Here is a 72,089-nt window from a genome sequence, read left to right on the forward strand (position 1 = left end):
GTAATGGAACTACAGATTAGGTGGTAGACTTGAAATATATCTTACAACAAAACAGAACTAATCCTGATTGGAAAAAATGGTTAATCTGGCCCACAGACACAAATAACTGTCAAGAAAGATTCCTGAACAAGACACAAGGGTTTACAGTAACTAGGCCAGATCCAAGATATGTCTGGAGACAACATCCAGGGATAACAACTTACAGTGTAGGAAAACTGTGACTTGAGTGGCTACAAAAATCCGCATTCCCAGATAAAAAACAACACTTAACTTTACTTAAAGATGGCATTGATTTGAGAGAATTCTTACTAGGACCTCTCAAACAACGTCATAAACGTTTCATATACGCCGGTATTTATGCTGCTTATAATGAAGCACGAAAAGTCACGCGAATGGAAACAGCAGAACGAATACGAGAAATTGATCATATTAATTTAGAGAAAGCTCTCTCTGTAGTTGACAATGGGTTAACAACTCTGTCATCCAGAATTTATTCTTTGGACAGCCTTGTATCCTCTGTGATAGACATAATGGAACAGGACTTGCTCATGTTACAACATGGACAGTCTCAATTGCGTTCTATAATGCTGCTAAGCTGGACGTTACAAAACCTTTATTCAAGCTATGTGCCTTGGCGTCTAATCAACACCACGTCATTGTGTACTGGATTTAACCTTACAGATAAACAAATCTCTTTGGCACAAAGGGGATCAGACTATACGGTGCTGAGCATAGAAAAACTGGAAAGATTACCATGAACCGTTTCTGAGAAACCAGCCGTGGAATGGATAATACATGGCACCATCACGATACCAGTGACGATTTTCCAGTTTCAGTATTGCTTAAAACACATACCAGCAGGCCTGTATGAAAGGTTGGGTAAAGAATACATAAAGTCGACCTGGGATTTACCATACACATACAAATGTTGGAGTGGGGAAAAGTAGGTATTTCTTAGTGATAAAAATTGCAAAACCACATTGAGGGGTACACTTCTATGTCAGGGCATTAATTTACATGAAGCCTGTGATGGTTCTTCAACCAACTTATCATGCCACCTGCAGGGTTCCCCGGCAGCAATGATAGATCCAGTTTTTAGGCAGCTTTCCAATGGGAGCTACATAATGTTGAATGATCACAGCTTTAGTGGAATGATGCCAGGAATAGCCTATCTAGTTAGTGTGTCAGCCAGGGTCACTTGCTGTATGCAAGTATTGTTTCCAAAAATTAAGACAGACGGGGAGTTGCCGCTATGGCCTTCACTGAACATCTCTTTTATACAAATTGATACTTTAAGCAGAATAAAAGCCATTCTTTTACAAAAAACTGTGCCACTGACCTCTTCCAGAGAGACGTATGATATGCAAGTTGCAAGTTCCTCTGCAGAGATACATGCCTTATTATCAACAAACTGCCCCATACATTTCGCAGAAATGTTAGGTCATATCTTAAACATGTCTGATACCAGTGGTATTGTACATGTATTTAAGACGATTTGTTCGGGACTGTTAGCACCATTTGAAGCAGTCCTAGGCATTTTTCCAAACTTTGTGCACTCTGTGTTCGGCAGCCTGCCTCTCATCTTGGGACTCATAGCAGGGATACTGTTTATGTTCCTTCTGCTCCGATATGGCAAGTCCAGTCACCAGCGATACCAAGATTACCATGGAGAACACTCTTCTGGCAATGTAGTATCGTAAGCGCATAACACAGATTCTTGGCTTGGCTCGTTTGAGAGATCTGAATACCACGTGGTTCCTATTGTTCAGACTAATCTGGCAAGATTACATCTTACTTGTTCTACGATGTCTGCTTTGTGGAGAGGAATGAGTGTTGGATATTTGTCTGACACTTCCATCAGCTCTGCCAACGGATGTTGACGCTTTGCTTGGTTCGGTAACGGCTCATGCATGGTGTTGTCCCCAACGGCTACCAATCCTGATGACGTCATTCATTGAGGTCTCACCGGCAGTTCCAGCTGAGGGTGAGATATGCGAACCAACAGACACACAGGTACCATCTACTGCGAACATTTCTAATGCGACTGGCGGCGATGCTTCTTATCTGTGTACGATTGATCTACTTAATGAAGTGGTTCAACTCTCAACTACTGTGGTAGACGATTTATTTGCCAGCTTAGAAGATTTATTGTTTTCTCCTGACACCGAGAATAACTTTCAAAATTAGCACACAGCGTTCTATTAACTTTGAATTAGACCTTTGTTTTTCAAAACAAAAAACTTCTAAATTTAGAACTCTATTTTTCTACGAATTGATTTGATTTTTTTCCAAAATTGAACTTTGGTACAAGGTAATCTGCTTAAAGTAGAACTATTCTTAGAGAACAAGAATTCTTTGAATACTTCCTAGAAATAATATTGAACTTATTAACAAACCAAAACAGTATATATATTCTGCTATGGTATAGTCTCGACCTTTTTTCTGTATTTAGAGCCATTTCATAACTGTAAATTTCATGATTCATTCAGTGAGCATTGCCAATATCATACTTAATGCTTGAATTGAAATCATTGCTTTTAAATGCGCACAGTAAAAAATGCTCATTTTATGTGTACAACCATTTTCAAAAGCATTTTATGTATTTTTGGGTTGGATTGTAAACACATGCTTTAGATATGTTTTAGTGCTTAATTTTAGTAATGTCGAACATAATAAAGTGTAGTTGGTGTTGTATAGCATTTTAGGACCCTAGTTTAATTTTCCCGATTCATGCCCTTATATAGGTATAAGAGAACCTTGTCCTTATATGGGCATAGAAATCATAACCATATTTAGACATAGCCTATGCAGTCTAAATACGGCATGGCTACTTCCACTAGTTCAGAAAATCCACAACGATTTCTTGGAAAACTGGGATTCAGCAGTTGGGAACGTCCCCTTTCTTGAATATTGATTTGTCCAAAAACTGAGACTCTTTGATGACGTTATTATGTCCACCTTTACATCAAACTCGGCACCTTCAAGGTATAAAAATGCCCACAATTGCCCAAGCAAACACACTGTGGTTTGGAGAAGTTCGACTATCTACTTGCCCGACGCATCTCGCTACAGCAAGTGCAGAAGGAAGCCGACCCTTTAGGAGACGCACTGAGAGAAGAGAGACGCTGTCTTTTCTCTTGCCGAGAAAATCCAGCTCCAGTGTTTCCAAGCTCCCCTTGAGGGGTGTTGGGAAATCGAGTCCTGACACAAGAGAGATACCAGACCTCCTTCATTCTAAACCAAGGTAAAATGTTCTGCCAGGGTGGCATTTTCCTTACCAGTTCTAATTGCAGATTTGCTGGTCTCCCCCACGTATCCTAGACCGCAGGGGCAAACCAAAAGGTAGACCACATTTTTGCTGCAGCAATTGTTTAAGGTGGTTGTGGTCAAAGTTTTGCCCGCAAAATTCATAACTTTGCATTCTAGGCATTGCGGACGCACTGAACACGTGCCGCATTTGTGATTGCCTTTGGCCACAGTGCCCGTCAGTGTACTCTGAATTACTGCTGGTGTTCTATATGTTTGCACCACTGCATTTCTGATAGTCTTGTTTCTTCTAAACAAGAAGAGGGTGTCATGTGGTTTGGTTTCACCTTTGCACTGTGTTATGTTAACATGAGCGTGTTAGAAGTGTAAACGTAATTTTACTTTTCTGCAGCCTCTGCACACGACACATTTTGTTATTAAAGCTTTTCGCCTAGTTGGAAATGTTGCTTCACACGAGAATAACATGTTTGCTTATAATATCAGCCTTGCTTGGTCAGCTATGTCTGTACAGTGAGTGTCGAGGCCTTCTAGGTTATGTCAACACAGCGCTTGCTGTTTGGATTGAACAGCGCACTGAAGCCGGGCTGAAGATGGCTGGAATACCAGAAACCGGTCTTCGGAAGCTGTTTCCGGTCCAGGGAAGACAAGGCTTGGCAGTTCGGGCTGGACTGTTCCCATGAGGCACAGGGTCAGACTGATTTGCATATAGCCATGTCTGAACTGGGGTGGCAGAGTGGGCTAAAGAACGGTGAAGTATTAAACCCAGATCTTTTGACTGGGTGTGAGTGTTTGATTCAGATGCTTCGTCCATCACCACCCCGTTTTTTACCACTTTTGGCCGCCATAAGTGTGGCAGGGTATGCTCAGACGTGAGTCCCTTGCTCACTTTGCCACTGGATTCAAGCAAGACGGGCTGAAGACGGCTGGAATGCCAGAAACCGGTCCTCGGACGCTTGTTTCTGGTCCAGGGAAGACATGGCTTGGAAGTTCAGGCTGGACTGTTCCCATGAGGCACAGGGTCAGACTGATTTGTATATACCAATGTCTGAACTGGGGTGGCAGAGTGGGCTAAAGAACGGTGATGGATTAAACCCAGATCTTTTGACTGGGTGTGAGTGTTTGATTGATTCAGATGCTCCGTCCATCACCACCCCCTTTTATACCGCTTTTGGCCCCCATAAGTGTGGCAGGGTATGCTCAGACGTGAGTCCCTTGCTCACTTTGCCACTGGATTCAATCAAGCCGGGCTGAAGATGGCTGGAATGCCAGAAACAGGTCCTTGAAGCTTGTTTCCGGTCCAGGGAAGACATGGCTTGGCAGTTCGGGCTGGACTGTTCCCATGAGGCACAGGGTCAGACTGATTTGCATATAGCCATGTCTGAACTGGGGTGGCAGAGTGGGATAAAGAACGGTGATGGATTAAACCCAGATCTTTTGACTGGGTGTGAGTGTTTGATTGATTCAGATGCTCCGTCCATCACCACCCCCTTTTGTACCTCTTTTGGTCGCCATACGTGTGGCAGGGTATGCTCAGACGTGAGTCCCTTGCTCACTTTGCCACTGGATTCAAGCAAGCCGGGCTGAAGACGGCTGGACTGCCAGAAACCGGTCCTCGGAAGCTTGTTTCCGGTCCAGGGAAGACATGGCTTGGCAGTTCGGGCTGGACTGTTCCCATGAGGCAGAGGGTCAGACTGATTTGCATATAGCCATGTCTGAACTGGGGTGGCAGAGTGGGCTAAAGAACGGTGATGAATTAAACGCAGATCTTTTGACTGGGTGGGAGTGTTTGATTGATTCAGATGCTCCGTCCATCACCACCCCCTTTTGTACCGCTTTTGGCCGCCATAAGTGTGGCAGGGTATGCTCAGACGTGAGTCCCTTGCTCACGTTGACACTGGATTCAAGCAAGCCGGGCTAAAGACGGCTGGAATGCCAGAAACCGGTCCTCGGAAGCTTGTTTCCGGTCCAGGGAAGACATGGCTTGGCAGTTCGGGCTGGACTGTTCCCATGAGGCACAGGGTCAGACTGATTTGCATATAGCCATGTCTTGTCTGAACTGGGGTGGCAGAGTGGGCTAAAGAACGGTGATGGATTAAACCCAGATCTTTTGACTGGGTGTGAGTGTTTGATTGATTCAGATGCTCCGTCCATCACCACCCCCTATTGTACCGCTTTTGGCATTCATACGTGTGGCAGGGTATGCTCAGACGTGAGTCCCTTGCTCACTTTGCCACTGGATTCAAGCAAGCCGGGCTGAAGACGGCTGGACTGCCAGAAACCGGTCCTCGGAAGCTTGTTTCCGGTCCAGGTAAGACCTGGCTTGGGAGTTCGGGCTGGACTGTTTCCATGAGGCACAGTGTCAGACTGATTTGCATATAGCCATGTCTGAACTGGGGTGGCAGAGTGGGCTAAAGAACGGTGATGGAATAAAGCCAGATCTTTTGACTGGGTGGGAGTGTTTGATTGATTCAGATGCTCCGTCCATCACCACCCCCTTTTGTACCGGTTTTGGCCGCCATAAGTGTGGCAGGGTATGCTCAGACGTGAGTCTCTTGCTCACTTTGCCACTGGATTTAAGCAAGCCGGGCTGAAGATGGCTGGAATGCCAGAAAGCGGTCCTCGGAAGCTTGTTTCCGGTCCAGGGAAGACATGGCTTGGCAGTTCGGGCTGGACTGTTCCCATGAGGCACAGGGTCAGACTGATTTGCATATATCCATGTCAAAACTGAGGTGGCAGAGTGGGCTAAAGAACGGTGATGGATTAAACCCAGATCTTTTGACTGGGTGCGAGTGTTTGATTGATTCAGATGTCCGTCCATCACCACCCCCTTTTGTACAGCTTTTGGCCGCCATACGTGTGGCAGGGTATGCTCAGACGTGAGTCCCTTGCTCACTTTGCCACTGGATTCAAGCAAGCCGGGCTGAAGACGGCTGGACTGCCAGAAACCGGTCCTCGGAAGCTTGTTTCCGGTCCAGGGAAGACATGGCTTGGCAGTTCGGGCTGGACTGTTCCCATGAGGCACAGGGTCAGACTGATTTGCATATATCCATGTCAAAACTGAGGTGGCAGAGTGGGCTAAAGAACGGTGATGGATTAAACCCAGATCTTTTGACTGGGTGCGAGTGTTTGATTGATTCAGATGTCCGTCCATCACCACCCCCTTTTGTACAGCTTTTGGCCGCCATACGTGTGGCAGGGTATGCTCAGACGTGAGTCCCTTGCTCACTTTGCCACTGGATTCAAGCAAGCCGGGCTGAAGACGGCTGGACTGCCAGAAACCGGTCCTCGGAAGCTTGTTTCCGGTCCAGGGAAGACATGGCTTGGCAGTTCGGGCTGGACTGTTCCCACGAGGCACAGGGTCAGACTGATTTGCATATAGCCATGTCTGAACTGGGGTGGCAGAGTGGGCTAAAGAACGGTGATGGATTAAACCCAGATCTTTTGACTAAGTGGGAGTGTTTGATTGATTCAGATGCTCGTCCATCACCACTCCCTTTTGTACCACTTTTGGCCGCCATAAGTGTGGCAGGGTATGCTCAGTAGTGAGTCCCTTGCTCACTTTGCCACTGGATTCAAGCAAGCCGGGCTGAAGACGGCTGGAATGCCAGAAACCGGTCCTCGGAAGCTTGTTTCCGGTCCAAGGAAGACATGGCTTGGCTGTTCGGGCTGGACTGTTCCCATGAGGCACAGGGTCAGACTGATTTGCATATAGCCATGTCTGAACTGGGGTGGCAGAGTGGGCTAAAGAACGGTGATGGATTAAACCCAGATCTTTTGACTGGGTGTGAGTGTTTGATTGATTCAGATGCTCCGGCCTTCACCACCCCCTTTTGTACCTCTTTTGGCTGCCATAAGTGTGGCAGGGTATGCTCAGACGTGAGTCCCTTGCTCACTTTGCCACTGGATTCAAGCAAGCCGGGCTGAAGACGGCTGGAATGCCAGAAACCGGTCCTCGGAAGCTTGTTTCCAGTCCAGGGAAGACATGGCTTGGCAGTTCGGGCTGGACTGTTCCCATGAGGCACAGGGTCAGACTGATTTGCATATAGCCATGTCTGAACTGGGGTGGCAGAGTGTACTAAAGAACGGTGATGGATTAAATCCTGATCCTTTGACTGGGTGTGAGTGTTTGATTGATTCAGATGCTCCGGCCATCACCACCCCCTTTTGTACCGCTTTTGGCCGCCATTCGTGTGGCAGGGTATGCTCAGACGTGAGTCCATTGCTCACTTTGCCACTGGATTCAAGCAAGCCGGGCTGAAGACGGCTGGACTGCCAGAAACCGGTCCTTGTAAGCTTGTTTCCGGTCCAGGGAAGAGATGGCTTGGCAGTTCAGGCTGGACTGTTCCCATGAGGCACAGGGTCAGACTGATTTGCATATATCCATGTCAGAACTGGGGTGGCAGAGTGGGCTAAAGAACGGTGATGGATTAAACCCAGATCTTTTGACTGGGTGTAAGCGTTTGATTGATTCAGATGTCCGTCCATCACCACCCCCTTTTGTACCGCTTTTGGCCGCCATACGTGTGGCAGAGTATGCTCAGACGTGAGTCCCTTGCTCACTTTGCCACTGGATTCAAGCAAGCCGGGCTGAAGACGGCTGGAATGCCAGAAACCGGTCCTCGGAAGCTTGTTTCCGGTCCAGGGAAGACATGGCTTGGCAGTTCGGGCTGGACTGTTCCCATGAGGCACAGGGTCAGACTGATTTGCATATAGCCATGTCTGAACTAGGGTGGCAGAGTGGGCTAAAGAACGGTGATGAATTAAACCCAGATCTTTTGATTGGGTGGGAGTGTTTGATTGATTCAGATGCTCTGTCCATCACCACCCCCTTTTGTACCGCTTTTGGCTGCCATAAGTGTGGCAGGGTATGCTCAGACGTGAGTCCCTTGCTCACTTTGCCACTGGATTCAAGCAAGCTGGGCTGAAGACGGCTGGAATGCCAGAAACCGGTCCTCGGAAGCTTGTTTCCGGTCCAGGGAAGACATGGCTTGGCAGTTCGGGCTGGACTGTTCCCATAAGGCACAGGGTCAGACTGATTTGCATATAGCCATGTCTGAACTGGGGTGGCAGAGTGGGCTAAAGAACGGTGATGGATTAAATCCTGATATTTTGACTGGGTGTGAGTGTTTGATTGATTCAGATGCTCCGGCCATCACCACCGCCTTTTGTACCGCTTTTGGCCCCCATATGTGTGGCAGAGTATGCTCAGACGTTAGTCCCTTGCTCACTTTGCCACTGGATTCAAGCAAGCCGGGCTGAAGACGGCTGGAATGCCTGAAAACGGTCCTCGGAAGCTTGTTTCCGGTCCAAGGAAGACATGGCTTGGCAGTTCGGGCTGGACTGTTCCCATGAGGCACAGGGTCATGCTGATTTGCATATAGCCATGTCTGAACTGGGGTGGCAGAGTGGGCTAAAGAACGGTGATGGATTAAACCCAGATCTTTTGACTGGGTGTGAGTGTTTAATTCATTCAGATGCTCCATCCATCACCACCCTCTTTTGTACCGCTTTTGGCCACCATAAGTGTGGCTGGGTATGCTCAGACGTGAGTCCCTTGCTCACTTTGCCACTGGATTCAAGCAAGCCGGGCTGAAGACGGCTGGAATGTCAGAAACCGGTCTTCGGAAGCTTGTTTCCGGTCCAGGGAAGACATGGCTTGGCAGTTCGGGCTGGACTGTTCCCATGAGGCACAGGGTCAGACTGATTTGCATATAGCCATGTCTGAACTGGGGTGGCAGAGTGTGCTAAAGAACGGTGATGGATTAAACCCAGATCTTTTGACTGAGTGTGAGTGTTTGATTGATTCAGATGCTCCGTCCATCACCACCTCCTTTTGTATCGCTTTTGGCAGCCATAAGTGTGGCAGCGTATGCTCAGACGTGAGTCCCTTGCTCACTTTGCCACTGGATTCAAGCAAGCCGGGCTGAAGACAGCTGGAATGCCAGAAACCGGTACTCGGAAGCTTGTTTCCGGTCCAGGGAAGACATGGCTTGGCAGTTCGGGCTGGACTGTTCCCATGAAGCACAGGATCAGACTGATTTGCATATAGCCATGTCTGAACCGGGGTGGCAGAGTGGGCTAAAGAACGGTGATGGATTAAACCCAGATCTTTTGACTGGGTGTGAGTGTTTGATGAATTCAGATGCTCCGTCCATCACCACCCCCTTTTGTACCGCTTTTGGCCGCCATAAGTGTGGCAGGGTATGCTCAGACGTGAGTCCCTTGCTCACTTTGCCACTGGATTCAAGCAAGCCAGGCTGAAGACGACTGGAAGGCCAGAAACCGGTCCTCGGAAGCTTGTGTCCGGTCCAGGGAAGACATGGCTTGGCAGTTCGGGCTGGACTGTTCCCATGAGGCACCGGGTCAGACTTATTTGCATATAGCAATGTCTGAACTGGGGTGGCAGAGTGGGCTAAAGAACGGTGATGGATTAAACCCAGATCTTTTGACTGGGTGTGAGTGTTTGATTGATTCAGATGCTCCGTCCATCACCACCCCCTTTTGTACAACTTTGGGTTTAGGCGCGATTAAGAATGTACTGCACAGAGCATGAGTTATACACTTGATGAATATTCGTATGCAGAGAGTTGGTGCAGGAGATGATGTGATCCATTTCTGCTGAACCCAAAGGTATGGGCCCGCCCTTATAAAACCCAAAGATACCTTCTGTAGATATAATATAAAATACTAGCTAGGGAGGGTAAACAGAGGTTCTATGTTGGCCTTTTCCCTTTAGCATTTTAACATGCTTTCGCCTTTTGTAGTCTATGGAATCGTAACCATGCGGTTAACCTTGTTCCTTATAATATGTTTGCTTGTATTAGCTAAGATACTGCGTTTGAGAACAGTGCATTAGAAATCAACATTTCAAACTCGCACGTGTCCTCATTTACTCCTGGTTCTGGATTGATATGTTAGTATAACAAAAGAGTGTTCATGTGTTCCACGTTACCTGAGGTGTTCTAAGTCCATGTTCTGGGTTGTCTAAATCATTGGGGGTTGTAAGAACCAATGAGACACTGATTGCTAGTCTGGTAGGGGATTTTGGAGACTAAGGTGAGTTTTGGCACCCCCTAATTCACTGAGGTTCTAAGTCTCTATGCACAGTTCTGTGTAGGAGCAGAATCCCTGCTACAAGGGGTTTCTGTAGTTGCACATTAGCACCGTAATTTAAAATTCTCCAATTTCGATTTATTATGTTTTTTATTTGATTGCTGATATGGGAAAACTGTGTCACGAAGACTATTCTGCCCTCTGCTGCATTCTTTTACTCTTTTTGGAGTTTTTAATCAATTTGTTGGGATATCCTCTGGTCTTAAGTTTTAGCTTCAAAATCTCTGCATGGCAATAAAAGTCTGATACTGTCGTGCAATTCCTACGGAGTCTTAAAAATTCCCCGAAGGGGATATTATCTTTCTGTGATTGAGGATGGTTACTTGCATACTGTAAGAGTATATTCTTACCAGTGGGTTTAGTATAGAGCTCCACTTGTAGCTCGTTCTCCACATTTTTAATTCTAATATCTAAGAATTCCACACTGGAATTACTATAACTGGCTGTAAACTTTAAATTCGGGTCCCCTAGATTGATCCATTCTAAGAATTCTGTTAAAACCGTGCTGGCACCGCTCCATATGAAAATTATATTGTCTATGTAACGGTGCCAGCAGGTGATGTTCTCAAAATAGGGCGCCACCTCATTAAAGATGTGTCTCTGCTCAAAGTTGCCCCCATGCTGGTCCCCTTAGTCTGCAAATAGAGTTCACCCTTGAACAAGAACATATTATTTTTTACAACCATTCTAATTTAGGACATAATAAAATTTTATGGGAGAAAATACACAGCAATCCCTGAAATTATTAAGACAACGGGAAATGTTATGTCTTGACAAAGATGGAACATTTTTTATGATAACCATCGAAAAGCGTCGACTCTTTCTTTTATGCACAATTGAAGAACTGATACGTAAATAGTGAAATACTGATGCAGACAATGTATTGACTGACGTATCTAAAAGCCAAAGTAGATGTCCACTTGTATTTGAAAATAATAACGTCTTAAATGTTGTTTTGTCTTTATTATGCTGGTCATAATCAAATTATTTTGTGTATCAAAGTAGAAAATTAGATGAACTGTATGAATTTCTTGCGTGGGATTTTATCTTGGTTATAGCATTGTTTTAATTGTAATAATTTTTTAACTGCTGTATAATGTACTATGAGCTCTGAAAAATATGTTTTTGTGACAATAAAGTGTACTGTTTTTACCGGAATATAACACAGTTTAGTAGGTGTATTATTATAGGCCAGTATTATGATATAGTGGGTCAAGGGAAAAACTTGCTTCTGTCAGTCACTTGTTCTACCAGTGCTCTTTGTTCCTCAATGGACAAAGATTTGCTTAGATCAAGGTCTTCAATAGCCTCTGATGTGCCTCCTCCACCATCCAAGTTGCCTTCTGTATTGCTATGAAGATAGTTGTTAGCATAGGAGGACCCATAATCACACGTGTGTACCATTGTCAATGTGGTAAGGGAGGGCAGCAGAAAAATGCCTGCAGGTTGTGTACTGAAATTAGGTCTACCGACCTACTGACTATTCTGGAGCTAGTCCATCTTGTTGGATTCGCAGTAGGGAATTGAGCTACAGCATGACATCTGTGTTCTAAGTCCAGTGAGGTGCCGTCCAACACCAGTTCAGTGACCAAATTGTCCTTCCTCAACTGAGGAAACACAAGGTGTTGATGGATGGAGTGTGAAACTTTTCAAACACTCACCCCCTGTCACAGATCTGGGTTGAATCCGTCATCATTCTTTAGCTCACTTTGCCACCCCAGTTCAGACACAGATAAATGCAAATCAGTCTTGACCCTGAGCCTCATGGGAATAGTCCAGCCTGAATTGCCAAGCCATATCTTCCCTGAACCAGAAACAAGCATCATTGAGGCTATGCCCAGACATGTGTCCCTTGCTCACCTTGCCACTAGATTCAAGCTGGCCTGGCTGAAGAGGGCTGTCAGCCCATAATTGGTCCCAGGATGCTTGTTTCTGGTCCAGGGAAGACATGGCTTGGCAGTTCGGGCTGGACTGTTCCCATGAGGCACAGCGTCAATACTGATTTGCATACAGCTGTTTCTGAACTGGGGTGATAAAGTGAGCTAAAGAATGATGATGGATTTAATCCAGATCTGTGACTGGGGGTGAGTGTTTGAAAAGTTTCAGCACTCTGTCCATCATCTCCTTGTGTTTGCTTCCTCAACTGGTGACAAGAGGAAATGTGTCTGTGGTGTGGGCTCATTGAAGGTAGGAGAGAACGCTTTGTGGGCACATGCACGTTTAATTTGCAAACAGGTTCTAGTTCTCGATCAAACACTTGATGTTCTTTCCTCTTGGAAAAAACACTTTTGGCTTTAGAGTGCTTTGATTCTTTATTCTTTTTTGTGTAGACTCGGATCCAAAGAGTGTGTTCATTTCCAAATGAAGGGTGGCTAAGTCGCTTTTATATTGATTATAATTTATTTTATAGTTATATAAACTTCCAGTGCTCTGCTAAATTAAGTCCTCAGCAATTTGTTGTTTGGCTTTCAGACTGAGTCGCCATTTACATGGGTAGCCCTCTTGAAGGTGCAGGTACCTAACTGGCAGTGCAATAATGTGTCTTTAATGCCCTCTGTGTTGCCAATGTGCTTATGCAGCGTTGGTCTATGGGAGAGCTTCCACCCAAGTGAGAATGGGTTGGACAGTGTGCTTACTCCCTATGTCCTATCACGACTCGAGCACTTTACATGACTACCAGTTACGTTACACAAGGACGCATTCATTTTTTTGTAGGCATGAGGAGATTTATTGATTTGCCCAGATTCACAGGATGTGGAGTTGACCCAAGGCTCGAACCTTGGTTTCCCAGCTCCAAGGTTAGCAGTCTAGCATGAGACCACATCCTCTCCCCCTTGCACACAAAGCGTATCCAGTTGCCTGATTACCTGGTTAACTGGAAAGTACCTGAGCTGCCATATTTAGTGAATGGGCTTAAAAGGTCCTTGGAGCTTTTGGATTTTGATATCCTTTCAGGATTATAAGGGGCTATAAGGGTTAGTCACTGCTGTGGCTTCTTGTTCCACACCTCATGTGCCAAACCTTGACGGAGAAATTCCTGTAAGGCTCACATGTCTCCATGTCTGCTGTGGCCCACATTAAGCTTCATGCTTAGCGCTTCAAACTTGTAAGCTGTGTATCCTGAAAAGGTTGAATAGATTTCCCTGTGGCTGCTCGCAGTCTTTCATATGTTCAGCATGAAGTGTAGCAAGATTAAAAAGGGAAAGGACTACTGTCATTATCAATTCGGGCAGTATGCCCAGTGCAGCTACTGCATTAGAAGTCTTGGTGGTTGCAGACAGCAGGTTGCTGCTGCTGTGGCTGGACGTAGTCCCGTTATGTTACTTTCAGGTGGTGCCTGTGTGAGAGCGAGTTGACATCCAGACACCACAAGCGACACCTAGAACTCTCTGCGGGTCCCCCTCTCTCTGATGGAATCTATTGATGCAACTCTTGCAGCTCTCAAAGATCACTCCGGTCTTTCTCAAGTATTGCTGAAGAAAGTGGTTGGTGAGTTGCTTCAGACAGTGTAGCTGTTTCACTTCCACTTGTCACTGTTATGCTGGCCCTGAAGGAGTAAAAAGTAAGCCTGGTCATTGTGTGGCTGGTGGAGCAGATGGGCAGGTGCAGAAGTGGGTAAGTCCTTGTTGGAACGTTGACTTTCTTCTGTTTATTGGTCATTGTTAGGCCGTTATGAGGCTCCTAGTAGCCAACCGCTAATGGAGCTGCTGACCAACAGCCAACCACGAGAAGAGAAGAGCAACTGTGTCCCTTCCTGGCCCCCTACACCATACCTCGTAGAGATGAGCCTGCTGCGAAGCCTCAGAAGCCCACGACAAGTGTGAGGTTGAATTGGGATATCCTCTGTTGGTGCCTCTTGCCTCACACCGGCAGTGGCTGCAGTGTTGTGGGGGCTATTGAATGTTGGTGTTGGCCCCCTTGCTGTGCACAGATCTCCGACACTTGTTCTTGGCGGTTAGACATCTGACATCAGCAAGCAGTGTATCCAATTTCCTCACAAGCACTGTTTTTGTCAGACTATCACACATTTGTCCATCAAAAGACACCTCTGAACTCGGAAATAGACAAAAACACTTGAAGAATTACTGAGATTTGTTCAGACTGATATGTAGAGAGTGTAAGATGTATAATGCACAAAGTGCAAGATAAAATTCACCATGGAAAAATTGCATCCAGTTAAAAGTATGGGGACCTATGGTTTTTATCAATAAAAATGTATTGAAATCTTAATATGGATTATTTTTCATAAGAGTGGAACAAAAGAATATTATAAAAAAGAACTTAGCTGAATTAATATACGAACTGTAATATATGTCTACATGTAGTAGGGTGCCCGCACAATCTGTTATATGCAAAGACATGTAGTGGATTTTATTCACAAATTATAAAACTTAAAAAAGAAAAATCACTAGTGAACCATAGTAGTAATAAAACTGCGGATAGAATGTTAAGCAAAGGTTATAAGTGAAGTTGAGATACAAATGACATAATCTGTGATTTGTCATTGGGTTAACCCTGCATTTGGAATTTAAAGTGATCACACATGTTTTTTTTAGCATGATTATACTTGGAAGCAGCAATATCAATGTATTTGAGGAAAAAAAAAATTTTTATTTTGCAAGAATATGTGTGAAACACTTGCAAAGTATTAATAACTTCACCATAAACTTCCAACGTTAATTATTGTGTAGGTATGATTGTTAATTTGAAGAGGGAGATTTTTAGCACTCAATGCCCATAAATGTAAGCATTCTTTATTTATTTATTTACTTATTTATTTAGTGTTTTATATAGCAAAAACATGACTAGTAAGGGTATCAGAGGGCTTTACAGCAAGTTATTTACAAGATTCGGGACAGGCAATCATGAGAACACTATGCCGAGATAATGAGCTATTTACAAAGAGCAGTAACAGGCAATCATGAGTACACTTGGGGGAGATGAAACAACCATTAGCAGGAGCAGAGGAAGACTGCACAACACCAGCCTCTGCCCATTAAAGTGATTATGAGATGAGAATGAAGTAGAATGGTAAGCAACAAACCTGAGATAAGAATCGTGTGGATTACATCTATGAAATCGAGATCAGCTAACACTGGTAGAGTTCAAGTACAGAGCAATAGCAAATCACTGGACTGCTGAAAACAAAGATGCATAATGAGAATTTAAGGTAGGAATTTGCCCATTAGGAAAGACTCAGCTTTCTTTTTGAATCTTGACAGAGATGGTATTCTTCTGATTTTGGGTACAGCGAGTTTTGGGTGCAGCACCAGCAAAAGCTCTGTTGTATGTGTCCTTCTTACAGAAAAGGGGTGGTTTCAGCACAAAATCCTGGCACACTGGAAGTGCCTGCCTCCTCCGGAAACCACGATTTTCTGATTAACATAAGCAGTGTAACACTTTGTGAGTGATACAGGTCAATGTGAGTTGGATTCTGGCTTTATATTGAAGCCAGTTTAGCGCCTTCAGGTGCGGTGAGATGTGGTTGAATATTTTGGAGCCTATTAGGAGTCTTGTGGCTGAGTTTACAGAGGCTTTTAGGGGAGCCATTGAGATCTTGGGTAGGCCAGAGAAGGTTGACCATCCGTATTCGACCCTAGAGATAAGTAATACCTGTACTGCCATTGTAAGGTCTGATGTATCTAGGAATGATTTTAGCTTTCAGCAGTTCAGCGTGGTGATCGATTAGGTCCATTCAAGTATGTCAGGGGAGCTTTCAGGAGGGGACATTAGTAAGACTTCAGTTTTTCGCACATTAAGTTTGAGCTGCTTGCTAGCAAGCCATTGAACAGTCAGCTTTAGAGCCTCGTTCATTGTTTTGATCTCCTCTAGGGATGAAATTTTGATGCAGATCTGAGTTTCGTCTGCGTACATATGGAAAGAGATGTTGGCGATACGTAGAATTTCAGCTAACGGTTCCAGATAGAGGTTGAAAAGAGTTGGGAAGAGATTCGAACCTTGGGGACACTAATTGTAATCAGGGAAGGGGAGGATAGATTACGAATTAACTAAGAATCTTTGGGAGCTGTTTTGTAGGAAGGATTCCCACCATTTGAGAATGACTCCCCTTAGTCCCATCCTATTTTCCAGACGTTCTAGTAGCTTCTCGTGGTTAACTGTGTCAAACGCCGATGATGGATCCAAAAGAATTAAGAGACATGTTTTGACATGGTCTAAAGCTCATCTATTATATGGAGAACAGTATTTTCAGCACTGTGATCTGGACTGAAACCAGATTGGCATTTGTCTGGCGGGTTGTATGTGGTGATGTGTTTGGCTAAGTTGTTGTTGCCCACATTTCTCAAGTACTTTTGCTAGTCAAGGAATATTAGATATTGGTCTGAAATTGTCAGGTTCGGCAGACGTCAGTGTGGGGTTTTTTAAAATAGCGATGACTTGACCAGCTTTTAGTCAGATATTGACCCTTGCATTAGGGAAGCTTTAATTATAGTGGTCCAGATGGGTATGATAAACTGGTTGGTTGCGGATAAGCATTATGATGTATGGCTCTCTTTATGATTTGGCCAGAATGTAGTGTGGAGGTAATGGGAAGCCGACATTGCTGATCCCAGCCATATAAAATATTCTGCACCAAATTCTATTTATTCCAAATATTGTCCAGGATTGTCCCGCGAATAATGGGCCCAGAGACATATGAACTTACATCTTCTTTCTGCTCAGAGTAAACAGAACCTATCACACAGGAGAGTGGTGGGAGCTGGGTGAGTAGGGTGGGGCATTTTGGCAGCACAGAGACAGTAAGTATATTATAGTCTGTGTGGGTGGGGTAGAATTATGGGGCCATACATCTCTGGGCCCTGCCGGATGCCCAGGGCTGTCAATGATTGGATGTGGGAATGGGGCATGCAGTACTTGGCACTGCCATTGGCGCATAGCTGTCTATGCCGTGCGAGGGAAAGGGAGATTAAAAGTAGATTTGGACTGGTGGCCGGAAAAGGCGATGAGAGGGAGAGTATTCATGCCCCCGAGTAGGAGGAGCACTGTATGTTACCTTGTGGACTGCAGGGGTTGGGCAGAGGTCCATCTATAGTCCAGCTTGCAGTCCCTATCACAGCAGTGGTGTCACCTGGTGCACATCACATATGGCACAACTGGGCCTAGAATTCATCTGTGTAGAGTTTGCATACAGAGATTACCAGGTCGAGAGTTTGCGAACATGGTAATTCTGGACCCAGAGAAAATGTATCTCAGAGTTACCACTCCAGAGGAAATTATGTTTTTCATAATGAAGATCTAAGGGAACATTTGTGAATAGGGCCTTGTTATTCAGTTACAGATATACTTCTAAAAGGACAGAAGTTGAGGATCAGTGAACTAATGCTTCCACTCCAGTGATCTGTGTTTGACCTCATTGTCACAGGTTTGAAGTGCTGTGGATGCACACAGCCTGACATGCTTTTAAGACTGATAAAAATGAATGCCATTGACTTGTATTAGAATAAACATCTGTTATTTCAGTGCCAAGGCGCTCAAGAGGTGAATGTGTTTTACAAATATACAAATTATGTTGTTGCAGCTTTATGCTTAACATACTAATATCTCCAAATGTAATTGTCTTGATAAATTGGAAATCCAGTGTCAAAGCCAAAAAGAGGAAGGCACGCATGCAGGTATCTTATTCAACATCATTTTGCACTCTGTTTTATTCATTTTTGACCTACCCGTGTATGCACTTGTGTTGTGTCAGCTTGTTTCCCTAAAATATTTTAATTTAATTTAATTTACTTTAATTCTAGGGTCCTATTATTTTACCTGTGCTGGGCAAGAATGTAGATGCCAAGGTCTGCATACGTGTAACCACTTTGTGGCCTCTTACTTTACCTCAACCACATCTCTGATTATTTGTTCACAATGGAAGGACAGTGTTGAGTCATTTATGAAAGGTTGATCTTACCTCTGTCGACACTCAACATTCTAGGACCACATTGTTAGCTGCACCCTGATGCAATAAGAATTCATGGCTATGTTAACACACATGACAAATTAGTATGTCACAAACACAAAATTCTCTATCTCGAATGTTTTATCTACATTTGTGACAGAAATCTGCACGTAAGAATTTTCTGTTTCATCTGTCTTAAACTGTGTAAGAATCCAAAATATGAAGCTGTGTTAAAAAGGAGTAGTTGTGCAGGAATTTGCCCTTTAGCATCCTTACGGACTTCTCTGTACTCCAAGGCTGCTGCCACATGTCCTTTTCTGAACTTGTGCTGCATATGTGTGTAAACCACAACTCCCTTGTACCCCAAGACAAACAAAGCATGAGCAGAATAACATCCATTCCTGAGCAATATAACGGGAACTGTGCAATCCACTTCTACCTTGTGCTATTCTTGCCTGAACAGGTCCCAATATGGCTGAAGAGAGGCCTGTGACAACTTGAACCTTTAAGAAGGAAGAGGTAAACATATTTGGGTATGGGGCCATCTAAGGACCCCCTAGCCTGTATGGGCGGTTCAGTAGCTAGCTGTCAAAAAGTTAATGCATGGTGATCTCCGACGTTATCACTAAAAGATACACTGTGTTGCGGATTTCCGCCTGAAGAGCCAAGGAAAAATAGAGGTGTTATAAGAACATCTGTCATTGGTCCAAGATCAAACCAGTGTTGATAAGGGGTCTAGAGGGACCACTCCTCACTATATGAAATGCCAGTACAAGCTCACTCAGTTGGAGAAGAAGGGTTGTGGAGACGACCCGGCTATCACTTACCAAGAGCCGCCAAACTCACATAAAAAGCACAAAGAATCTATCGGACCGTGTCTGGTGTGCCTGAAGATACCAAACGTCCCCATGAGACGAGTCACTGCTAGGATATGTAGCACACTGGATGAATAATATGATTGTTCTTACTTTTATTTTCCTTTTGCATTTTTCTAGACAATATTACAAGAGTATTTTCTAAATAGAAATATATATTGAGTGACTATTATGAATTGAATACCCTGTTAGCAGCTTTATTAACTTTCACATTGTTTCTGTGACAGACGACCTAAGTACTGATTTGTTTACACTCTTGGGTATCTATTGACTTTCTATTTCCTCCGTGGCAGGACGAATTTCTAACAAAACATATTATTAGTCAATTTTGTAAAAATTATTTTCATCTTGCTACCTACTTCGCTTGATGAGATAGGTGTCCCTATACACCTGGAGCTCTGAACTCATGCTGCAGCCACATGCTTAAGACTTATAGTTGTTTTCTAATCAGTTGATATGTATATATTGTAGCACTGTTGCTAGGTTTATGCCTTACAAATGTGTGGTTTTAGGGACAAACCTATACTATGCTATGCTAAAATGCTTTTTGAATGTATTGCTTTGTTCAAAGGTTGCAATTTTTTTCTTTGAATATTGTGGCCAAAAGTAAATAACTTTGTAATGGGGTGGGGGCTGAATTTCGCTCTGCTGCCAGAGTTTGCGCAGTTTTTCTCACTCCATGTTATGCTTGTAACGCAGAGCTCTGGCAACATTTAATCAAACACGGCGTGGCAACGTTTTTTTCTCATGATCGGCTCACCAACAAAAAATTGGTGAGAAATAGTGAGATTCTGCACAACTTTGCGTGATTTTCTGGTACTAGAACAGCACCAAGCTTAATGCAGGCGGTCCTGGCAGGTCGTGGCCATTCGTGGTGACAAAGTTGCCACACAAGAAGGAAGCAGCACCCCCTGACCCTTGCATGCCGGTTTCCACTGATTTTGCAGCGTGGAACCAATCCCCGAGCTAAAAATTAGTGTGAACAGAGCGACATGACGAATTCCACACGCTCTCGGAACTCTGTGGAGTTCTCATGTAACTCCTTGGAATTCTGCGGAGTGAAATGTCCCAAGTTCCACCCACCCTTGCTATGTATCCATTTCTTCAAGGTGTGAGCAAGACGTATAGCTAATAATTCAATTCAAAACCTTTTGGTTTGACTAAAAAAACACAAACTAGTCCCCATATAGACCTGAGATATAATCACTGATCCCAAAAATCATGTGATTTTACATGTCATGAGTGATGTAATATGTGAGGGCATCAGCTGCGTATCGTGATGACACAAATGAAAATGACGTTAGTTAAGAATAACGTGAGTTACAGTGGTATTATGGGGCATATTACCAACAACTCGCGATAATTATCGCTATGTTGGTTTAGCGGGGATATTTTTATCGCCGAGCTGCGGCGATTTTTATCGCTTAGGAACCTTGCTATTATCAAGGTTTATCTCCTAAGCAATAAAAATTGCCGAAATGCATGAATATCGCTGAAAAGTCAGCGATATTCATGCATTACCGAGCTAATACTCTTAGCCATGTTATCCACCTACCATTGGATAACATGGCTAAGAACTGCTCAGGGGTAGGTGTTAGCTTTTGGAGATATTCTCGCTTAGCGCGAATATCTCCAAAAGTTGGTAATAGGAGATAGCGATGTTAGCGACTGTTTCCAGTCGCTAACATCTTGGCACGCCCACTTTGCATGTCATTAGTGATAAATATCACTGACATGCAAAGCGTGGCCCAAGATGGTCGCTATCTCCTACTAGCTGTCGCTAACTGGTGTTCGCGACAGCTAGGTAATAGGCAGATAATTTTATCTCCGCTTTCTTGACTTTTAAAGCTAAAAAAGCAGAGATAAACCCCCTTGATAATATGCCCCTTTGTTTTTTAAATATTAGTTTTAATATTATTATAAGACCTATATATAGCTTCAATTGAACTGTGAATTTTTCTGTGAAGTTTCTTTAATGTAAGTTAAAATCTAAGTACCATACTAATGTATAATTCCACTGTAACCTTATTTTTTTCAGTGAATTTCTAGGGTTTATTTTAGCGTACAGTAAGATCTTACATAAAATCTAAGATCTTAGCTGTTATACCCTAATATATGGTATGCATACTTTTTTTTCAGTTCTGTGGTATTCTTGCAAGACCATGAAGGGAGGCTGCAATAGGTCCTGTGGGAGTATCGCAGGAGTGGTGGCACGTTAAAGCAAGATTTTTTTGATCAGCACCCTTGTACCATATATATATATATTTTTTTTTTGAAGAACAAGGGACTGAGTCTCCAAGACCTCAAAATGTTGACCATACCCTTTCTGTTCATAATGCACACAATGCAGATATCTCTACATAAAAAATAGGAGAGTTGCAAGTCTTTATCTGTAGAATTGTGAATAGCAGATTGTAGCACTACTTTGGCCCATATGTATCAAGGCCAAATGGGTTCGCAAACGCCGAAATTCACAGAATTTTGGCGTTTGCGAACTCATTTTCGTAAAATGGTATGTATGAAATAATTTGGGTGCACAATAAGGAATCGAAAAATTTGCGATTCCTTATTTTGCGATTGAATTTAAGTAATCGCACATTTTGAGATTCCTTAAATGCAATGTATTAAGCAAAAAAAAATCAAAAATGCCCTTAAGGATTCGCAAATTACCACCAAATTCTAGTTGGTGGTAAGTTGCGATTTCCTTGAAAAATGCACATTTCAGCATTTTTCAAAGTGCCATGTGACGCTTATACATGCCCTTAGGGCATGTATGTGCACCACATGTGCACCCATGCATATTTCAGGGGTGCAACAGGGTGTCCTCTAGACATCCCTGCACCCTTGAAATTATTTTCAATTTGCGATTAGCAAATTGCGAATCGCAAATTGAGAATAATTTCCCATTCCTTCCTATGGGCCAGGAGGCCCATAGAAATGAATGGGAAAGTATTCCTTAATTGCGAATTCGCAATTAAGGAATATCAAGAAATCGCTAAAAAATTCCGATTTTCTTGATACATACCAATTAGCGATTCTGAAATAGCGATTTCTTAAAAATCGCTATTACAGAATCGCTAATTGGTATCTTGATACATATGGCCCTAAATGTCCTACTAAAGTGCAATTTGCGAAAATCCCCCAAATATCAGCATTCTCAATGCTGGATAATTCATTGAGGGCGTAAGTGTTGTCTTCCTCTGTAAAATATTCTTAGGCACATGCTAGGTGAGTACAGACCCCAAGTGATTGACATCACACTGAGTGAGCCTGTCACTCCAAGACCCTGGGGCTTGACCAAAAGATGGAGAGAAATACTGTTATAAACTAAAGATAAAATCCTTTGTGCAGTGCCGTGCATAGATGTTACTGACTCTGAGGACTGAACCTTACAACTCTTTGGAGATACTGTTCAAGCCACCCTACCTGAAAGGATAGCTGTGTTGGTAATCATCTTGGAGCTCAAATTGAGATATTGTTCAAGCCACCCTAACCAGAAGGGTAGCTGTGTTGGAAATCATCTTGGAGCTCAATAACAATCTGATCAATTATAGGTGACTTTAGCCCTTTTCATTCATATGCACAGTTAATAAGAATTCATGAGTGATCAAAACAGTTGAAGTCAGGACCCACAACCCAAAAGACAACAAGACAGGTAAGTTTAATTATACATGATAATGTACACATCTGAGATGGCTATTGTCTTGGAAGAGAATGAGAGAGAGCAGAGAGAGAAAGACGAGGTGAAAGAGAGTGAAAGAGGGAGAAGGAGAGAAAAAAAAGATAGGGAGAGAGAAAAATAAGATCAAAAGGGAGCAAGAAATAACCAGTATATATGATACTATACCAAAATATGTCTCAGAGCTGACTTGAGAGGAAACTGTATGAGATGCATTAAAAAAGAGCTGAAACAATGTTTTCCCACAAAATTCTGCTTCTATTGGAACCTAACTGTTGCCTCAAAATTATTATTTTGCAGCTGAAAGAGTCTAACCAACAAAATTGAGTTGTAAATGGCCCTAATTTGACCTAGAATTATGTTTTCTGGGAAAAAAGAGGAATGTAGTTGTCAGATAGTGAATGGTAAAACAATGACTGCACTGAAGTAAGATGCACATCTATTAAAACTGAAGTCTGGTCTCTAAATTCAACTAACCGTGGAGGGGAGACCATATTTCCCATTATCTGCTGCTTCTCAAAAACGAATATTCTAGATAACTTGCAGCCTCTGAACAAGTTGTTTGCTAATCCCTAACTATAGATAGTTTACATGGTTTAATCTTGAATTAGTTTCTCAAGAGAATGATTCAGAAAGAAGATTTATTTTAAGATTGGTCTTATTCACGTGTGCTCTAACACTACTGGTACCTTTTAAGTTTTTAACCTCTTTGTTGTCTGTTGGTGAAATCACTTGATTCACCAAACATTGAATCGTGTGATGCATTTTGTATATTCTCATTTGATTCAGTTGGTAGAATGATGCTTTCGGTAATATTGATGTTAAGCTACAATGTCTTCACTGGGAGGAAATGGCTAATATCAATGACACAGTAAAACAGTTGTCCAAATTGTTACTTCAGTCCTTGTAGAATGTGGGTGCAGTTTTCACAATTTTGAAATTCTAGTCACCACCCCTTCTGACATGCAGGAGAGGAGAGATAATAGTATTAAAAAAGAAATGGAAAGAGGCATATCCTGTCAAACCCCAAAGTCCAATTCACCTGCTGAGACATGATCAGAGCACAATGAGACCTTAGGGTGGTGATTACTTAGAAAGATGAAACATGTTACCCCATGTGCTCCTGCTTCAGTCACTGAGGAAAGCTGTCAGTGAGCAGAGAGTGGTGAGTGGTGCCAAACAGTGCAGGGAGTTCCAGCAGTTCCAGAACTGCTAGATGTACTTTATAATTATATTTTGCGAAATAATGTCACCAGTTTAACTGCTATAGCAGCTGCAAAAAAAATAGCCACAGATGACCTGAGCAACTATCGCTAATGAGATGCAGACTAGGCGTTCCCGTGCCAAAAGCCTCAACAACAACACTCCGCAACATTCTAAACAACCAGCCAGATTGGCAATAGGATCCCAAAACAGGCGATAAGGCGCGTTAGCAGCACAAAATTAACACCTGATCTGACCTGGTGTTGAGTCGGTTGACAGCCTGCACCAGAAAAGGGAGCCCAACCCAGAGCCACAGGCTGACGGTACCAACACAGCGGACAACCAACATCCCACCTCAGATAAAGCTTCTGGCAGTGCTGCACCTGTTGGCCTATGGTACCTTCCAACAAACAACCGGCAGAGTTGGAGGAGTCTGACAGCCAGCCCTATCAAAGTTCCTCAAACCTGTCCTTGATGCCATGATCAACTTGGTACCCCAGTACCTATACTTCCCCTACACTGCGCAGGAACAGCTGCAGACCAAGCAAGGTTTCTATGCTATAGCTTGCTTCCCGCACATGTTGGGGGCAATTGACTGCACACATGTCCTACTTGTGCCCCCTGCCGACACTGCACAGAATTACCGCAACAGAAAGCACACGCATTCCATCAATGTAAAGTCAATAGTGGACCACCAGGGATTCTTCACCAAAGTCATCGCCAACTACCCAAGGCAGTGTGTATGATTCCTACGTCCTTCGACAGTCCATCATCAACCAGCGTCCCAGGCTGGCACCTACGGAAATGCACTGCTCATTGGTAAATACCAAATGAACACACCACACACCTCTAATCCACAATCTTGTAATTCACAACTCTAGGAATGAACATGTCACAAACTCACATACAACATGCCAAACAACATGCCCACCCACCAGACACAACAGCACAACTTACTGTGGGAACCTGGGCCAGCCATGTACACAAGCCATCAACAGCATGACACCTCAGCCACACATTAGCAGAATGTGGAGAGAGGTGGGAACCAGGCATGTGTGAAGGAGGTAAGTGACCCATGAAGGAGAATGTACACAATGCCAGGTGCGGCGTGGATGTGCTGGACAGACTGCAGTATGCAGACCATTGACAAATAAATCTATGACAACATACACCGCTGGTGTATGGAGTGTAGTGGACAGTGGACGCAACCATGTCACCCCAGCCAGTGGGGGAGATCATGGCGTACGTGTGTGCGGAGTGGGCTGGCCCGGCATCTGCCAGTCTAGCTTAGGGGTGTGAATAAAAAGCACGTAGCCCTGGGTGTGGTCCTCTTCCGGAATGGCCAACGTGTCCACCAGGGTGGCGCCTCTCACCCAACATGAGGCCAACCACTTGAGCGCTGGTGCCTGCAATCCTGTGCACCTGCTGCACCCCGGACCGCTGGTCCCCAAAGCCGGCTTGCCCGCCACTGCGCACCCAGGCATCACTGCTCACCTGACGACACCAGCGTGTGTCATGGAGGGCCCACCACATGCCGCTGCAAGCTCCAAGCTGGAGGGCCCTGACCTTGGCAGCCTCCTCAGACCATCTTGAGCTTTGCGACACAGGCCAGCAGTACTCCTTTCTCGTTGACGTACTCCCCTGGCTGACACAGCTTACTAGTAGGTCACACATTTGGAACTGAGTCTTGATTACACTATGGCAGAGTACTAATTTATGGCAGAGTTCATATCCCTATACTCCCTTCGATGTGGTGCCGCCAACTCTGTGAATAGCATTCCAACCACACGTGTCTGTGGGCCCTATCTGACTTCGGCCCCCCGACCTACACTGTGGTCCCGCAGGCCTCATAGCAATCCAATGCAGTCCGTGCTGGCAGGACACAGCATTGTCGCAGGCTGCACACCCGCTCAGCTCTGTTGTCACTACCTCAGTCAGCCGCAAATCTTCTCTAACTAGGTTACAGGAACTGAGTCTCGATTTCTTCATGGCAGTGTTCATTTAATTGTACAGGCCTCATCGCAGAGTGCATCCCCTTTCAGCTCTGGTGCCACTAAGTATGTGCCCCGAAATCATGGGCAATGGGCACTCTTTGGTTGAACTTTGGTGGCGTCTGAGTCCATGGGCTGGGGGTTGTCTTCATCATCATGTAGCTGATACTGACATGGTGGTAAAGAGGAGTCTGTAGCATTCAACTCTGCCATTTGCCTATTTATGCTTGCTTCTGCCCTCTGCATCATGCCCTGGAAGGACACCTTCCACTGTCCCCCGCAAACCCTCCACGACATTCACCTTGGACATCGACGAGAACCCACTCAGCTCACATGGGACTAACTCGGTGCAGCACAAGTCACTGTCCCGTGGCGGTGTGCCTGTGCCGGCCGCAGTGCATCCGGGGCCACTAACTCTGTGCAGCTCAAGTCATGTACCCTTGCTGTTTTAACCTTGTAATGCTGATTGTCTGATCACAGTTGTGGTTGTTGCCAGCACCAACCAATACCTGAGGGGTGGCTTACACTACCCAACACCCATCCAGCACAGGCGTCACTGGACATGTGACCCTGGAAATTAAAGGGGCCGGTGGCACGTGCCCGTTGCCAGTTGCACAAACTCACTCAGTGTGTCCGTGTGGTCATTATGTATGTATGAGGGCCCAGGGCCATACCACATTACATTGTGCTGTGTACAGCGGGCACAATCATGTCACTGCAGGCAGTGGGGTAGACCTGGGACATGCAGCCGTGTCATACCTCCCTGTGAGCGTAAGCGGAGTGGACAGAGGTGTGGCTCTTCCACATTTGGATCTGGGTGCGGTTAAGTTTAGGTCTTGCCAAGGAAGTGACTAATGCATGTGTCTCTGTTGTAGTGTCTGCGCCACCAGTCCCGCAATGGACAATGTTGCTATGTGGCATGACCCCGGAGTGCGGACCCGGCTGAAGGGGTACATGAGGTAGGACATGCCCACTCGGGGTCAGGGATCACACATGCCATCTGTTGTGTGTGTGTCGCTATTAGCGCAGCATGCGCCAAACATCTACCCTCAACCACATGGCGTGTTCAGCCAGGCAGGTGCTGTACATCTGTGTCAGCCCTGTCCTTACAATTGTCCTATACACATGGCCAGCCACCTTCAGCGCACATCATCACTGTTTCGTAGTCAGCTTTTGTGGACATGTGCAGACAGGCATGGCAAAGTTGGAGTGCAAGTGATGCTACAGCACTGCGCACACTAGAGACTATGCTCAGTGGAGGGAGGAGCAGCATTGAGGCTATGTAATACACATTAATGCCGCTCATTTGCAACAAGCAGTTCATATCATACAGGAATCACTTAGTCACACATATCACACACCAATGAACCATTGAGCCTGCCAACACATCATGCAGTACATAGTCTTGACCTATGTCTCTCTGTACTGTCACAGGTGACCAAGGATATGCACTCTGCATTTGGATGATGACACACCTTCGAACCCCAAACATACAGGTCCAGAGGCAGTACAATTTGGCCCACAAACGCACCAGGGACATCGTGGAGCACACATTTGGCGTATTGAAGTCACATTTCAGGTGCCTGGACGTCACAGGTGGAAGGCTCCTGTACAGCCCAGACATCGTGTGCAAGATGATCATTGCATGTTGTGTGTTGCACAACATATGTGTACGCAGCAATTCCCCATGGATATGAGTGCCCGATGCACCGGACGATGATGATGAAGATGAGGCAGGTGGACCACACCCAACTGCAGCTGCAGCAGGAATAGCCTGTAGGAACGCCATCATTGCAATTTCTTCTCATGTTGACAGTACTTAGCAATCATGCAACAGTGCGATTAATGACCACAGGCACATCATGTGCAAATAAATGCATTCCAAGACACATTCCCTGCGTGCATGTCACTCATCTGTACAGGCACTTCACTCAGACAAGTGTGGGTGCGACATGTAGTGCTAGCAATTTTGGAATTAGTTAATGGATGGTGGGTATGTCACCTCTGAGCAGTGAGGCTGTTTAGGGTGTCACGTATTCGAACTGCCAGTTGTGTGTCACAGTTGGTATGGTATCCCACTCTTCTGTGTTTCACATTTGACCCAATTCATTCCATGTTGGCTGTCATTTGTGGCCTACAAGTGACTGACTCAAGTCCCAAGACATGGGCAACATGTACCTAAGTGGGAGTCACTGCCTCTACATTAGTCCATGCTTTCATTCTTGTTTGATCATGGACATGGCACGTCTGTGTGCAGGGGGTGTTGATTGTCACTCTGCAATGTGAAGAGGAGATGCGGTTTCACAGTGTGCTCCATGTATGTTTCCTCATTGGTGCTGGTTACATACAGAAAGCATGTTAAATTTACATTGTGGCTGTTTGTGAGTAGATGGCTCTCTAATGCATGACAATAGTCATTTGTTCTACGTCACAGCTGGCATGGCTGTGGGGTTGTGCTCGTACATTGTCATCTTTTTTTACTCTGCTTTTATGGAGCATTTTCTCGCATGACGTATGGGAATCGCAGGCCTGTCACTGGTTATCGCTGATGTTTGTATCGTGATTGGCCTCATCGCTATTATTTTTGTGTTGGTGTTATGCGTTTTTTCGATGTCGCGTTGGTTTAAACGCATTATCGTGAGCTATCGCATGGTACCGCCATGTTGTGAATATGCCGTTAACACATTTGGATGATGACACGCCTTCGAACCCCAAACATACAGGTCCAGAGGCAGTACAATTTGGCCCACAAACGCACCAGGGACATCGTGGAGCACACATTTGGCGTATTGAAGTCACATTTCAGGTGCCTGGACGTCACAGGTGGAAGGCTCCTGTACAGCCCAGACATCGTGTGCAAGGTGATCATTGCATGTTGTGTGTTGCACAACATATGTGTACGCAGCAATTCCCCATGGATATGAGTGCCCGATGCACCGGACGATGATGATGAAGATGAGGCAGGTGGACCACACCCCACTGCAGCTGCAGCAGGAATAGCCTGTAGGAACGCCATCATTGCAATTTCTTCTCATGTTGACAGTACTTAGCAATCATGCGGCAGTGCGATTAATGACCACAGGCACATCATGTGCAAATAAATGCATTCCAAGACGCATTCCCTGCGTGCATGTCACTCATCTGTACAGGCACTTCACTCAGACAAGTGTGGGTGCGACATGTAGTGCTAGCAATTTTGGAATTAGTTAATGGATGGTGGGTATGTCACCTCTGTGCAGTGAGCCTATCACATGGTACCGCCATGTTGTGAATATGCCATTAACACAGCATTGTTTTCCCGTGATTGACTGCAATGTTCAATGTTGTATTATGCTTATTTTGCGGTGATTATCACACGTTCTGGAGAATATCCCCCTGTCTTATTTTCAGTTCCAAGACTATGTTTTTATCCACGAAGTCGTCTATGGAATTAATTCCATCAAAACATGTATAGCTATTTGAGCAAATATATTTTTTAAAGGGGCTAATCACAAATATTCTCTAATCAGTTCCTGCTAGTGCTACTAGAATGGTTATATATGTCAACATCCCTTAGTTATTTTATACATTGGTCCCCATTTTAGATATTTTTGCCAAGGATATGATTTTATGTATGCATATCTTGGCGCCTATTAAATTAAGCACTAGAAGACAATGGGGTTCCATTATGCTTGGCAACAAAATATTACACTAAAGGGGAAGAAAGGAATCCTTTAAGAACAGACCGACCACATCAAGGTTGTGTACTATGAGGCTAGGACGCAATTTGAATAGTTGTTCTTTGCTAAGAGTTCCATTTATTTTATTGTAGGAGAGTAGGATCTGCATACTATGATTACCCCCACTTTTTGCTTGTGTTTCACTGTTTTTCAACTTTAGTCTGGCTAGGGCCCTGCTATCCAGGAACCCAGCCTAGCTGCTTCCTCTCTAATTTGATTGCATGTACTATAGGTACACTCTAGTTTGGTTACTGGGGTACCCTTGTGAGTCCCTAGTATATGGTACACTAGGGACTAAGGGCATAGGTACCCCAGAGGCCTACCAGGAGCTGCAGCAAGTATTATGCCACCCCTGAGAAGCCTTCCAAAATGACAACACAGGACTGCTACTGCAGCCTGGGGAAGATGGTGCATGCACCCCTTACTAATATATAGGTTACCCATAGCTACCTTTATTCACTGACACAATCACTCCCATGGCAGGCCTTATCAATCCTGAAGGCAGAGTGCTTGGTTTGGTGTGAGAGGGTGCCCATGCATGAGCAGGACCCCTCTGCAGCTTTCAGAACCTATTCTCTGAGGCTGTTCTGTGACTCAGCCAGACCATACACTCTTAAGTGCATTATAACCTTGCGGTAAATGGTAACTTTGGCTTGGCTACTAGCTTCTGCTCTGGTGTGAAACTGGACAAAGGAAATGGGTGTACCCACCACTATTTCCAAACCCTCCCATAGGAGGGTTCCCATAGTATGTCCAACCCCTTTCTGCAGTATAAGTAAGGGACCCCTGGCAAAAGGCTTGGATTACACCTGGACGAAACTCTGAAACTGAATCCTGGAACTTCAACGCTCTACTAAAGACTAGAGGACAGAAGAATCTCCCTTGGGGTCAAGGAGTGACTCCCCTGCTCAAGCAGGCACCAGTGAAGCATCTTGCCGGTCTACATTTCCAAAGCTCCCGCCGGACTCCAAAGTATTTGCAACACAGGAAGAGGATTTCCAGACTTTTCAGAGGCTGGCCAGAGACCCCAGCAAAGCTGAGAACCGCAGCCCTCGTGAGTAACCTGAAACTAGAACTCCTAGACACCGTGTACATTTGCTAGTACATTGACTTCTCGACATCTCCTGAAGTTGTGCTTTGGATTAGTTGTAGCCCAAGCTCCTACACCATCTGCACTGAAGATTGTGGCCCTACACTCCAGGAGTGTTCCGTGAGCCCGCTTCTTGCATTTCTGCTTGAGGCATCTTCATGATCCCTGGTACGTCAACTGGTGGGTCCCCTCAAAGGCAACTCTACTTTTCCTTGGGCTTCTCTGGTTGCTCCAGATGCGCCCTGACTCTCCAATGCGTGTTGAGTCCCTCAGACCTTGCTGGTTTGCAACAAAAGCATTTCTTTGATTCCTGCGTGGGTTGCAGTTGCCAAGACTTGTTACGTCCAATCTGGGCACCGACACCGCAGCACTCAACATCCTTTGTGGAACAGCTCGAATCCTGAATCTGGTTGTCATCGATGCTTCCTTGTCCTCGTGGCTGAAGAGTCAATCTTCACCTTCTTCACCTGAAATCACCTGACATCGGTGGGCATCTGCCTATTGTGATCCTGGTCACTGGCAAGTGACCCACTCTCTGTCCACTCTGCTTTCAGTTTCTTCTCATCTTCAATCCAAGCTTGTATTACACCGGACACTTTCCACTTGGACAATAGCGGCACTTTGCAGCAGATCACCATTGAAAGTGACGGAAAAACCTGACGCCAAAAGACACCTATGCACCCGGCTTCCCTGGGTGAGGTAACTCAAGTTCTCCAGTGCTCCCGTGGGTGTAGGCTCTAAAACCCCCTAGTTCTAAAGGGGTTTGCTCCAAGTCCTCTTCTAAGAGTCCTTTATCTTTAAAATTCCAACCGCGACTTTCCCCATAAAAGTTAATGGTAATTTGCTATAGTGTTCACACATTGCACGCCGCCCCGTGGGTCCCCTGTGTCACTACCTTGGGTGGTTCCTGGTGGCCCCGGGGGTTCTACAGGCTCTAGGCCTTTTGTCTATGCAAGTTGTGGTTCCTATACCACTTTCTTAATATATGGTTTGGTACGCCCCTAGGGCTCAACGTATATTGTGCTATTTTACTGTGTGATATTAAGTTTACTGAATATACTTTTGCCTCTAGCCTCATAAAGAGACTAGTGGAATGTGCTTAGAATAAATACATATATTTTATATGTATACCTGGTGTGGTTCTCCTATCATATAGTCATTTGCGAGATTATAGACTGGTAAAACAAGCTGCTTTACATTCCTCCAAGACTTAGCCTGAAAGCTGCTCTTCACAGCTACCAATAGGATAGCTTTCAATAAAGGATGTATTTAATCTACCATCAATAAGGGGTCGTTTGGACTGGCGCAAGGTGCCCACTAGAATAGTGGACGGCATATGCCAGTCCAACTTCTCACATTTATTTTAAAGCTTTTTCTCACCCTCTTCATAGTGTCCTAGAGATATATTTTGTGTACACAAACACAAATGTTTCCCAGCAATAATAATGTAACTTTTCAAAGATTTAATGAAGCTTTTTTCCAACATATGTGATATCATAATTGTGTTGAGTAAGACTTTAGTGGGCGTTTTGTAAATTAAGTGGGGATAGTTAAAGATATATGTTGAAAAAAAAAGAATGTTTCAGCTTGTAAGAGTTTTATCGCTTTATCATCTGTAGTGTGACCTTACATACAAAAAGCGTATATTACAGGTTTTGAACAAAAAAACGGTCTGTTGGAATGGACAATTCATACCATCGAATGCCCTATTTAAGCAGATGCTAAACATGCATAGGCTAATGAGTCAAGCAACGAAAACATCATTGTCTTGTCTACCACAGACAATTATCTTACAATAACTTAGACTACACATGGTCAGTGGACAGGCTTAATGATTTCCAAGGAGTCATGCTCATTTACTTCATTCTACACCACTTTCCCCTTTTGCAAATGCGTTTGCATCTGCACACATGTACTGCTTTAGTAATAAAAAGAGATGTTTCTAAAATGTAGGTATTTATGCCCCCCTGCATGGATATGTTTCTATTTGACATATTTGAAATACTAGATCACTGTCCCACCTATGCTTTATCCCTTCAAGCATGCTTTAAAACATCAAACAAGTAATTAAAACCATGGCATTAATAATCATGAAGGAGCCATTTATCTTTTTCTGAAACAATCGAGTAAACGAATAATTGTATTTGCGTCAATTACTTAGAATTGATACAATTAATCACAAAAAATCGGTTAAAGTAAGATCAAATAAGACCATATGAGCAGCAGTCCGAGAACAGTGCAAGTCTGTAAAATTCGACTTTTTGGCAAAACGGAGTAAACAAATAATATATATAAATGTAAAATAAGTGTCCTAGTTAGGGTATTCAAGTCCTTCGCTGACTGATGGCACTACAAACGATATTAACACATTTTCCAACGCATGCCAAGTGTGTGGGGGAAGTGATGGTGGTCATTCAGAATTCCAGCTCATCGTTGCAGGTGAAGACCCTATTTGACTTAAACATTACTTTTAATATATTGTGACGTTCAGCAGCATAGCAGGCATAGCATGGACTATTTTCTCTACGTGCAGAATCTATAAGCCTGCTGCAGGATGTGACTGTCTACTCTGGTCGGAATTTGTAGATTAGAAGGACTATGAGTCGCAGTCTAAGAATGCAGTGCCTAGTCTCTTTGCTTAATGCTGTCTTTAAGAACGGTTGCAATCGTACTTCCCATATGATTTTATAACTGGGGCAGAGTATATGATGGAATGTTCCCGTTGCTAAGTATGCCTTGCTCGCAGTGTGTGTAACCGGTTTCCTCAAAATGTACTTTATTCTCTAAAAAGGAACACTGAGGGACCTCAACGTGTCCATATTAACATCTAGGTCTAGGACCGCCTCCTTAAGATATGGGTTGGTTGAGGAGGTAAAAATCACTTGAAGAGCCTTTTTTAAAGTGTATGTTTTGGTTTCTTGTATGATGTACTAATATTTAAGAATGGCGGCAGCCTTACATTCAAGATCTTGCCCATTCAGGCCAAACTCCAAGCAAAGTAACGAGCGGCGGAGGTATTTTTGGTGGTGGAAAAACCTCCTAAAGGCATTGCAGCGAGACGTCCATTATTGGAGAATAAGGCCCCAGATAGGCGTGTTGGCCCTTGGAGAGGTTGGGTAGCAACTTTTCTTGTGTGAATAGTCAGATGGCCTCTGCTGAAGTTGAGTATAGTTGAGAGCATTATCCACATAAGGTAAATGAGACTGCCTGGGCCTGCCTGGTGATGGGCTTAAGATGTATTCTTGGCTTGCTTGTGTCTATAAACCTGACACCAAGATAAATATTCTTGGATGTTTAAGAGATTGATTGATTGCCCAGCCCCCATCTTAGATTTCTCCTGTTCTTGTAGCTGCCAAAGTCATCACTTGTGTTTTTTCTGGCTAGGCCACCAACTTGTTTGCAATGTTGTAAGTATAAAGCTATTTAACCCCTTCGCTGCTAGGCCTTTCCCCCCCCCCCCTGTGCTAAGCCTTTTTTTTGGCAAGTTGGGGGAGTTCGCGCTTGGGCCCCTGTAACTTTTTGACCACATAAGGGATCCACGCCAAATTTGCGTCCTTTTTTTCCAACTTCCTTAAGATTCTAAAGGTAGCCAGGGTTTGGGGATTCCCTGTGAGGGGACCCGGAAATTAGACAAAATACAGCTAAATTTTGTTTTTTTGGGGAAATATGGGAAAAAAGTGCTGCAAATGAAAGCGTCTGTTTTTTTCCCTGAAAATGATAACACAAAAGGGTTTGTGGGGCTGAAATCACCATTTTCCGAGCTTTTAGGAAATTACAAACTTTTGTCAGAAAACCAAAAATTTGTATGCAGTTTTGGCATTTTTCTGGGACATAACCTATTTTTGCTATTTTTTGTCCTTTCTCCTTCCAGTTAAATGTAGAAATGGGTATGAAAGCAATAATGGATCCTGGAATGCTATACATTTTCGAAAAGTAGACAAAATTCCGAATTCAGCAAGGGGTCATATGGGTAGATCCTTCAAGATTTCTTCATAGAAACTAACACTTAAATATAGGAAAATTGAGAATTAGTTAATAAAAACAGCCTTTTGTGTCAACGTTTTTACCTGTAACTTCTACTTAATATGACAGCTCTTTGAAAGCAATATACCGTTACATCTGCTGGACCTTACTGGTTGGGGGGATATATAGGATTTGTAGGTTCACCAAGAAACCGACGAACCCAGAGCCAAAAACTGAACAGCGACTTGCAATGTTTTTTTATTATGTACCGGGTATATAGCAATTACTCTGGGAAAAGGTATACATGGAAAAATCGGTATGAAAGACACCTATGTATTTCTGAAATGGGAACAAAATATAGAGTTTAGAAAAAGTAGATATTTGGACATTTCCAAAATTGGGAATACTCATACTAGCATGGGAATTATCTGTCATTTTTTAAAATCACTTCTTTTTTACACATTGTCTTTCATGTGGAAGGCAGAAATGCATCGAAAGTCAATAGGTAATAACATTTGCTTTACAAATCTGATTAACCCTAAGTCCCCCTATAAAAATGGTACCTCACTTGTGAGAATAGGCCAAGCGCCCGCGACAGGAAATGGCGCAAAACGCAACGTGGACACACAATAATTTCACAGTAAAAAATGACCCTTTTTTCGCAAAGTGCTTAGCTGTAGTTTTTTAACCCTAGCTCTCCCGGCACCTATGGAAATCTAGCAAACCTTCATATTTTTTAAAACTAGACAAACAGGAAAAACCAGGTTGTGGTGACTTGTCTGCTTCCCACCAGGTTCTGTTACCCAGAATCCCTTGCAAACCTAAAAAAGTGTCCAAAAAAACACATTTTCCTCACATTTCTTTGGTGAAAAGTTCTGGAATCTGCGTGCCTCTCACCAGGTTCTGTTTCTCAGAATCCCTTACAAACCTAACAAATTGTCAAAAAGCAAGTTTACCTCATATTTCTGTGGTGGAAAGTTCTTGAAGCTGCGTGCATCCACAAATTTCCACCCACCCCGCGTTCCCCAAAGTTTTCTGAGAAAAATGGTACCTCACTTGTGTGGGTAGTCCTAGTGCCTACAAAAGGAAACAGCGCAAAACGCAATGTGGGCACACCACAATTTCACAGTGAAAAATGGCCCTTTTTTGGCAAAGTGCCTAGCTGTACTCTTTGAACTCTAGCTCAGCTGGAACCTGGGGAAACCTAGCAAATCCATACATTTTTCAAAACTAGACATGCATGGAAATCCAGGGTGGGGTGACTTGACTTGTTCTCACCAGGTACTGTTACCCAGAATCCCTTGCAAACCTAAAAAGCTGTCAAAAACACATTTTCCTCACATTTCTTTGGTGGTTAAGTTCTGGAATCTGCATGGATCCACAAATTTCCACCCACCCCATTCCCCAAAGTCTTCCAAGAAAAACGGTACCTCACTTGTGTGGGTAGGCCTAGCGCCCACGACAGGAAACGGCTCAAAATACAACATGGACACACCACAATTTCACAGTGAAAAATTACCCTTTTTTGGCAAAGTTCCTTGCTGAAGTTTTTTAACCCTAGCTCTGCCGGCACCTAGGGAAACCTAGCAAACCTACACAATTTTTAAAACCAGGCACCCAGGGGAATACATGGTGGGGTAACTTGACTGCCTCTCACCAGCTTCTGTTACCCAGAATCACTTGCAAACCTAAAAAGATGTCCAAAAAACATTCTCCTCACATTTCTGTTGTGGAAAGTTCTGGAATCTGCATGGATTGACAAATTTCCACCCACCCCGCATTCCCAAAAGTCTTCAGAGAAAAACAGTACCTCACTTGTGTTGGTAGGCCTAGTGACCACAACAGGAAACGGCACAAAACGCAACTTGGACACACCAACATTTCACAGTGAAAATGACCCTTTTTTGGCAAAGTGCCTAGCTGTAGTTTTTGAACCCTAGCTCTGCCGGCACCTAGGGAAACCTAGCAAACCTATGTATTTTTTAAACACTAGACACCCAGGGGAATACAGGATGGGGTGACTTGACTGCCTTGCATCAGGTTCTGTTACCCAGAATCCCTTGCAAACCTAAAATACTTGTAAAAAAAGTACATTTTCCTCACATTTCTGTGGTGAAAAGTTCTGGAATCTGTGTGGATCCACACATTTCCACTCACCCGCATTCCCCCAAAGCCTTCCAAGAAAAATGGTACCTCATTTGCGTGGGTATGTCAAGGACGCGTGACAGGCAAGGACCCAAAACCTGTTGAGGCAACATCAAAATTACCTATCACAAACCAACCTTGTTTTGCAAGGGGGGTCCCATTAGTTTTTCACCCTGGGCTCGGCGACCATCTAGGGAAACATACCAACCCATACATTTCTGGAAACTAGACACCCAGGGAAGTCCAGCAAGGTATGGCTTGCGTGGGTCCCCTTAACCTTTCCTACCCACAATGGCCTGTAAACCTCAAATTTAGCAGATAAAATCACTTTTTTCCTGAAATGTCTGTGTGCAAAAGTTCTGGAATCTACGTGGATCTACAAATAACCCCCACCAAGTGTTCCCCGAGGTCTCCCGATAAAAATGATACCTCACTCGCGTGGGTGGGTCAAGTACCCGAGACAGGCAAGGGCCCAACACCTACTGAGGCAAAATCAAAATTACCTATCACAAAACAACCTGGTTTTGCAAGGGGTGTACCATGAGTTTTTGGCCCTGGGTTCCGTGACCATGTAGAGAAACCTACCAAACCCACACATTTCTGAAAACTTAACACCCTGGGGAGTCCAGTGAGGTATGGCTTGTGTGGGTCCCCCAACATTTACCTACCCAAAATCCCCTGAAAACCTCAAATTTAGCTGAAAAAATCACATTTTTCTTTAAATTTCTGTGTGGGAAAGTTCTGGAATCTGCGTGGATCCACAACTTTTCTCCCACCCAGCGTTTCCTCAGGTCTCCCAATAAAAATGGTACCTCACTTGTGTGGGTAGGCAAAGTGGCTGAAACAGGAAATGGCCCAAATCGTACTGTGGATACTTCAAAATTACTTATAACGAAACTACCTGGTTTTGGGGGGGCACCTGGTTTTTTGGCCCCGGCTTGCCCCTATCTAGGAAAACCTACCAAATCCACATGTTTCTAAAAACTAGGCAAAGTCTGTGGTTCGGTCCCAGTTGAGTTGCAGGCTCCCAGAGTTGGCAAGCATTATTATTAATTGCTTCTTTTAGATGTTAAATTAATCTAAACATATCTTTTACTACTTTAGTCTCATTGCCAGATTGGGGTTTTCTACTCATGTAGGCACGCGCACTGCATTTAGTTGATTACACTTGTGAAACTCAAGATCAAAATGTATTGCAGCTGGATAGTGATTTCTTTCCAAGTGTTTTGTTACAATGTAAGATTTACTTTTGACCAGTAGTGAGACACTTGCGAAGGTGCAATCCAGCATAGTATTGCATCTGAATGAATGTATGGATATACTGGTAATTTTATAGCTGGTTTGATTGGAATGCAGGGTGGTAAGCTCATGGGGTTTTAACCAGGCTGGTATGTTCCCCACTGAAAAGCAGCTATTGTGATACAGATCTGTTAAGTTGTTTGAGTTTTGTATATATAAGTCACCTGTTATTAAGACCTCATCGCCGGGAAGTTTGCAAAGTATGGGGCTCATTATGATCGCCGACGGGCTTGAGTCTGTCCGCGACCATCGAGGAGGAGGGAACCTCTGCATGGCCTGCGGCGGGTGCGGCTTCAAGCAGCACCCGCCGCAATGTTGAAAAATGCATACATTGCATTGGTATGCAGAAAGCAGCAGGCACTGCGCGGTGCCTGCCGATTACTGCATACAAATGCAGGGGGGTACCATAGGTACCCCCCATGTGCACCCCCCACCACCCCCTTCACCCAGGGGGCCCCACAACGGGCCTCCATAGTGAAGCTCCATATGCTTTTCCACAACGGAAAACCCGCCGTGGAAAAGCATTTCTTTTTGGGCATCCTAATATGGCTAGCGGTGTCTGAGAGACACCGCCACCATATTATGGCTTTTCCGCCGCGGTTGTAAGCCAACCGTGGCAGAAAAGCTGGGGACAGAAACCAGGACCCACCAGTCATCCTAATGTGGCGGTGGGTCTTTGGTGGGTCCGCTGCGGTTTTTCCGCATCCTCCGGGCCGGCGGTGGCTTCCGCCGGCCCGGAGGATGCGGAAAAACCGCAATCCTAATCTGCCCCTAAGTTAGTGAGCTCTGAGAAGAGGGATGAGATGATGACATTTCTACTACTTCTGTGGGTGCTTAAGTATAAGTTAATTACCAAAAATTGGTTTGACACTCTTTTTGAGTTTGCACCACTTGAAATATGGCAGCAAGTTATGATGGACAATCATTGTCAAGTATGGCAGTGTTGAGCTTATCAATGTAGATATATACATTGCAAAGCCACCTGATGGGCATTCAAAGTGATTTGTTTTAGAAGCCAGTTTGTGCAAACTATGAAAGCCAGCAATCGTGCCTGGGGGCAGCATCCATGTTTCCTGCAGGCAAAGAGGATCAGCCTCCTTGACTACATTGCATACCTCATCCTGAGTCTAGATCTGCCTTAAGCCTGCTACATTTCAGGAAATCATGGTTGAGTTGGACCTACGGAAAACAAAATCTTCATGCAACCTTTTAATGGAAATGCTAGGAACAGTTATTGGGCTTGGCTGAAAGTGTTGCTGTGCTCCAACCCAGTTTGCATCTGTATTTGTGCTTGCGTAAGTTTAGACTATGTGGTTTGCTTTCCGTCTCTTATTCAGGCTCTGCTGAATCCTGGGATTTCTCGGACCACTGCGATTTGCGGCACTGTTTTCCCCCCTAAAAGTACTTGAGGTTGATGTGCATTTGAATGAAAAACAACTGCTATTAAAAATGTGGGAGTATTTTTCTGGTTCCATAGGTCCTATATCAATGCCCCATTGTGCAAAAGTATGTATTTCACTAAATAGTCAAAAAGCCAGGTCTTGAGGAGTCTTCTGAAGGTCAGCAGGTCTTGGGTCTGCTGTAGGTGGATGGGGAGGGTATACAGTTCTTGGTGGTGAGGTGGGAGAACGATCTGCCGCCGGAGGTTGCTCTTCAGGTGCAGGGGACTGTGGCGAGGGTGAGGGCGGCAGAGCGGAGCTGGTGGGTGGGGGTGTAGAAGTTGATTGGTCTGTTGAGGTATGCGGGTCCGGTGTTGTAGAGGGCCTTGTGTGCGTGGGTGAGGAGCTTGAAGGTTATCCTCTTGTTGATGGGGAGATTGCAATTGATAGGGTTCTCAAAGTGACAATCCTAGATTCTATGTCTGTTGTTAAAGGAAGTTTGCCAACCTGGATTCTAACACTATCTTTTGTTTGATATTGGCACAGAAATTGAATGTATGGCAAGAGACAAAGGATGATTGCCCTCTTCAAAGTGTCCTTCTTTCCTCTCTATATTTATGTTGGAGTGAAGATACTTTTCCATGATCTTTGTGGGTACTCTCACCTCAGGTTGTCTGTTGCCTTTGTAGATGGTTCTGGATTTGGGCTACCTGCACATACAGGATTGTTTGGAGAATTTTTGGAGGAGACATTCATATTGTGGCGCATTGGGGATGCTCCACTGGCAACCATTTCTCTTGTTTCTTGAGGACTGTTTAAGCAATTTGTGGCAGCAAGATCATTGACAGGCCTTGTCACACTAATCAGCATGGGCTGATACACATATCTACTGATTGGTGACCTGTGAGGTAAAGATCCTGTGAGAAAACCTGTGTTATTGACTGATTTGGTTGCTGGTGAATGTGGGGGTCATCTGCTGGGGAGATCTTGTGATTCCCAGCTGGGCAGGTGAGGAATTCTCCAACATGTACAGGTGCATGTCATGGGCCCATCTGCTTGAAGGTATGCACAAAGCTTGGTTTCCAGGTTTGTTGTTTTTGAGTCCATGCTACATATTACATTTGCAAGAGTTGGTGTCAAATCTTCCTGAAGTTCTAATTTGTGGACTTTCATGTTAGGATTGTGTTGCTCTTCGTGACGCAAGGGCAATGTTCTCCTTAAGTCAGATTTACCAAGCCACACAAGGCCACCTTGCTTGTCCCTGAGGGGCTTGGTAAATCTAGAGTAACGCAAGGCAGCACATTTTACTGCCTTCCATTAATCTGCACAGGAAAGGCATTACATGGGTGGAACATAGGTTTTCCCCAGGCATTCATCCATGTATTTTGGCTGGTAAGCCTGGGAATGCATCAGAATGGTACACCTTCCATATAGTGGCACAACAAGGAGAACTTTCATTATTTCTTCTTGTTGTTTCCTATTTCTAATATTGCTGCAATTTACAGCACAATTACAAAAAGGAAAATGCTTCTAAGGATTGTTTTCTGCACAAAAATAGTCCTACCTGCAACAGAAGCAACATGGTGCAAGAGTGCCTGAACTGGCACTATGCAGCCAGAAGTGTACCAGCGCAAGGACAGAGCAGGAATTTGCCATATCTTAATAGATATGGATCATTCCTGCCCTCTCCATTTGACACAGTGTAGCAAGTTGTCTTGTTGCATTGCTCTGCGTCATACTTTGATAAAACTGGGCACTGATTCATTGGCAAACTTTCACAATAGCACAATACAGAGTCAAAACTGCGTGGAGAAGGCTAACAGATTTTGAACAGTTTTTTTAAGGTAAGTTAAACTGGATGATAAGCAGAGATAATGATGACATCTGTTTCAGATTGTAGGACTAAGGACTGTCAGAGACCAACTACATCAACAATGACATTGGAAACGTAGAATAGCCAGAAGACAGAGATCCTCAGATCACAGAATATATCTTGGCATATAAAGTTTGCCATTATCTTTCTCCAAACAATTTCAAAGTGTAAAGAACTACTTGCCCAGTAATGTGCTAGTTATAAGCAAGGTTGAGGAACCAATGAAGAATGGCAGCAGAATGTGGTGTCAAAGTCACAGTTCTTAGAGACCAAATATGGAGAAATAAAATTGATCCTTTGCAGACAATGAAAGAGAATCTTGGGGAGCTCCAAACAGATTTGTAGAACTGCAGAAAATGTGAGAATTGGGAGCAATGCTCTCAATACTTTCATTTAGTACAAACCAATGAAAGCAACCACCAAGGTCTAAAGACCCCTGGACCGATTTGAGTCCAGTCTGATCCGTAATTTCTTAAAATTATATCACCATGAGGTCACAGATCCCACCACAGGCGGTCAACATGTTAGACACAATAGGTCGTTATTAAAGGCAAAGATTATTTTCTCAGTCTTCTCTAAGTATGGGCGGAAAATTCATTGCGCTCGCGGAATTTGCTATTTTTTTGGCAATTTTGCGACCCTCGAATCGCGCGAAATTGCCCAAAAATCCGCAATTCGCGAGTTGGCGGATTTCTTTTTCTAGTTTGCGCTTCAAAAATACAATCTCACGCGCGCGGCATAGACTTACCATGATTCTGCGTTCGCTGATGAGTTTTCCACCCTGTTCGCGTGCGCTGCGAGATTTTGGTAGCTGGCCGAGCGACGCCGCGATCGCGAACACGTCATTGCGACCCGAAACAGGAAATTGCAAACGTGAAAACGTCATTGCGTCCCGAAACAGGAAATTGCGAACGCGAACACGCCATTGTGACCCGAAACAGGAAAAAGGCATCGCGAGCAGGCTGGTTATGTGGAAACAACATGTTTGCAACTGTTGCGACCCCATGCGCAAGTTCTCGTTCCCGAACTGGTAAAAAAATCTCGCGAATTCGCCCCAAAAAATAATTTGCAAGCTCTCTGAATTTGGCAGATTTTTGCAAATCACGATTAAGAATTCGCCGCGAATTCGCGTATCTCAAAATTTGCAAATTCCACCCATGCTTAGTCTTATCGAGGTTACACCAGTTGCTGCTCATCAAATGGTGTACCTCGACTTTATCGAAAACAACATTTCATAGCACCAGTATATTCACCATGATGGATGAGGCCCTGTTTGATATGGTAATACATGCAGGAACAGAAGCTATGGGTCTAATAAAAAAATATCAGCATACCTTAGTGAACCCAAAAATCAATCTTCATTGGGTCAGAGGTGAATGACAGGATAGAGGAATCCTTGTCTGACCACGGGGAAGGCTTACGTCCCCGCAATGCACTGCTTATGACCTCACCTATTACATCACTCACTCATTAAATGATCATTGACATCACTGATGACATCTCAAATTATACCACTGATGATATCACCCACAGAATCACTCACACACCCAATCATTCATACAGACACTCACTCAATCACTCTCTCACCCAAATAGATAGTCATACAATCACTCACTCATGCATACAATCAGGGACACAGCTACACACTCACAATACAGCTACTCAACCACATATTAATCTACAGAGCAATTCACACACTCATACAGGTACTCGTAACACCCACTTATTCACCTACACAGCCACTCACATATCCTTTCACTCACCCATACAGCCTCTCAACACAGCCACTCACTCACCCATAGAAACATTAACACACTTACTCAAACACCCATGCAACACCTTCCATACCCATTCACACAACAATACAAGTATTCTCACATCTGCGCTCTTACACATGCACCCATTCACACAGTCATTCTCCAATACATCCACTCACACACCAAATCACTTAAACCAATACCTATTCAAACAGCCACTCACTCAACCATACAGCCACCTACGCACCCAGTCACTCACTCATACCGCCATTCAGACAACCACTCACTCATCCATATTGTCACTCAAATATTCATTCACCTACCCATACAACTAGTCACATAACCAGTCATTCACCCATACAGCCACTGACTCACCTACTCACTAACCAATACAGCCAATCACACAGCCACTCAATCACCCACATAGCTAATCACACATCCACTTATATACCCATGCAGCCACTTACACACCACTCACATACAGATACTGCCACTCGGATACCCTCTAACAAATAGGCACATAAATAGACACAGCCAAACAGCCACTCACATAATTTATGTTAGAAATGGTATCACTCATTAGTAGTACACAAAGTATACTAATTTAACTTTTGTGGTACTTTGGTATATGTGTTTAAAACTCATATTTTTACAAAGCTCTTTCACTCACTGGATGATGCCAACAGTGATGTCATTTCAGATGTCTTCAGTGATGTCATCTTTGTTGTTACTTACCATGTTTTGAGTGATGTACTATATGAGGCCATAAGCAGTGCATTGCAGAGATATAAATCATAGTTAGCTCAGGTAACGAACTGCTGAATTTCTATGGTTTTGTACAAGTAAAATGTGAGCTTAACTATAATGTCCCTGTAACCTTTGATTTTTTTATGTGAATTTCAAATTGTTTAGAAATTCAATTTCCTAACTATAACGTGCCTATAACCTTTATTTTTTCTGTGAAAATATTTGATTTTCTAGGTAATTTTTATTTAAATTAGATTGAATATTGTGTTTCAACCATTATAAATAAAATGGCATACCTCAAATGTTGGTTCCTCTCAACACAGAAAAAAATAATTCATTTGTATTGCACATCTTAATTCAATATCTTCCTGCTGTGCGCACCTGGATGTAAGTTTAAAAAGTGGATTTATTAGCTTGGTCTTTGTCAAATATGTTTTTCAAGATCCTGCTTTTTAAATTCCCCCTCTCAATTACGTTAATAAAAAATTAATTGTTTTGAAATATCAGTATTGGGGCAATCTCCTTAACTGTCAGGTATATTACATTGTGGAACCTTCGCAGCACATTTTCTTCTGTTCTAATTATTGTCACTGTTTCTATAAAGGGTTTCCATCTGTCGCTGATCAAATATTTGATCATTTCATGGAAACCATTTCAACTCCATCTTGTTAACATTGCACTATTGATAACTTCCTAATTCGTAACAACTAGGTCCTTGAGGACAGTTGCAACATTAACTTGTGGGATAGCAAAGTTTTAATAAAATTCTACTTTTGATTTTTTGTTAAATGGATGATCTTATGTCACACTTTTGTGGTTATTATATTTGTTAGAAGATATTCCGGATATTGTTATTTTTCAGCATAATTCCTATTAATTTGTTATCATGATTAGAACCTCAATATTGTTCTGACGTAAATTGAGTGGAGTATTGTGCAAAATATGCATAATGGTGAGTTTTTAAATTTGGCAATACTGGACCCCCCCCTCGGCAGTGGAGCAGTATCATTCGCTAATCTGGAACTAGGGTTTTCTTTTGTCATAAAAATGATAAAATCATGGACTATATCTTTATGAAAAATAATTGCACATAGAATGCAGGTTGCAGCAGAGAAAATACATTAAAGATAGGAATTGATATCATTTAAAAAAAAAGCTGCATTACCAAGTCGTGGAAGTGACAGAGAATTCCATTATAATAATAGGGCTCCATTTGGGTCTGAAACAGGCTTATAATTTAATTGTTAGAGATCCTCTATATTTTGTGATACCTTAATACCCAGCTAACATTTTGGGTTGCCATTATAACAGCCCTAAAGATCAAGACAATACTTTTTCCAATAAGCAATTACATAATATTATTTCTGCTGTAATTTGTTAACCTAGAGGCAAGGGTCCCTACTTGGACAGGGTGCAAACCACTACCAGCTACAAGCCCCCATTTCTAACACCTTGAATCTATTGCATTTTGTTTTTTTGCTCAATGCGTCTAAAAGCCATGTCCAAGGAACATAAATGTGTTTGCTGCTTATTAATATAATGCATTATAAGAGGAATCCCAGTAGTCTACCTGTGCTACTGGTATGCACCCTAAATTATATGAAAAAATGTCATGCAGACTGCCACATATGGGAGATAGGCAACGCTGTAAAGGTACAATGGTAGAGGGCAACAAGGGAGTGAGGAGTCAAGGATGTCTATAGAGACTTGTGTGTGGCAACTGACTGCAGTGTAAGGAAGCAAGGCACCCGTCTGTAGTACCCTTTGTTTAGTTTGGTTGGCTCCATGCCATGGCTGGCTGACAAAGAAATGTTTATTGAGGATCCTTTATTGGACAAAGTTGTGCCACAGTGTGAGTGCAGACAATAAGCCATGGACAAGGTAGTTGCTGTTTTAGACTGCTGGATCTGGGGCATAGGTGTGTGCAGCATTTCCTGAGAGGAATAGATGCATCATACACATCATGTGTGGTGCAATAACAAACCCATAATAAATGGGAAAGGTATATTATAAGATGGATATTTTTAAGGCACAAACAACTTCAAAGAAGGTCTCTTACTGTCCATCTCTGCATGGATTCATTGAGTTAAGTACTCAGAGCTGCCTGAAAGCTGACAAAATGTGGATGACTCTCTGAACTGTTGAGTGTTCCATATAATAGAGTCTTCTTTAGTTAAGACCTGGTGTGTCTGGATTTGAGCATACATTTAGGTACAATTAGCAAGGCATTCATCTTGGCTTTAAAAGTGTACTTAACAGAATGTAGAACAAGATACATTTACTGCGAGAACCTAGGTCCACTTGAAAGAAATACATATTCATTCATCTGACCAATTTGTAAAAAATCTGATCCTTAACCGGAATCTAGAGTTGAGCCTAGTTTGTTTGTGAGATAAGATGTTTCATACTCATTAATAATATGCTTTGACTGAAGCATTTTGTACCCTCTATGACCTGGAAATGTAATTTTCCAACAGGCCTACCTAGAGGAAATTAAAATAGCATAACCTGGAATTGATGATTTTTCCTAGTTCTAATGCTTTTTGTTTATCAGGCAGAAGAGGGAAATTTGTTTTCAGCTTAGCAGGCTAGAAGACGCAATGTCCAACTATCTTTTTAATCAGTGCATAGAAAATAATGTAGGCTGAAAATGAAATACAGATTCTTTAGAGCTGAAATGAACAGAGGTCCCCAGGGGATGTCCATCCAAATATCATAAATGCAGTTTTCTTGCTATTCAGCTGAAGCTAGCTCTGAAGCATAACGTTGTTGATTTAGTTAAGAGATCTTGCAGTACATGTATTATACTGAACATGCTTCACACCAAAAAAACATAAGTATTGTCTGCATAGAATTGCAAATCAACTTAAGAGTTCTTGAAAAGGTGGAACTTAGGTACTATCTAGGTATTAAACAGAACTGATGGCATAAAAGACCTGAGGGATATAGGACGAATAGTGATGAAATAAAAGGGACAAAGTAAACTCTTTGGAACATTTGATTAGACAGGTACTAAACCATCTGATAACTAAAGGACAAGCCTTAATGAAATCCTCAATCTTATGAAGCAGAATAGTATGGTTCATTGTGTCAAAGGCTGGTAATAAATCCAGCATAAAAAAGAGAGTGCCTGGGACCTCACCTCCCTTTCTAGAGGTTTTACCCTAAAATTCCAGGGGTAGCAGCATCTATGGGCAATAGTCAAATTAACTCAAGATAGAGGAACCAGGAGTATTGTGGCCAGGTCCAGCAAACATACTCCCTTGAGGAAATAGTTCAGATCAATGGGTGTGCAGTTTTTAAGGTTGTAAGAGCTGGACAGGTCTCTGGAATAACCTCCGAATTGAGAAAGTGGCCTCACACACCCCGAAATGTGTCATGCTTCATCACAGGGCATGCCCCATGTCAGGCCGGTGCTGCAATGCTCGATCGGCACCCGCAAAGGGGCTCTTTGGTGGAGTTCTTTTGATAAAGCCGTCAGGTGAGTAAGGGTATGTGAACGTGTAGTGTAGTGAGTGATATTTTAAAATAGGTTTAGGGAGACTCTTAATAAATCAATGTTATCTGTCCTTTTTGCACATGCATAGTCATCACGTTTTAACAGCATTATCGTCATGAACCAACACAGGCGATGTGCATGCCTCATCTCACTCTGATGTCATGAAATAAATGTGTGGGTGATACCCAACAAAGGAGCACACCCTATGATGAAGCATGATACCTTTTGGGGTGTGTGAGGGCACTACCTCCATTTGGAGGTTATTCCAGAGACCTGTTCACCACTTACAACCTTAGAGACTGCACACCCACGGATCTCAAAAGTAGAATTTACCAGCTTGAAAATAGTGTTAGATTGTTTGATGTTAGAAAATATTTCTGTCACAATTTTGTAATTATGGCCTATTTGTAGGTCCTTTTGGCCAATAAGTAGTAAAGCTGGTTCACTAAATATGTGTGGTTCATCCATTTTGATTTTAGTTTAGGCCTATGCCATTTAAATAATTTCAGGTCAGTGTTTGCCTAGAGAATTGTATCAGACTGAAATCTAGATTTTTCATGTACAGCCGACGCAGACAGACTAAAACGTCACCCCTTTTCCTCAACATGCTCAGTGCTGTGAGTAACACAGACAACTTCCTCACTCTGACATGTAATGTCATTGTACGCACACAACTACTCTCTGTCATCAGGGGTCATAAGCAAGGCAAAATAGCACCACACACATCTACAAGTTGGAATCATCTACAAACCTTCAAAGTCCACAAATCTCAACTTTCAACATGCCACCTCCTATCGCAACATTCTTTTCTTCACCAACCTAGATATAACAGATAAATGTGATCCTCATAAACCCGAAGTTTGCCTTCATGTCTTCCTTTCATCGGAAACAATACCTCATGTGAATCCTATTCCTCCAAGACTCCAGTCCGACAGGTGTATGGAAAGTATTGTTTATTTATTTTCTGCTAGTTAATAAGATAGCTTGAGTCCCTCTACTTGGGTCATTAAATGATTCTCCAACAAGGTATAGTTAGGTAAATCATCATCTAATGCTACATACTTACAGCATGGTGTATTTGAAGTTATTTAGAAAACATGCCCTTGGAATATCATTTTCTGCACTCAGTTCAGAAAATTACAAGATGACCCTTGAGCCATGGACATCATTTATGGGTTGCAGCTGCAACCCTTGGCTTGCAGTTTGTGACCCATGGCACTGTCCTTGCGACCCCTGGCCTCCGAGGTGGCAAAATCTGTGTCGATTACCTCCTCATTTTTGGCAATATAGGATTCATAGTAAAACACCTGCACTTTTTTAAGAGCCGCACTGAGATTTATCACAGTGGATTTTTTGCACAGCTTCTTTCTGACTCAGTGGTCTGTACTGTTCCTGTGCAAAGTGTTGACCCAAGTCACTGTTTAATGTTTTTTTTTTTCGTGGAGTTGGGCTGTCTTAATTGCAACAATATATTTATATTTAGATTTTGGGCGCTGGGGGGCAACTCGGAGGCAGGACTTATTAACCACCTGAGCACTACTTGCTTTCCTATTCAGGGCCTGGCTGTCACACATATGCACAATTAAAATCTCACAGTTACAGCTTTCAAACTGTGCCATTGTAGATTTAGGCTCCGTGGTAGGCCTAGGAGAAGGAGGGTCAAGTCAGTAGCATAAGCGAGGAGGTAAGAGCTGGTGTCTCCAGGCCTAGCTGAGGTAGTAGACCCCGTGAAGGTAGAAAAACGCTGCTAATATAGGAGGCGCTAATATTGGTGCATTGAAAAGAGACATTTGAATGTTGTATTATAGAGATCATACCATTCCTATGGTGCTTCATTGATGTCAATTACTGCCATGAAATTAAGAATAGGGTTATGCAACCTCACTATCTATGAATAGTCAGGGTCAAAGGTCGTAGTATGCCACTTCCTATAATGCTGTTAAGATCAAAGGGTCTGTGATGTCACTTTCGCTACTTCTGGCATGTTGGTGAATTGATGTCCATGACTTGGGCTCCATATATCTTTTACCTTAGATATATCTAACAGGTCCTGTTTCTGAAACCCACAAATCATTCTAATACCTCGAGTAGTGATTAGAGCATGGAAAATGGTTACTAGAGAGATAAGCTAAAAAGAGAAGAAATCAAAGGTAATGGAGGCTTTTTGAACAGGAGGCCTAGATTGTCATTACTTAAAAACACTGGGCATTTGAATTAAGCTCATCTGATACAAAATCAATGTTTCGAATTGCACAAGCTAAAAGGAAGGATATTTTTTGTCAGTCATTCACTGATTCATGTATGCAAGGTTTGATATTTGGAATACTAGAATCCAGCATAAATAAACTAAAATGTTCTTTTTACCATCTTTATATTTAGAATAGCCTTAACTGAGTGAATAATGTTAAGGGGGCCCATAATAAGACAATCAAACGGTAAGTGTTTTTCATCTGTGTGCAGCATTTTGTAACTGTGTTCCTTACATATTTAATTAGGAGGGCTTTTTTCAAACCAATTTCATATTCTGAATAAAAGTTAGCAATTCAGAATAAAATGCTAAAAACATAGCTAATCTGTAGTCATTGAGTTGGAAACTGAATTTTAAATACATTTTAATGTGTCACAAAAGACACTATTTGCAAAGGATACTGATAGTGATAGACCAAGTTGAACTTTCACATGCAGGTTAGAAATAAATAACTGCATTTGCCTCTATTAGTGCTTTAAGCAACATTAGGTATTCTGGTAAAAGCAGAAGAGATACCAATATGAATTTGTGTCAAAAGAACCTTGACTTTAAAAAAAATAAAGTAACAAAGAAAACAAGTTCGTTATACTTCTTTTCACATATTGAACTAAGAACCAATTGAAATAAAAATAATTGCAGAGAACATAACAGGTAGGTACAAACCAAGCAAATATAGTGCACAGTAATAGACTTATCCCTGGAGAAGCCTTCAAAAGCAGCCCATTCTTGCTAGCCCTCTCTTTCTGCTCATGTTAGTCTAAATCCCTTGGCAATTAGTGACCCATTTGCAGATCTCTGAACAATCACAGGATTGACATGCAATTTATTGCTTTACCACAACAAGGTTGCTTGAGGCAAACGGTATTAATAAACAAAACTTTATTCCATTCTTCACAAATCTTACCAAGACATAAAAAGTATATCCCAGTGTACCAAACAGGAACAGAACAGCTATTCATATCACATTCACAATTATTTTCAACAAACTATCCATAAACACCTATGCACATACGCATATATTTAATACACGAAAATGATCAGAGAAACTGTATGTCAGCACTTTTTACAATTCGTTCAAACTAATTTTTGTGAAAAAGCAGTGCGCTGCTATGAGGGATACGGTGCACAACACTAAACATAATTCTGGTTTCGAAAAGAGCGCAGTGAAAAGCCGACATTTCATCCTGCACTCAGTGGTTTCAGTAAAATGTGCTGTTTATCGAGTAACCCTAAACTCATTATTTACAACATGTAATTATCTTAATATTCATTGCTCGATTCGTCAAGTGGAATATTTTATTTTAAACTCCATAGGTTACATAGTTTTACTAGTATAAGTTAAATGTTAAACAAATTAGAATCTTACTTGGATAAATCTGATATTTGATCATTAAAAAGAGCTATGCAAAATAGATGTTACATTCGTTTTTTATGATGCTGTTTTTACATTTTTAATACATTAAATTATTTACCTTAATTTGAACTAGTATCACATAGGGAAAAAAGCATAATCAAATGAGCTATTTCTGTAATTAACAGACGTTTTAATCAAGTAAGCAGTTCATGTTTAAGTAGAAACGTGAACTGCCAAACGTCGATAGGCATTGGTGAAAATAATAGGCAGTTAGCATGATAGTGTAACAAAATCATCAATGCATACCCATTTTGGTATGGTACCAGAATATCGCAGAATAAAGATTGTCTGCCAAAAATATCGTGTCTTAAATATAAGATACATAAATACCACGCATTGGAGTTTGGTAATTGAAGATATGCAAATAGTGGGACAATATATTTGTAAAGAAATCTAGAACACTATTTTATTTTATGTCAGACAATTTTTTTGGTAAAGATTTTCTAAAATGCCACCCATTTCTGGCACCTGGCTTCACAACTTGGGACAAACAACGAGCAATACTGTAATTTATGCATCTTTCTATCCAGGAACTCATTGAAGTTAATGGATTTTCTCAAAGGATAGACTATCAGAAAGCAGATTGTTAACATTAGAGTTATAAAATAAATACATTGTAAATTGATACTTTTATAGCGCACTACTCACCCGCAAGGGTCTCAAGGCGCTTGTACGAATACCGCGGTGGAACCCGTCCTGGCTTTCCCTGTGAGGCGTCCACTCCTGGGCACTTCCAGGGTGAAGGCCAGGCATCCTTAGCGTTGTGGGGGCCGTTGTGGAGATTAAGCAAGCTATTGCCCAGAGTTGCAGAGTGGGACTCTATGATTAGAACAGGCACTGAGGCGAGAATTATCAGGTCCGTGGAATTTTGAGCCCAAGACCCGCCAAGGCGGGGAATTGAACTCTGGTCCCGGGCTAGACCTCTGCATCAGGGTCTGCCGCTCTAACCATTGAGCCACACTTCTCCAACTTTATAAAACATAGGGGCACCACCCGAGCATCACTTTTTTGGGTGTTCCATGGCGCAAAATGCTGAGCCATATTTACAAGGCCACCCAAAGCCATCCTGTTGGCTTTCCATTAGCCTTGTAAATATGGCCCACTTTCACTCATTAATCTGTGTGAAAGGGCATTCCATGGGTGTTGCTATGGGTGCTCCCACTCAACACCCATAGATTCTAATAAATTCTCAGATTTACAAGGTTTCGTACACCTGGAAATGCATCAGATTCTCATGCCTCCGAAGGGGAAGCGTTAGAGTGGAGAACATACCTTATTTCTCCTTGTTTTGTTGCTCTTTCTAAGTGCGCTGCATTCAACAGCATACATAGGAGGAAAATGCCATCAATGATTGTTTTTGTGCAGGAAGGTATTCCGTCCTGCACAAACAAAACCATTGCAGGCACCCTTGCACCATAGTGCAGGGGTCCCTGCCTTGTCACTAGGCAGCCAGTTTTGTGCCAGTTTGAAGATAAGCACTGGGATGCATCGCTGTCAATATGATGGACTTTCCTAATGATGCAGCTCGGCAAAGCAAGATGGTTTGCAGCGCCGCATTGCATCATTTTCTAGTAAATATCACCCTATAACCTTGTTAGGTTACAACACAAATCACGAGAAACTCTAACAAAAATGACTATTAGTTTAAACAGAACGAAATAATAATTTTCTAGTAAATATCACCCCATAATCATGTTAGGCTACAGCACAATTCACTGAGAAACTGTAACAAAAATGACTATAAGTTTAAACAGAACTAAACCACATTAAAGCTAAGAATGAAACACACTAACAATTTAATGGACAAATTAGTTATTAATGAATTGAAGAAACCAGATATAATTTTAACATTTTAAGGTAAAAACCAGGAAGGAACAGCTGAGCAAAAAACAAAATCAATATTTTCAGAAGACAGGACCTGGTATAATTAAAGGCAGACCAGGAAAGAGCAAGGGTTTTGTAATACTTGTGAGTTGCACTGGTGAACATTTTTCCTTGAAATTCCTTTACTTTCCTTGTTTTGAGTTTCTTCCAAGCACAGCATAGTGCTCACACTAGCAAGGATCCGTCAACATCATATATGCTGTCTTCGACTGTTGGAAATTACCATCTTTTGCATGGTGTTCCACCAAATTTTTGCCTTGACTGTTTTTGTTCTGTGGACTTTGCCCCTGCTAACCAGAGGAAGTGCCTGAGATCCATCCTTTCAACAGGAGAAAATGGCATACAGCTAATAGGTATATTTACCATACCTGTAAGTCTCTAGTATATGGGAAAAGTATACCACTGGGTTTAATGTCACTAGTGACCTATAGTACCCACTGTGCAACCTACATTAATAGTAGGGCAAAGATGGCTACAGGCCTAACATTTGTAGATAGCCTGTGCAGTCAAAAAGTGCACATTTGAAATGTTAAAATAACCCCTTTTGACAGGTCAAAACTTCATTTTGAAATTTGAAGAAGTCACCACCTAGTGGGCCTTCTACTGCATAAGGCAAGGAGCATGTTATTTGACAGTAGTGCATGTAAAAGTTTAATTTGACACATGTCCTTAGAGTGAAATTGCCTCAAAACATATTTTCACAGTAGGGATGCTGGTGGTTCCTTGGAAAAGCATGGGGGTGCAAAAATACATTGAATAATGCTATCTTCTTTTAGGAAACACCTACAAATTTAAATTCTTTGACTTTTTGGGAATATTTAGAAGCCCAATACACTGGTGATATCAGATTTGTAACAAATATTTTGGAAGAAGTGCTTTTTGAAAAAGTCAAATTTTCCCTGCCTAAAGTCTCTGGAGTCCCATTGCATAAGCTGCATCTGTCATGTGGCAGCTGATTAGCCTCCTTGATGAGGTGTGAAATCTGCTCCCAGACTAGGATAACGGCCTAGGGTTAGGAGAATAGGCCAGAGTGAAGTTTGAATTACACCAGAGTAATTTCAGTAATTTCTCATTACTCTTTCGGTGAGAAATGTCTGAAAATGACACAATTATGCCTGTTTGTGTATTGATGAGTAATTTGGCACAAACATTCTACTTTAGGACCATGAGTACAGAAAACTTAGAGCACATGAGTGGCTGCTGTTGTTTGTGTTCTGTTCCATTTAGCGCTATTTCCGTGCTCCAAAGGCATCCTCCTGTCAATTTTGGATAAAAGGGTGCATTTTACACTATGAAAATAGTGCCCAATGCTGGGTTAGGCATTTTGTGTAATTTAGTGTAACTACACTACAGCACACTTTATGAGTTACGTCCACCCCTAGTAGGGAGGTGCATCTTTTTCTCTGGCAGGATGACCTACAGGGCTGTGCCCAGGAACATGAATCCATTAAAAAATGTCTACCCTGTCACAGGTAAATTTGGGGGATAATGAACTGGGCTTTTCTTTGTTGCTATATTAAGACAGGCACCAATTCCAATGGGAGAGTAGGGGTTGCTGATTTATGTGGCCACACCTCTGGGGTGTACACACAAGCTCTACACAGGACAAAAGGATCCTTCCAGCCTGGTAACAGGTAGAGATGGGCACTTTGGGATTGTTTGCAGTATTGCACACAGGAAATGCTACAAAGGTGGGTAGAGTTACCCCTAGGAACTTTTATCCCTCAGGTTTAGGAGGAGCCAGAAATCACCCCACCACCAGATTGGTGTAAGGCATAAAAATGTCACCGACATTACCTTCCTCAGGACACTTCTTGGGTCCGTTGAATAATAGAAGAGGGCTGGACCGATGTCTGTGATCTGCGAACTGAGAAGAGTCAAGGTGACTAGACCTGCTCTCCTTCTTGTACCTAGGAAAAATGCATAAACTGCAATTGCCTTTAGTCTGACTGTCAGACAAACTATCTACAAGAGGCCTTTTCTGCAACTGCCCAGCTCACCATGTCAACAGGATCTGCTCTGAACACTGTTGCTGGCCTCTGCTGGATTGTGTCTTGAACCCCAAGTGCTGTTTTTAAGGTCCTGGACCCTTGAGTGTTGTTAAAAGGTACTCCTCCTATTGTCTCCTGAACTGTGGAACTTAAACTGCATATTCAGAGGTTTGTTGCAGATGAGCCAAGATTCAGGATGCTCCGGCTTGGAGCTTTACACAGCAGCCTATCTAATTCATTGGGAAATCTTGGATAAGGTATCTGGCCTCTTGGAGCCCTCTTTGGCTACAGTTTGTAGCCTTGCCCTTCTGAAAGAAACCAAGCTACATCAAAGTGACCAAGCCTGAATGTAGGAATCTCCTTGGGGGAAGGTGGTACTTGAAGTGGGTATCCCACATTCTCACCTAATACCTCAAGTTCATATAACAACCTCCTGCTTTGGCCTTTAATTTTAGCACCAACAACTCTGAGTGGGATAAAAATGGATCATTCCCCCAAGTTCTCTTCAAATCTGGGATGAATTTATTACCGACCCCGGTCCCTGGTCCAATGTTTTAATTACTTTAGCTGGGCTAGGCAGGAGTTCAGCATGGCATCTGCAGGTATCACACACCTTTTATTTGCATTACTATAGAACTACAGGTGCCAGATGAAAAAGCTTCAAATGAGACACACTGACACACAGCACAGCTCGGAAACAGAAAAAGGCAAACTGTGGTCACGGATTCTAGGTGCATCTTGTGAAAATAAAACATAAACTCAGAGACATATTAATTACAATGAGTTTTATTTATGCACTGAAAGCCCATATTAACTGGAACCAAGCTCTGTGCTGAGCCAGCAAAGTCCACCACGGTACAGGCCATGATAATATATCTTCCAGGAATGTTTTGAGGAGTTAGTGGTGGAGTGCAAAAATGATCCAGTGCACTGCTCACTGATTACCGATGCCCTAGAACCAATACCAGCTGACTTCCTCATGCCATCTTTTTCAGCACTTCCTGTTCCATCCGACTGTTTACCTTCCCAGAGACCATGATTTAATAGGGTAGTGGTAAAGTCCACCCTTAGAAGCCCTTAGTCCACCACAGCTCAAGTTCTAGGGAACTGAGTTAACCCCCTCCTCTTCCTAATCTGGGAACAGATTCCCCTCCCTCAGTGGGAAGAGACGAGCCTGAGAGATTCCTCCGAATGAAAGTCTTGTGTCATTTTCTTTAGATCTTCCTGTGAAAAGGAAGGCTGTCAGTCTGCTCCTTTTCAATTGTACCTTCATCCTTTCCAAATTTCTCATTCAAGCTTAGTTGTTTGTTTTTACTCAAAATTAAGTTTCTGGGTTTCTAAATTTGATGTATCGTTTCCTGGTAGCACAACACTTCATGCCTAATTGGAATCGTATTTACAGTCAGTAGAGTGAAGACAGGTCAGCAGTACAGGTTTTATTCCGCTTGCCATTAAGGCAGAACAAAGTGCAGTTTTAAAAAAGATTTACATTTCCACTAACATCAATATTCTACTTCCAACACTGAACTACATATTTACACATTAGTAAAAAAATATTTTTATCATTTTGCTGGGCAAAATTGTAGAAATAAAATCGTATTTAAAATGATGCCTTCTCATGAACATTACTATTTTGCCTATACATTGACAAATAACTTTTAGGAACTTTTCACTGTGGGGACAGCACCCACTTGTATGCATCAACTAAGCAACAACTGACTATTCTGTTTACACTTAGCAGAGACGTACATTTTTTAGGAAAATAGTTTTTACTGTACCCTGACATGTGGTGCTGTAGTAGTTTTATACTTCCGGAAACTCATGATACCATGGTTGGTGTTCTCAGAGCAATGCACTTTAGTCATAAATATGGATGATATAAATATACACAGCAGTCCTCATATGATATTTAACTTCCACTCGACTGGGGAATTTCCTGTGTCAATTATTGTTATCCAAGTAAAGCATAGCTGTGTTTATTGACCATGGTAGAAGGAAGGCTGACTGGAATTACTGCGATTGAAGCATGTGACCATGGGGTCAAGCATAGTTCCCAGCAGTCAATTCATTCGTCCTACGATCAGTCAGACCTGGCTGCACGAAATATCTTCACTGAAGAGGAAAACCTATACAACAAGGCAAAGAAATTCAATACATTCTCAATTTTTATATAAAATGAAAAATAAAACTAAACACAAAATAACATTAGCTAAAAATGCTGCTTACAGGTATACGTAAAAAAGCAAACAATATTGCCACAACAGTGGAATGCAGGTGAAGTGCAGAAATATGGCATGATGAAAAACACAAAACTAAAGAAAGAACTATTCAAGACCAGCCCACTAATGTTCACCTTCCAGACTTCTATTGGCAAATTCAGAAATCTACACCCTCCCCCTCAGATGATTCTGCATGCTCCTCATCTTGTAGAGGGTAGATCAATGATGAGAAGGTAAGTTTCGAACAGATGCCACTGCAGAATCAGCAGAGAAGAAAATTTAGGACACAATTGAGAAGTTATATTAGTAAGAGCAGCGACGGCAGCATGGGTCTGCTGACTCTCGACAATGACACTCAGAGTGGTATTATAAAAGTTCATATTGCACATAATGCCATGCTGGAATGGCTGGATGAGAAACTAACATTCCCTAGCTCAATGATGAGATCTTGTTTGAATGTTTGCTGAGCCTGATCTTGATTACTCTTCTCTTTTATCATATCTGCAAAGAAATCATCAAATCCATGACTCAAGAACGGATGTCTGGAATTTCCCTTGCCATGCTCTTGTTAGAGCTGAGACACCTCTGGACTGGAAAGTGCCTTTTAAGGTCTTTGTCCCCAACTTAAATACATTCAACATCCACTGCTGAACCTTACACACTATCCTGAAATTGTTATTCAGCACACTGGATATGTGCAGTATGTAAAGAAGGCTAGGTTTATTAAACTGCCGTTGCCATGTCAGGAGGAGAATCGTTGAGAGTACCCAGGATTTCTTAAAAGGTCTAATCATTCAAGGAGATCAGGTAGGGTTCAAGGTCAGGAGATACATCACTGGCAGGCTGCCGCTCAGGAGACAGTTGTGCTACCTCTGAAACATTAATAAATTATTAATAAAGCCTAAAAATAACACAAAATACAAAATAAATGAAAATAATATATAAAATAGAGCAAGGGTGAAACGTATTTTAGCAACAATTACATTCACATGAGACATAATATCCTAAAAGGTGTAAATAAAAACAAAAATATGAATAATACATCCACTATCTGAAAAATATTACTTTGCTCAAAATATTTTTTTACAAAAACAAATCCTAGCAAATAATTAATATAAAACAATTGCAATGAATTACAAATGTATATGCTTCAAAGATGTTTAGATACATTCACAGACAAGCAGAAAAAGGCAGTGAAACAAAAACAAGAGGCAAATTAATAATAAAAAAATAATAAAGAAAAATAAAAAAACTTACAACATTTAATTTAAAAAAAACACAAAATAATAAGATTCAAATATTTAAAAATAAAAAATCAAGTTGAGACCACTAATTTAGATACCTAAAGGAAAATATAATTATTTAAAAAATGTATATTTAGTAAATAATGGTTGAAACAAACATTCGGAGGGCGAGAAGCACAGGAGCCTTTGGTCCTGATCAAATTCCTATAAAGGCCCTGCAGACAAACTCTAAGGAATGGAGCCTTCTACTAACCCCACTTTTTAACTACATTTTCTCCACTGGTCAAGTTCCCAAGTCATGGCAAGGGAGTACTATTATCCCTATTCACAAAAAAGGTTGCAAAACGGTAGCAGGAAACTATCGCCAAATAGCCCTGTTGGACGCTACTGGAAAAATCTTCGCAGCAGAAGTACTATTGCAATTAAAGAACTGGGCCTTCTCGACGGGTCTGATACCCATGTTCCAGGCAGGCTTCAGACCCAAACATTCTGTTACGGATAACATAGCAATTATTCAGTTTTTTCTGGACAAATATGTCACACGAAGAAAACAGACGGTCTACATGGCTTTCATAGATTACTCGACCGCATTCGATCGAGTGGATCGTCCCACATTGTGGAAAAAACTGAGGAGTTTGGGAATCAACGATCATTTGCTACAGGTAATAATCAGCCTCCATACAACAACATGGTGTCGAGTCCAAATGGGGGGCGAAAAAGGTTTAACAAAAGTAATATACACTGAAAATGGCCTTAAACAGGGCTGTCTACTAGCTCCCTTGTTGTTCTCGTTATACCTAAACGACTTGCCAAATCAACTACAAAAGGGCTCAAGCCTGCCCCCAAAAATTAACCAACAAAGAGTTCATCTGTTGCTTTATGCGGACGATACTGTCTTGTTCGATCTCACACCATCTGGTCTGCAAAAATCTTTAGATATTCTGTTTCAATATTCTAATGACAATTATCTAATCCCGAACGTAAGGAAAACCAAAGTCGTAGCCTTTTCCGGGAGGATGAAAAGTGTCAAATATAATTGGAGGCTAGGAGACGAAAAGGTCGATGAAGAAAAAGAATATATTTACCTCGGCAGGATTCTCTCTAAGAATCTAACAAATACAAAGCATATCGAGAAGCTAATGAAAAAATCTGATCTACATGCAGGAACACTATCAAGACTATACAATGCCACGGGGAGTAGGCATTTTTCCTCATTAATAAAGATATATAAAGTTAAAATACCAGCGGTCCTGTCTTATGCCACAGAATATATTCCCATTCAACAATGGGGCTTCATGGACCGCCAAGAGGGAAAAATCTTGAAAAAAATAATGAAGGTCCCAATTGCTACACCAGTTCAGGTCCTACGACTGGAATTCGGAATTACTAGTGCTTTTGCCACTGCCGTGGCAAATATAATTAGATGGGCCCACCATCTCCTGCATGCTTCGGAGGGAACTCTTAGATTTCTGCTACAAAAAGAAACTTTTGGAACAGATGTAGTCAAGCAAACTTTCCTAGTGAACATGTCTGCGGCGTTCCAAATGGCTGAAATTTCTACAGAAATCTTGCAGACTTGGTCCGTGCCACAACTAAAACTCTTTCTTAAATGTTTTACTCCTAGGTTGAGTTATGATTTGGACTATGCTCACAGCTATAGGCTAAAAATTTTCAAGCCATTCATTACACTTATAGAGTATAAACATATACAGCCATATATCTCTTATTGTCTTTCTCATAATGCAAGGAGGGTAATTTTCATGTATCGAGCTGGGATTTTACCTGTACAAACTTATAAAGCAAAATGGTTACCTGGAGAACTCTCCCATCTATGTTTGTTATGTCAAGGGGGTGAGCAGACTGTGGAGCACTTATTGTTTATATGCCCCAACTCTAAAGTGGTAGCAGCTCGCGCTCATTATATTTTACCGATATATAGATCCTGTAGGTTAACAAAGGAAAAAGAAATACTAGCAGCGGGCATTAATCCTCCGAACGAATTTGTATGTTATAATTTGTACAAATTTTTTAAATCCATGTTAGCTCTATATTAATCTGTGATGTACTTATCTTTTGTAAAAATCTCTTTTATTTTTTCATGCATATTTGTGGTCCTCGGTTGAGTACCTACACAAATAAAATCTTTTTGACTTTGACTTTGACTTTGACTTTAGTAAATATACAAATAGAACATCCACAAACATAAATGTAAATTAAACAATTCACACAAGGATGCAATATGATGATGAGCTGTATGCATAGATACATGAACAAAAAAACATGAGTACTCACAAATAATATCTCATAAACATTAAAACTCATGATATATGGTACGCATTCCATTATCAATCAAAATGACACTCCATGTTCAATGTTAGCCATTGGGTTACTAGTTGACTCAGGTGTGAGGCCTGGTCATGCAGCAACCACAATCTTTGTCAGGGCAAACCCAAATTAACCTGTGTGCAACCCTCTGGTAGCTAGGCACCAGGTTAGAAAAATGTATCTTAATTTATTAAATAAAACAAGATCAAAATGACAAAAATTCAATTAGAAAAACTGTAAAACATCACCTAGATACACAAAGCAACAACAGTAGCTGCCTGGTCACGCTGGACCGGGTCAAAGTCAAAGGTTCATTCTGACCACAATGGAGCATGGGTTAGAGACAGTCCCAGATTAGTCTAGGTGAAGATTCTTCTTCTCAGGTTTTGCCCCAAGAGTCCCATTTGTGTTGAAGAGGGTTGTGAGGAGCAAGGGGAATGTTGCTAGCGGCAGTCAGCATGGATTGAAGAGCAGACCGGGTGTCACGGATGGGCGGGCTGGAGCTTTATGTTGGCAGTCCCCCACAGCTTATGATGCTGCTGTAAGAACAGAAACACTTGTGGCGGCTTGCTCTTATTTATCGGTGTGAGTAGCGTGGTTCAGGTGCAAACAGGCTTATTAGCAAACAGCCCAAAAGCTTGCATTTAAGAGCTCAAGAGCCACACCAAGAGTCCAGGGCATGAGGGGCACCTCTTGGGGGTAAGGATATTTCATGAAGACCCATCCAGGACTTGTTGGGGAACCTGCTATAGCCCTGAGGCTGAGATCAGGATGCCAGCAGACTAGACATTTGAGTCATCCTATGTTCCAGATGGAGTTGGAGGTCTAGTTCTTTTTCCCCATGCAAGAGGTCAACAGGCAGCAGGTCAGCACAGCACAGAAGCAGTTTTTTGCAGAGCATCAGTCCAGCAGAGTGGCAGCCTTTGTAACAGCCGCTATTAAAGAAGCCTAACTTGGACATCTCGGACCCCAACAATTATCGGCCAATTTCAAGACTTCCCGTGCCAGCCAAGTTATAGAAAGGATTATGAACATCCAGCTTAGTGCACACCTTGGAACTACTCAGGGGCTAGACATCTCACAGCATTGGTTTAGACCAGGCCACAGTACAGAGTCCGCCCTGATCAAGTCAACAGAAGAGGTTAGGAAGGTGATGGACTCCGGAGGCCGTGCGGCTCTGGTTATGCTGGATTTGTTGGCGGCCTTTGATACGGTCCACCATACCATCCTGGTGGACCGGCTGGAGGAATGTGGCGTTCAGGGGAAGGCCTTAGACATATTTAGATCTTTCCTGACCAATAGGGTCCAGGTAGTCGATTTTGGGGGCTTTGAGTCGAAACCCTTTCAACCACCTTGTGGGGTTCCTCAGGGTTCCTCACTTAACCCTACCTTGTTCAATGTTTACATCTCTTCCCTGGCCGCAGTCATCCGCTCCCATGGGTTCGAATTTACATCTTACGCAGATTACACGCAGATTGTGGTGTCACTGCTACCAGGGAGGGAGAATGACGTGGCCAGCAAGTTCCAGGAATGCATGAAGGCAGTGAGCAAATGGATGGCCGGAAATTGTTTAAAACTCAATTTGGCTAAAACCGAAGTGATACTGTTTGGCTCTACAGCCAATTTCTGGGGCCCGAGCTGATGGCCAGAAGAGATGGGGACTCTGCCTACTCCGGTTAATAAGGTTAAGAACCTGGGGGTCATTGTACATGATAAACTCTCCTATAGACCCCAGGTAAACGCCGTGGCTTCATCCATCCACTGGACATTAAAAATCCTGCGAAGTCAACTAAAAGGCACACAGTGGGTTTTAGAGCAGAGAAATGCCCACTTTCTAGAAGTGAGAAGATAAGGGGGTTTGGCCCTAAGGCCGCTGGATAGGGCTTTAACAATTCAGTGACAAAGAGAGGATCCAACCTTCACTTTTCTAGTGCTGAAATTAATTTAACAGACTAAGGTCATTCGCATATTCAAATGTACTTGAGCATTAATTAGCATCTCTTTTAAGACTTTTTTTGAACTGATTCATTTCATTTGTAAAGCATGTCTTTTCATAAGACACACCACCTTCGCAAACATTTACATTTACTGAACAAAAAATTAGCAAAGACAATATATACATACAACATAAATGAAAATACATTCAGGTTACATCCAGTCACTATTAAATGCAACAACCATATGGATAATTGTACCAAACAACTTTTCATTTCTACTGGAATGGTTGTTTTCTACTGGGTATAATTTCCAGACTGCAAGGGTAATGAATTTTTCTTCGTGCTCCCTACAGTGGGTACATTTTCAGTATTTATATTGACACAATAGCAGTGGACACTGATGCGTTTGGAGCCCCATCTTAGTTTTCGGGTTCTCCTCAGTGCCTTGGGGCTGGATGTAATCTGGAAAGAAAAATCCAGAACACTTCATTTGTTTCTATTCTAATCTCCATTTAATTTTATCAACACTACATATAAATTTCCTAGGTTCGGACAATTAATGGCAAATATCCTGATATTCACTTTCCAAATTGTTTTTTTCGAATAAGTTTGTGTATCTGCAATATTAAGTGGAGAAGTGTGGCTCAATGATTAGAGCGGCAGACCCTGATGCAGAGGTCTAGCCCGGGGCCAGGGTTCAATGCTCCGCCTCGGCGGGTCTTGGGCTCAAAATTCCACGGACCTGATCATTCTTGCCTCGGTGCCTATTCCAATCAGGGAGTCCCACTCTGCAACTCTGGGCAATAGCTTGCTTAATCTCCACAACGGCCCCCACAACGCTAAGGATGCCTGGCCTCCACCTTGGGGGTGCCCAGGAGTGGACGCCTCACAGGGAAAGCCAGGATGGGTTCCACAGCGGTATTCGTACAAGTGCCTTGAGACCCTTGCGGTGAGTAGTGCGCTATACAAGTATCTATTTACAATATTTCAACAAACATGCAGTCTCATTACTGTCTATTTTCTGAGCCATTAATTGTGCTATTTTTTAAAAAGGGATTTTTCATTTGTGTCAAACTTCACACAAAACTTACTCTTGTGACTTTAGCAAGGTGTAATCATGTTCACAAGTGAGACTGGCCGTGGCAATGCACTCCTGCATCTGTTCTTAAGGCTAACAGACAAAACAATTCAAAGATTCCTGAAACGGAAACATACACAGGATGTGATCGCTACAAAGTGTCATTATTGAGAAAACCTGTTCTGCTTTCAAGTTGTGTGGCATTTCACTCACTTTTCCCTCCAATGGGCTCACTCGTACTGTCTTCTCATGCATCTCCGGTGAAGTGAAGGCGAGTTTCTGTTGACTCAGACATTTCAAGACTCATCTACCACCGCAGTGGCATGTGGATCTTGTATGCTCCATTCCCTGAATATGTCCAATTACACCTTGTTTCATGCGGGCATGTTGGACTCCACAAGAATTTCTCTCAGAGTATTGTTCTGTAGTGAAATTACGTTCTTTCATATCAACATGTTAGACTCCACTTTTGAAGACTTTCAAAGTATTGTTCTTTCATAAGATTCAATTCTTTCATTAAATAAGTAGTCATAACACTATTGTGTATCTTATAATGCTGGGTGGTCTCAGTTAGTTGTTTATAAAAGCATTTTGGTAACTTCAGACGAGTGGTGTTTGACTCAATAGGAAGATACATAATGCCATACGATGACTGTAAGCAGTGGTGCAGGGATCCAGTTATGTTTTACTAATTTCTGATATTTCGTTCAGGCCATAGACTGTGCTGTTGAATTTGAGGATCAGGTATGCTTCTCTCCTCAACAATTCTGATTCAATGGCTCCTTCCCCTGGTTTATTTTTATGGCACACCGAACAACCCATTTAACTATCACTATGTTTCATCTCTATGAAAATGATTTCCCATTGGGACAGTGGTGACTTTGTTTTTTAACCTGGATCGATGTTGTACGAGTCTTTGTCTTATTTCTTGGTTAGTCTTACTGTCGTACACTTTTGGACAAGGGCATACCACTACATAAATAAGATTCTTCGTTTTGCAGTTTGTAAAACCTTTCTGTGTCCATTTTACATTCCGGTGCCATCACCCACTTTAACTTAGTATTTTCTCGGTTTAGGTCACTGTACTTGGAGCAACTTCTGTTGTGTTTCCAAGCATCATTTCCTGACATGTGTAGGAAGGACGCACACACTTTCAAACTGTATTATAGTAGAAATGGGCCTAGAGTCCTAAGCCACTAAAAGAGAATCAGAAAACTCCTGTGTTATCCCATGGGAAGAGCAGATTTCCTAGGTAGGGAAATTCCACATTGTGGTTCTTCACTACCTGGGCAGGGAGCACCCAGGTGTTCCTGCCCTTCCTTTTACCTACAACTTGCACTGCCCCTCAGGGCATAACCTAGGGGTGGTCTAGTGGTGGTGGAAGTCCTACTCAGAGTCGCCCAATGATTTACAAATGCCAACTTGAGCCGGAGCACAACTGCACAACAACAGGCCTCCAATGGCAGACTTGATACATGTTTGTATGGCCGGGATGCCCGCCACCCCCTCCCAACACCAATTCCCCATGGGAGGAGACAGACACAAGTTTGAGCTTTTGGAAGGCGGGGGGGAGTTACCCCCCGGCCGTATTTATTAAAATATGAAACAAAATTTAAAACTTTAAATTAAACGTTTCATAAATTATGTACAATTTTACTTTCATTACATTTTGATGAAGACATGTTCTTTGGCTAACCTTAACAGATCTCTAATACAAAGGTTTCCTGGCCGAGTCTAGCATCCTGAAAATGCATAACATTCTAAAATAAAATTGTACATCCTAGCATTAAGGGCCAACGGCAAGGTCTTAACCGGTGTCAGATCCCTACTACCAAATTCCCGCCATCACGGTGTGAGTGGCGCATGCGCAGAGGACTTTACCCTCGTTGCCAACTGTAACTTCCCTTGTCGTGGGGGCCCCCCTTCACTCGACGCCATCTTAAAGGTCGTCCGAGTTCCCATGTGAGGTATCTGTAAGAAGGACAGCGTGGACTCCCCCCCTTCCCCACACTCTCTTCCGCCGGAGCGGATATCCGGCCCCCGGGAAATTTATAGGAGGGGCATATAGGCGTCTCCCCCCTGGGAGGGGCCTATGGCCGTCTCCCCCTAGGCGACCCATCCGTAGTGGGTGCCGCCTCCCTTTGGGAGGGGCCAATGCCCGCCTCCCCCGGGCGCTCCCATCCATCTTGGGTGGCGTCCCCCCTAGGGACCTTGAAATCACTGCTCACCGATCATGACCTTACCGCCACAGGCCAGATAGTTGACTGACTATCCGGCCCCCCCCACACCTCCTAAAGGTCATGCCTCCTCAATCCCCTTAGCCATGCTATGAAGTCTCCTATGAGTAAATCATTCCCCGCCCTGGACAGGTGAACCCCATCGTTCAAGTAATAGTGATCACCCCGAATACACCCATGAGGAATGCTTTGCAAATGTGCGGAACAAAACAATTTCCCAATTTTATTGTTGACCCTCTTTACCGAGTGGTTCAATGCCGTTACAGAGAAACCCCCCCGCCAAACTCTCCTGGGGATCATGTGGGACCAGGCAATTGTGCACCCCGGGAGCCTCCTAGCCACCAGCTGACTGCCGACAATATGTGTTCCACTAACACTCGTCTTCCCAGTCTTACCATGTCATTGCCCCCCAAGTGCACTATGATTACAGATGGCGGTGACCTCTGCCGCCCTAAGAGTCCCTCCACAAACGCTTAAAATTGGTCAAAACAGAGTCCTCCCTTCCCATGGAAGGTCACTCTGAACCCGTATTCCCCAGATGCGTGAGCCGCGTCACCTGCCATGAATACGTCCCGAGCACGCCTCACATATGAGTGGCCCACGACCCATACCACTTGATCTCCAGACGGTGATCCATGACCGGTGGTCCTCTGGTGTTGGGTCGATCCCCAATTCCGCCCCGCGTCACAGGCTTGCGAAACTGAAATTCAAAGAAAAGACAAGCAGCGTGAGTGCATTTCCTCAGTCTTTTACAAAATGTGCAGTCGCACATACCTCTTGAAACAGTTCGAGGACCAATGGCCCAACTGTTTCACTTCTTCTGCACCCAGACCCCGAGCCGTAGCCTCAGTAGCGGCCCCTATTCTGAATGAGTGGGTCCCAAAATCGCACGGGTTCATGCCCGCCGCAGCAATTGTAAGTGCCAGCACCCTCTGAAACTGAAATTTCGTCAACGGGGTGCCATCCTTGTGTCTAAGCAGGCTCCCTCCCCATGTTGCCGGCCTCTGTGCCAGGTAGTCCTCTAAATACCTTATCAGACAACTGGGGCTTCCTCTAGCACGCTGCACAACCACACTACTCCCCGAAGCCTCCTGGTCTGTCTTGGACCTGGCTATCGAGATTAGCATCGAATCACCCCGTATTTGAACGTGATCCCTGCATAGGCCTCCCTCCATATCCTTCATGTTCCTCGCCACGAGTTCACTTACCCGCATTGCCCCATGGAATGCCAATGCGAAAGCCGCTCGGAACAGAACTACCTCGGAAGGGGAGGAGCATGTCTCATCAAGTTTTGCCAGTAGCAGAGACAATCTCTCTAAACCAATCGGGCGCCTTGTATCTTGTCTGCGACCCTCCAGGCGCTGACATCCGCGGAGTGCCTTTCTGACTAAGAAGGAACCCGTCGTGTCCCGTATGCCGTGGAGCTGTGCCATGAATGATATGGCCGCCCTATGTCTATTGGCAGTTGCAGCTGATCGGCCTTCTCTATGAAGCGCCACTAAGAACCCCAGGAAGGATTCCTCCTGCCCCCAGCTATGTCTCCCTGCCGGTCCTAAAAAGGCACAGTATGAACGAAACACTCCCTCATAGGCTTTCCTTGTCCTGGGCGCTAAGCTGGCTGCCACGAGGTCCTGTACTCCGGGGCACCGATCAGCCTTAGTGCTTCGGGGGAACGGTGCCGCCACTAGATCCGCTGTAGGTAGATAGCCCCTGAAAGCCTGCATGTGTGAACGAGAGAGTGGGTCAGCTGCATTATTCAGTACACCCGGCACATGTTTTGCCCTGAACTGTACATTCAATCTCATGCAACGTAATACAATCTCTTTCAACAGCCTTAAGATCCACTTGCAGCGTGCTGCCTGCTGATTAATGCACTCGACCACTGTCATGTTGTCAGACCAAAACACTACTGAGCGGTCCCTAAAATCTTCTGGCCATGCCAACAGAGCCACCAAATGGGAAATAGCTCCAAGAACCCAATGTTACCTGTTAGGCCACTGGAGTGCCACCACGTCGGCCATACTTGCGCCGACCATCGGTTACCAAAGATGGCGCCAAATCCCACACTCCCAGCTGAGTCGGTCCACAAATCCAATTCGTGAGACGATGCTGGGGGTTTGTTCCACGCCACTCGACCGTTGAAGTCCGCCAGGAATGCCAACCAAATACGCATATCCTGGCCAACCTCTGCCGACAGTCTCGTGCGGTGGTGTCCCTCCTTGAGGCCGGCCATAGCCTGTGCAATGGAACGTGAGAAGGGGCGAGCCATCGGTATTACTCTCAAGGCAAAGTTAAGCTGGCCCACTGTTTGTTGTAACTGGTGCAGAGTCACTTTTTCTTTGCCCAGGCATTGTATTAAGGAGGCCCTGAACTTGGCCACCTTACCCATTGGCAGACGGAAGCATCCTTCCACAGAATCTAGCTCAATTCCTAGAAACTCCAGTGAAGTAGATGGCCCCACTGTCTTACCTGGTGCCAATGGAACCCCAAACTCCTGCATGAGAATGCAGAAGTCCTGCAGTGCCTGTGAACATTTCGTAGTGCCTGCCGGCCTTAAGAACAGGAAATCGTCTAAATAGTGCATCACCTGTCTATGCCCGGTGGCCCCGGTGAACGCCCATTCTAAAAAACAGCTGAACATTTCAAAATAAGCACAAGAAATTGAGCAGCCCATGGGCATGCATTTATCCATGTAATACTTCCCTTGGAACGTAAATCCTAGCAAGCGCTGGTCCCGTGGGTGTACCGGGAGCAACTTGAATGCTGATTCGATGTCTGATTTTGCCATCAGAGCACCGGGGCCTAGGCGATTCAGCAAGTCAACGGCATCGTCGAACGATGCGTATCGAACTGAACAGACTTCCGGGTCAATGGCTTCATTCACCGAGGCCCCCCTCGGGGCCGACAGATTGTGAATGAGTCTATACTCCCCTGGGTCTTTCTTTGGAACCACTCCTAGAGGTGAACACACGAAATCCGCCACTGGCGGGCATGGAAATGGTCCTGCTACCCGCCCCAAGCTGACCTCTTTGGTAATTTTCTTGGCTGCCACTGCTGGGTAGTGTTGAACAGATAGCTGATTCTTACAAAAGGGGCTCCCCCGAAAATTCCCCGCCGGGATGTTGAAGCCATATAGGAAACCATTCCTCAAAATCCCGGCGGATACATGATCAGGGTATTTGTTCAGCCAGGGAGTCAAAGCCATGATATCGATGGGTGAAGATGATTGCTTCCCAAGCATCACATCAATCCTGCTTGGATCCCCCCTTTCCTCCCGAACTACCGCTCTTGGACCTACAGCTACTTTCTGGGTGTGAGGAGTTCCCACAGCCCGCACAAGCATGCTGGAACCTACATGTTCCCTGGGGCCTATTACAGTTACCTCTGTTGAAACCCCAACAAACCCCGCGCTTGCCCCCATTTCCGCCGGGCTTGGGCTGTGATTCGCCACCAGCGCTTGCTCGAAAGGGCTGTGCCGGCCTTTGTTGAACTGTCCCAGGCCCGCTCCCGCCCGGCAAGGACGTACCCGCTGATCCAGGCAAGAGCTGTTTGTGCCATGACACTGTGTCGAGGCAATCCCACGTTAAAGTTACATCAAACTCTTTAGACTTTCGAAAGTGAACATCATAACCTTTCCATTCATTCCCCCCGTACATGTTATAAAAATCCATTATCCTGTTCTGGTAACAAGATAGATCGGGCAACACTTCAGGTTTACGTTCCCCCATTACTGCCGTAAATATAGAGAAGGCCTTCACCCAGTTCGCTAAGGTCTCGTCGACCCTAAATTCCGCCATCTTGGCCCGCCATACGCTGGGGTGCCATAAATCTTTCTGGGTCTTTGCGTATTCCATCTCACGATGGTCGGTCAACAGTGAAAACATATTAACATATTTGTCCCCCCATATCATTTCCTTCGTGGCCGCCGGGATGTGCTGGGCCACCCTTTCGCGCCTCGAAGGCACTGAACTTCCCCAACCAACGGCAACGGGTTCTTACCGGGTTCGACCGCCGGGTCTGCTGTCTTTCCTCGGCCAACCGCCGTTACTCCCAGCGCCACCTGTGGGGGAATAGAAGAAACATTCGCCGTCCCGGCTTCTCTGGACTGCCGTAACTGCTCGATTATTAACCTGGCTTCCTCGGCCGGATCCCCCGCCGCCCCTGCCCCCCCTGTTTTCTTCTTAAGCCAGGGTAACACTGCCGCTAACTGAAGGGCCAGCTCTGGGGGCATGTGATCATCCTCAACCGGGGCTATTACAACAGGGATTGGTAAACCCACATCCGAACTCGGTACCGGGCTGTCCACCGGTGTGACGGGGCCTGCAGGGGATACCTCCGGGACTGGGCCCTCCCCGGAACCCGCCCTCTTCTTACTACGTTTCCCCCTACCCTCAGGGACGACTCCCGGCAAGGCCGGTCCTATCACCTTCTTAGGCCACCCCGAGAGGTCGTTCTGGGCTGCAACCTGCTTTTTAACCTCTGCTAAGCCCCGACCGATCGAATCCACTTTACCCTGTTTTCGGTCCATGACCGCCATTCGGTTCGACAAACTGCGCAGTATCTTCTCCAACTCGGAGCTCTTTCCCGCTTTCTTGCCGGACATGGCTTCGTTCACTCCGTTCGACTTGATCGACGAGGTCCTAGATCCTACACACGCCTGATACTGAAAGAGAAACAACAAAGATTACAAGTTCTCAAAATTGCTGCTTGTTCCGTCGAGGGCTCACGAGCAGCGGGTGGTGCAGCCTTCCGAGCGCTGGAACCAGAGGCAGCTTATTTGGATTCCCGCTCTATTTATCCGTCTGCGGGAGGGCGGGGGCCCTCCTCGGGTACGCCCACCTGGGCGCGGCTTCCTGGCGGGTGTCTAGGACAACCCCTTCTGGGCGGGAAGGGCGTGCTCCGGCCGAACCACGCCCCCCGCCCAAAATGGTTTCCCGGGGGATCGGGGCACCTATCCATACGTTCGGGGGGACCGAGTGGTCTTCCCTTTCCAAAAGCTATGCTGGGGGGTGGCACAATTCGTGCTGTAGCCCACTGTTAGCCAGACAGACTCCGCCAAGGGTTTGCGGTGTCCGTTTTTTGCAGGGCACTCACTAGTACAAGACACAAATAAAAATCAAGAAGGTACTCCATTCTAATGTTAATGTATAGGAAGTGCGCATATACTTTGTAATGTAATGTAACGATATCTTGTAAAGCGCATAAATCACCCCACATGGGCTATCTCCGTGCTGTAAACCGCTGGGGAAACCGTCCTGGCTTTCCCTGTGAGATGGTCCCAACTGGGTATCTCCAAGGTGAAACCAGGCATTCCCGTCGTATGTGGGGGGCAGTTGTGGAGATGAGGCAAGCTAATGCCCAGAGTTGCTGAGTGTGATCCCTGGTTATAGTAGGCACCGAGGCGAGAATTATCGAGTCTGCTGACCCTGGTCCACGACCCTGCCGCGTCGGGAAATGAACCCTGGTCCCGGGCCATCCTCTGCTTCTGGGTCTGGCGCCTCTAACCATTGAGCCACACCACTCCACACTTTCCCCACTGCATAACACTGGGAAAGTGCCCAGAGTCCCAAGGGCACAAAAAGAAAGTCAGCAAAAAATAGGAGGAAAAAAAGCAAAATGTTTCATGGAAATCCCTTAAGATGGGTCATGTCCAATAGTGTCAATTGTATCTGATTACTTTTTGAATTGGTTTAGTTCAGAACAGAACATGATGACACATACCTTATTGTTTTTGTCCTTTTTTTACTCTGTTCTAAAAGGGATTCATGAGGTGTAACCATTCCCTTTTTAAGGGATTTTTCCTAGAACCCCTGGACTATTACCAGCTTACCTTCTTGGTTCATCTTCCAGGTAAGGATTACTAGGGTCTCCTCTGTGTCACCCCTGTGGACTATCCACTAGTGCTCACCCTCTTTTCTTGGTACATGAGGAATCTGCCTTTTGTAGGCGATTCAGCAAGTCAACGGCATCGTCGAACGATGCGTATCGAACTGAACAGACTTCCGGGTCA

The sequence above is a fragment of the Lissotriton vulgaris genome, chromosome 8 (genome assembly GCF_964263255.1).
Source record: "Lissotriton vulgaris chromosome 8, aLisVul1.2, whole genome shotgun sequence".
Taxonomy (NCBI): domain Eukaryota; kingdom Metazoa; phylum Chordata; class Amphibia; order Caudata; family Salamandridae; genus Lissotriton; species Lissotriton vulgaris.